We start from the raw sequence: 72,089 nt of genomic DNA on the forward strand, positions 1-72,089 counted from the left end.
AGTAAGTAACCAGGGTATAGTAATCTCTCTTAGATATAGATAGAAATATAGTAAAGATTAGTTTAGATGTTTTCTGTATTTATTTTAGACTGTCCTGCAATGTTGTTTTAAAATATTTCCTGTGATTCTGAACTCTGTAGTTACTGTGCTTGTTTGAGTATTGCCTTTTTTATTATTAATTATTAAATATATTTAAAGCTTTTAATTGTGGCTGGTTTGTTTAAGGATGTTTAAGCTCTTAGAGTACTTGCATATGTATTTGGTGACACTGTACATGCCACTTCAATAGCCTTGCAAGTCTTGGTCACACTTACCATTTGGATAATAGTAACATTACAAAGTAGAATTGGTCACCCTTTGGGAAGGGCCTTAAAGTAGCTGATAAGGGTTTCTGGTGGTGGTTATAATTACCTTATGGTCTGGGCAGAAGAGGGCATAGCTAGTGAACCTGTACCAGTCTTTTCCAGTTGTGTGTTTGTATGTAAATCAAATCTCAAGGTGTGTGTGTGTGTGTGTGTGTGTGTGTGTGTGTGTGTGTGTGTGTGTGTGTGTGTGTGTGTGTGTGTGTGTGTGTGTGTGTGTGTGTGTGTGTGTGTGTGTGTGTGTGTGTGTGTGTTTGTGTGTGTGTGTGTGTGTGTGTGTGTGTGTGTGTGTGTGTCAGCAACTTGGGCAGGGACATAAATCACTGGTTAGACAGAGAGAGTGTTGGGAGTACTTGGCTTCAAACCCTGGGTAAGAACTCAACTCTATAGCTGTGCCACTGGGGAGTCTTACTGGGGATCTGGAGAGAGAGAGGGAGAAACCAGCCCCAGACTGACTGTGATCTCTGTGTGCTCTTAAAGGAAATTGTACTTTACTGTGTGTGTACTTGTCATCCTCACAATGTGTACGTCCCTCACTGGTGCTAGTGGTGAGGATTGAGGCTCCCTGATTACTGGGCCAGTGCAGGGGTATCACGTATTAATTGTTTGGCAGTGGTGGGATAGCCACATCACATATTAATTGGTTGATTGTGGTGAGATAGCTGCATCATATATTAATTGGCTTGTAGTGGTATGGATATTGATTTCCTGTAGCCTGTGTACAGTGGTCACTGAAGGTGTTTGTACTCTCAGTCAGCCGCACAGTGAATATTCAGAGTTCATATCACAATTGATTTATATTTTTTGTTAGCTTAGTTAGTCAGGGAGAGCAGGCAAGCATGTCAGCAGTGGAGACTGGCAAGCTGACAAGGAGCCTGTTAGCTGAGATGTGCCAGGCTAAAGGACTGGTGCATGCCAATCTGGCTAAAGCAGACACCGCTGCATCACAGAATAGCAACCAGGAGGACAATCAGACTGGCAATGGAGGTGTACAACTCTCAGAAAATGGACAGCTCAACTTTCCACAGAGGACTTAATAATCCATCTGGAGTTAATGAGACTTGAGTTGGAGGCCAAGCATTTGGAAATAGAAGCAGCAGAGAGACTGAGTCATCTGGATGCTGAGGAAGATGAGAAACTGTGATGTCTGCAGGCTGAGGAGAATGAGAGGCAGATGCAACATGAAAAGGAGATGCTGACTCTTTGCCAGAGTCATGGAGGTAATGGGGAAGGGAGTAACTGAACTCCAGAAGCAACAAACGTCAGTAAATTTCTTCCACAGTTTACAGAGGGGGATAATTTTCATAGTTTCATTCATATGTTTGAGAGGGTATGTAAACAGTATAATGTTGATCAAGGGCTTTCGGTATGGTTCCTGACCCCCCTTACTCTATGGTAAAGCTGTAACTGCTATCTCCAAATTGTCTGATACTGATTGTTTAAATTATAGGTTTACTATCATATTTTCGAAGCAAACTCAGTTGACTGCTCTTTTGTCAAACACGGAAATTCAAAAACGGTAATGTCGAACACCAAAAGCCAACCTAGGAACGGTTTTAACATGGGGTTGAGATAGGTGTTCACTGTTATTGCCGAACTACAAACCTCTCCCATATCTCGACCCATGTTAAAACCTGTTCCTAGGTTGGCTTTTGGTGTTTGACATTACCGTTTTCGAATTTCTGTGTTCGACAAAAGGGCAATCGGCTGTGTTTGCTTCGAAAATATGATAGTAAACCAAATTATAATGTTGTAAAGAACTGTTTGCTAGAATGTTTTAAGTTAACATCTGAAGCTTGTAGAAAAAAGGTTCATGAGCATAAACGCAAGGCAGATAAAAGTGTGTGTGAATATGTTGCTGAACTAAGCACTTATTTTCATAGGTGGGTGAGTGGATGTCAGGTCACCACTTTTGAAGGGCTGGAAGACCTGTTGGTGAGGGAACACACCCTTAGCACTTTGCCTGAGGATATGAGAATCTGGTTAGCGTATAGACAATGCAATGCTGTGGATGAGTTGGGGAAGAAGCGAGACCTCTACTTAGCAAGTAGGGCATCACTGCACAGGAAAGGGACACCCAGTGCTGCTCATGGGTCTAAGAAACCCGATGATGGGCACTCCAGACTGCCCCAGTAGAGTCCTCCAGTAGCAGTGGAAGCCACCAGTCCAAGGTACAAGTCCAGGACTAAGAGTTAAATGTTTTAAATGCAACCAGTGGGGTCATGTAGCATATAGATGTCCACAGATGCAAGGTGGGGAACAAAAGGTGGGAGAGTCAGTAAGTGGGAATGAAAAAATGCAAGAAGTAAGTTGTCTCGAGACAACAAGGGTACCAAACTACCACAAGAGGTTATATCCTATCTTAGTGAATGGGAAAGAGGCCATGGCTAAGAGAGACCCAACCTCTGACCTAACATTGTGAAGCCTGAAATGGTTACAGAGGAGCACTACTTGCTTGGGCAGTCTACTCCAGTCAGAGCTTTAGGAGGGACCCCATTACAAATACCTTTGGCTAGGGTTCACCTTACTGGGAGGGTGGAAAAGGAAGCAAGCAAATAGGTGTGTTTGAGGAGATCCCTGCAGATGTCCTGACAGGGAATGATTTTGATAGTGCAGTACCCTGTGTTCATGCAGTTACACGCAGTCAGGCTTGGAGACAAGCGTGTGATTCTGGTAGCGTGTGGGAGACCCAGACAGACTGCACACTTGCAGCCAGGACTGATGAGGTGGTTACTTTAGGAAGGGAGCTACTCTGTAGCAGTGAGACTGACATTGAGCCACAGCTGCTTGCGGGTACTGATGTTCCCTTGGACAGAGTAACTGCAAGAGCAGAGCTGAGTAGTAGTACTCAGGCTGACAGTGAGGCACCGCTGTCAGAGGATGTCAGACTTCCTGGAGAAGGGGAGCTGGGAAGGGTTACAAGGAGAGAGTTGAGACAGGCTCAGCTCTCAGACCCTAAATTACAAGACCTGAGGGAGATAGCTAGTGAGGCACCTGATTCTCAAGGGAAGGCGAATCTGTATACTGGGACAAAGGATTACTGTATAGAGAGTGGACTCCTGAGGGAGGGCTAGAGGATGAGAGAATACAGCAGTTGGTAGTGCCCAGAGCCTACCATCTGGCACTTCTAGTCATAGCCCATGATATTCCCTTTGCAGGTCATATGGGCATAAAATGTACAGACACATATGTAGAACTTCTATTGGCCTGGAATTTTCAGAGATGTACCAGGGTACTACAGGACCTGTGTGCAGTGCCAAAAGGTAGGCAAGCCAGGAGACATGGTGAAAGCTCCTTTGATGCCTTTGCCTGTGATTGAGGAGCCATTTCAGAGGGTAGCTATGGATATTGTGGGGCATCTGAGTTCCCCAAGTTCCACAGGGACAAAGTATATCCTAGTGGTAGTAGATAATGCTACCAGATACCCTGAGGCAGTGGCTTTGTCCTCCATTGAGGCAGAAAATGTGGCAAATGCTTTGTTAGAGATTTTCAGCAGAGTAGGTTTCCCAAAAGAAATACTGACTGACAGAGGTGCCAATTTCATGTCAGACCTGCTGGCTTGTCTGTGGAAGTACTGTGGGGTGAATCACCTAAATACCACCCTCTACCATCCCCAGGCTAATGGTCTTGTTGAGAGATTAAACTCTACACTCAAAATAATGCTACAGGCATTTGCAGACCAGTTTAGGAGGGAGTGGAACAAATATTTACCCCATCTATTGTTTACTTACAGAGAGGTGCCCCAGGAATCCACAGGTTTTTCACCCTTTGAGTTGTATGGGCATAGGGTGAGGGGACCTCTAGATTTGATTTGAGATGAGTGGGAGGGTGAGTGTGAATCCCACAAGGAGTCTGTTGTGGCATATGTCCTGAACCTCAGGAAAAGGCTCAGGGAACTCATGGTCTTGGCCCAGGAGAACCTAGCAGAAGCACAACAGCAGAAGAAGGTCTGATATGACTGAAAGGAGGGCTTTGATGGACAAGTAACCCAGACCATTTTTCATGAGCTAACACAAACAGGAGAAGATAAGAGGAACCTCTGATTTTATAGGGTTCTAATTCTTTGCTTGACACCATACTGAAAATCTCTTACATATTTTCTGTGTAGGATTTTCTGATGGTTGATATCTTTGCCTTCTGGAGACCCAAAAGCATGTCCTGAGAAATTGGTGTCTGAAAATGATTAGAATCCTATAATCCATAGGCTTAGATTAAAAGGTGATAGGTTAGGGTGAAACAAAGAGCCCTTCTCTCATGTGATCACTTTGAGAGGTAGCTTGTGGTAATCGCTCCTGGCTATGTGATAGACAAGGGGGAACTAATGTTGCCTTGGCCAAAAGAAAGTCACCAGCATTTTATTTTCTTTCTGGATCTTTAGTGGAGCTTTTGGTAGCAGTGAAAGTGGAGGGAAGGCATAAAGAAACTTCCATGTCCACTGGAAGGATAATGCATCTCTCCTTCAAGATAAGGAGGAAGGAGTCCTGGTGTAAAAATCTGGAGCTGTTTCTTGCTCAGTAAGAGAAATTAGTCTATCTGTGGTATTCCCCACCTATGCACTATGTATAGGAAGACCTGTTTGTTGAGCATCTATTGGTGTGGGGTCTTTAATGGACCTGCTGAGACAGCCGATCAGGACATTGTCCCGGGATGAGATGTAAACTGCTTGAAGGGACAGGCCTGCCTTGTTTGCTAGGTCCATTGCAATCTGAGACAACCTGCAAAACTGGTATGACCTGTTTCCTACTTGTTTGTTTCTGTACCACATGACTGTTGTGTTGTCTGTGAATACTCCTAGAGGTCCTGTTTTACAGAGGTGGGTGAAGATTTGTAGTGTCTGAATGATGGCCACCTTTTTCAGGCTGATTTGGTCTTTCTTGAGGTTGGACGGCCAACAGCTCTGTACCCTGTGGATTTCTGTCTATGTCCCCAAAGCCTTATCTGTGGTGTCTGTGTACAGAGCTTGACTTGGATCCTGTAGCATGAAAAGCAGGTCTGGATTGAGTTTCACCTTTGTCATATACCATAGGATCTCCTTTGTGAGAGAAGGCATGAGAGGAGTTGTGTGCCCAGGGTTTGAGAGTGTTGGGACCATACATTTTAAAGATACCACTAAATTTTCCTCATGTGTAGCCTGGCTAAAGGAAACAATGGCATGGTTGCTATCCTGAATCCTGGTGCTCTTAGTAACTCCTAGGCTGGACATGCTTTGAGGGAGGTTAGGTACTGGAAGTAAGTTGTGAAGATCTGTACCTTTTCCTGGGGCAGGAAGGTCTGCATGTTTTTTGTGTCTAGTCTGCAACCAAAGAAGACTAGGTCTTGGTTGGTGCAAAGGGAAGATTTTCTGAAAATGACAGTGAATCCTAGTTGTCATAGAAGGGTGTGAGTGAACTTGAGAAGCTGCAGTAAGACTAGAGGCTAAGAGACCCAGATTAGATGATCATCTAGGTAGGGGAAGAGTTCTATTCCTTGAGTCCTGCAAAACGTTATAACTGGGGCTGGGCACTTTGTGAAGACTTTGGGAGATGTAGAAGACTGGAAAGGCAAAGCAGTATTTCCTGCAAGAAGAGTATATGAGGATATGCAGGTATGCATACTTCAAATTCAAAGATTTTAGAAAGGTCTGCAGAAAGATAAAGGGGAAAGGGTCTGAAGAGACAACATTTTGAAAAACTGGTACCTTGAGGAAGGTGGTTAACTGGGAGATATCCAGTATGATTCTCCATTGTCCTAACTTTCTTGGTACCAGAAATGATCTGAACTAAAATCCTAGTCCCATAAGCTGAGTAGGAACTGGTTCTATGTTTCTGTGTTTTTCAAAGGATGACAGGGAAAACTTTAAATGGTTGTGGAGTGGAGGTGGAATGTCTTTTAAGGAAGGTAGTTCTTTCCAGGATATAGTGTAAACATTTTTGATGATGGTGAGTATCTGTGTGTCTGTGGTAGTAACCTTTTCCCAATTTGGAATGGAAAGGATGATTCTTTTTGAAATGGGAAGGGTAAGTCCAAGGGGGAGGGTGTTGAGGATATAGTTACAGAGATTTATCTGTGAAGGGAGGCCTTCCAAATCTGGGGTAACTTTCATTTTTTTTCTGGAAATCTTTATCTGGGTGCCTTCTTGAATTTCTGAAAAGGCCTGTCTTCCTTTCTAACAAAGAAAAAGTGCTTAGCCAGATAATTCCTTTGATATTTGAGCACAGAAGTAAGAAGGGTCTGTCTGCAGTTATTAATAATATTACTTTGCTCCTGCAACGCTTTGAATAAGCTAGCTGCCTATGGTCCAAACAAAAGGTCCCTGTCTAAGGGGGAGTCTAGCAGTTTAGCCTTGAAATCTTCTCACAGGGGCTATTAACACAACCAGGTGTATCTCTGAATGATTGAACAATTAGCAGCTGCTCTGGAAGAGGCTTCAGCAGCATCATAACTGCATTTTATCCTATGCCTAGCCACATGAGTAGCCTGATTTACCAAGAACAAAATGTGTTGCTTGGAGTATATTCCAGACATATCAGCCACAGCCTTGTTCACATTGCAAAGTATAGGTAACAGGTATCATCAGGGCCTAATTATTAATGGCCCTGAAGGCCAGAGTAGAAGAATTATAAACCTTTTTTTCTCCCCTAGCCTTGCTTTCCTTGTCTGATGGTAGGGCATTAGCATTTGGCAGTAGCATAGATGGTTTGTCTGAGGCTAAGGAAACAGTTGAAGAGTTAGCAACAGGATTGTTAAAAAGGAGCATAAGAGAATTTTGAAACTTGTAGAATCATTCTGGCATTTTGGGAGCTGGAGGCAGTGGGTTAGAAGCTGTGGACTTGGATGTGAAGGCATCCTCCAGGACTGGATGGATAGGAGAAGAGGCTGGAGTGTCCAACTATAATATGGGTTCATAGGTGTGTACTTGGCTAATGGCCCTGGAGCCTAGCAAGCCTAGCCCATAGAAGTGCCCTGGCATTGTGCCACCCGACATTAGTTCCCAGTGCCTCTAGCAAGTAGAGCCACTGGAGTGATCTCCATGGTTAATTTTCTATTAACCATCTACTCATCAAGATTTCTCTTGAAGAGGGACAGCGAGGTGCCCTGGTTGACATGTATGGGAAGTCTATTCCAGATCATGGGCAGTCTCTGGGTAAGGAACCTGTCCCTCCAGCATGTTCTGTTGATTGTGGTAATGAAGTGTGGTCTGGAGGGATTGGGATTTCTTTAGATGTAGCATTTCTAAAAGTGCTGGGTCAGACATGGCTTTGTAACTCAAGAAGAGATCGCCTCTAAGTAGCCGATATGAGACAGAGAATAGCTGGAGTGTTTTGAGTCTGTCCATGTAGGATATGTGCTTAATGCCTAAGATCCTCTTTGTGAGGTACTTCTGTGGCCTCTCCAGCTGTTGCAAGTGTCTAGTGAGGTACATGTCAAATGGAGAATTATACTCAATGATTGGTCTAATGAGTAGAGAGAGAGAGAGAGACGATGACGTCTTTCTTCCTGGATGCAAAACCCTTGCTAATGAGATGTGCCACATAGAAGGACTTTCTGACCATAGTGGCAATGTGGTGGTCAAAGGAGAGGTTGCTATCAACCTGCATCCTCAGATTTCTTATAACTCCTTCAGTGTTCAGTGGGCTCTCATCAATGTGGTAATTAGTGGCAACTGAGTTTTTAGCAAAGGGGATGATGACGCATTTTTTGGCATTAAGGTTAAGGCCATGATTTCAACACCAGTCATTGGTCTCAGTGAGGCCTTTCTGTAGGATGTCTGCATCACATGAGGAGTTAATAATGGCTCCGAGCTTGCAGTTGTCTGAGAACTTGGTCAGCCAGAGTTCCTTTGTGTTGACCTGGATTTCTGAGAAGTAGATGTTGAACAGGAGAGGACCCAGGACCAATCCCTGAGGGACTCCACTCATGACTGGTGGGCAGTCTGACTTGGAATTCACTACTTTCACACTGTGTGTTCTATCCGTGAGCCAATTTGCAACCCACCTAGTGATATAGGGGTTGATGCCTAGTGTGGTGAGTTTATCAATAATTCCTGAGTGAGGAATGGTATCAAAGGCCTTGGCCAGATCGAGGTAGGCTGTATGCACTGCCTTACCTAAATCTACAGCCCTGGTGACTGACTCAAAGAAGTCAACCAGGTTGAGCAGGCGTGATCTCCCTTTCACAAAGCCAAATTACGTGGGGTCTAGAATTTGGAGACTTCCTATATCTTTGTTAGTCATGTCCATGATGATGCACTCCATAGCTTTACATATCAGACTTGTCAGGCTAACGAGGTGATAATTCCCAGGGTCTGTAGTTGCTCCCCCTTTATGGAGAGGGATGACTGTAGCAGTCCGCCATTCAGTGGGGACAAAGCATGAGGTGAGGCTGTGACTGAACAGGGCACACAGATGTGGTGCCACTTCACTTTGTAGTTCATGTAGAACACAGCCAGGGATATTATCGGGTCCGATGGAAGCTGTATTCTTGGCCTTGGACAATGCAGCTTTAACCTGTGCTGCAGTAATGCTGGGTGCCTGGCATTCTTCTGATATTGTGATTGGTCCTTTTGGGGGGGGGGGGTAAAGTTGGTACTGAATCTGTCGGCCAGTATGTTAGCAATATATGTTGGCTCAGTATAGGAGGTACCATTGTGCAGCAACTCAGAGCAAGTCTGGGTATTGCCGTGAAGGTTCTTGATATAACTATAGAAGGCTTTCTGATTGTTTTTAGTGTCTGCTGCAATTCTGCCTTCATAGCTGGCTTTGGAGGATTTGTTGAGGGATTTCAACTTGAGGCTAATAAAGGAGTTTTTCCAGTCTTCAGACTTCACCTTTTTCTATAACAGTCCTTCTGTTGTAGAGTTTATTAATGGCAGGGTACCACCAGATTGGCTTCCTTTTTTAGGAGGAGAGGATTTTGGTTCTGTTGGGTATCGTTAGTTCCATGCATTTATGTACATGTTCGTACAGTGCATTGGTGTATGATTCAGCAGTCATGCAGCTATTTTCCATTGGCATGGATCCCATGAAGATAGCCATCTCTGTTTTAAGAGCCCAAAGTCAGCTTTGGAAAAGTTTTTCAAGGTGGTTACCTTTGCGGGGGGGGGGGGGTGAGATACAGATTTCCATGGTGATTAGTTTATGGTCAGATCTAACCAGGGAGGGATTGACTATTGCTGTAGAGCAATGGTCACCCATGTTAGTAATAACCCGGTCAAAGATGTTGCTTCTTCTAGTGGGGGTCAGAATGAGCTGGTCTAGGGCATTGGAATTGATGAATTCCAGGAAGCGTTGGGCCAGTGTATTGGTGCTTGAGTAGTTTTCCCAGTTGATGGAGGGGTAGTTGAAGTTAACTTGTATGAGAGTGTTGGGTTGGACCTTGATAGATTCTAGAGTGCTTGGGAACATGGGGTAAGAGTCTAGTGACACAGTTGGGCACCTGTAGCAGGCTATGACCTGGATCAGAGATTAGTACCAGGCTAACTGCCCTTGGAGACCATTTTAAGCCCAGCCAATTACCTCATGTAAGAATCAAACCTTCTACCTTGTGTCTGTAAGATAAACACCTTAACCATTATACCAGCCTCTTATCCAATGTTAGTTATACCTGAAGTATCTCAGATGCGTTATGCTTGCTACTAGTCTGGAGGTGCACATATCCTTTATGAACATGGAGACACCACTGCCTTTGGAGCTTCAGTCCATGTTTCAGGGCCTAAAGGTGTGGAATGAGTTATAGCCTGGTATGGCAGGTGTGCTTTCTGCCTCTTTAAACCAGGTCTCCGTTACAGCACAAATGTCGATGTTCTCTATTTTGAGGAGTGCTTCGAGTGAGTGCATCTTGACATTTAGACTTCTAGCATTGAGCAGCATGACCCTCAGATTGCATTTATTTATAGCTGTTATGGTGGTAATTTGGTCTTTGGAACAGCACCTAAAAAAGGCACTATAGGGATGGTAAGAGGCTTAGCCAGTACCCTAAACCCAGGGATGACAGATGCAGGCTGTCTCTGGCAAAGCATTGAGGTCTGTCAAGCATGTCATCCAAAGCAGATACTGGATCCCCTTAGAATGACACCAGAAACTTAGCCAATTGTTGAAATCAATCATTTTCTGTTTGCACTGCGGTATTATTCTGGGTGACAGTAGGATACTGCTCATGGCTAGGGTCATACCTGACTGGGCCACATAATCCGAGAGCTCCACCATGTCTCTTTTCATGTAGTACAGGGAGGTGTGTCTCAGGTCATTCACACCCATACGGACAATGACAGAGTCATACTTGTACTTGTTGTGGATGACCTGAGTGTGTGTGCTATGTATTGGATTCTGGCACCTGATAGACAGTTGATTGTTACCTTCTCCTTATTCAGCTTAGTGAGTGGGACATCTGTGTGCCTCACTATGGTCACCTATGATTAGTGTATTGGGCAAAGTGTTTAGCCTTAGGGGCTTAGGTTAAGGAGCACACTATGGAGGTGAGCTGTGTCCTATGGTTTGTGCTGTATTGTGGTGGTCAAGTGCATTTCTGTCTTGGAGATCTCTGCTGCTTGGGTAAATTTCTATGAGAGCCTCCATGAAGGTGGGTGTGTAGTTTGTGTTTTTATGTGAGAGCTATGATGGTGGGTGTTCTGGAGGGCTATGTGTTCCATTTGGTGTTGTGTAGGTGTTGGCCTTCTCCTCTTGACCAACTAGTCCGGTCTTGGTTGGAGAGTGCATAGCTTCCAATTTGGTGATAAAAGTGCATCTCTCATAAGTGTTTGGAGGTAAGAGAAGAGGGCTGACTGTGTACATGAGGCATTTGCTGCATTGCCTCAGAATGCCCAAGTGCACCAGGTTAATAGGAGAAAGCACAGGGAACTAACCTTTAATCATGCCAGGAGGGGTGGTTGTAACTACTAAGTACTGGAGCTATTTCTGTGAAGAACAACTAGTGCTGATGGCACTTAGGTGTGCTACAATAATTGCTAGAAAAACCTGTTGAAGTGCAAAGCAATTAAGCTATTTGAAGTGCAAGAGAGAGAGAGAAGGAGCTAGCAAGATCTACGGGAAAAACTGAAGAGCAGGCTTTCTAGCACCAGTAATAGTTTACCTTAGCTCAGCGCTGCTGCACGGAGCTTAAACAAGTGCAAACCCATGCAAACGTGGGCTTTTAAACCAGACTGTAGTATCACTTTTGGATATCAGAGATTTGCTTAGACTCCAATTCAAAATGATTTATTATATTTATTATGGTCTCTCTGAAGGAGGCCTCTTCCACAGGGGGTCCCAGAGAGAGGGAATCCTTATCATTAGAGGGCACCTGGCCAGGAGAGTGATTTTGAGATAAGTAAACTAAGGAATGGTTACTAGAATTTGAAGCCTCTGCCTCCTCCTCCTCCTCCTCCTCAAAAGAAGAAGATTTCACACTGATCTTCTGTGAAGAGGGTGGAGGAGCTGAGAAGAAAGGAGGTTTAAGTGCCATAATGGCCTTGAAGAGGCCCTGAGAAAAGTCTCTCCACTCCTCCCAAGAAAGGGGAGAAGAAACATTCATAGTCTTCTGTAACTTTTTCTTTGAGGTGACATCCACTTGAATCAAGAGCAGAGGTTCTGACTTCTGACATACTTCAATAAGTTTTCCAGGAACCTCTTCCTATACTAAAATGTGCGGAACACCTTCTTGACTCTCTGAGATAATGATCCTCAGTTCCTTCTTCTCAGCTGCAGTAGCAGTTTCTTTGGATGTGTGGTTCTCTGATGTCATATCAGCTCCAGCAGGTTTACATTAGAGGCCGTCTGAGGTACAGTCAGACAAGCCATGACTTCTGTAACTTCTGCAGATATATTGGAATCAGACTGGTGGTCTGTGTCTCAGGCCTAGCTTTTTTAATTTTTTTCTTAGGAGTAGAAGGTACATCAGGTGTAGAGGGATCTGCTGTCTTAAACTGGGCAAAATGTCTCAGTGGTTGGGTCTCTAAGAATGTATTTGATGAAGACAAATGGGAACACAATGTCACTGGTACAAAAGATAGCCAAATGGAGGAAGATTTGTGGTTATGTTCTGTGCTTAAGCAGAAAAGACACTGGATATGGAGTTCTTTTTCAGGTATCTGGCTACCGCACTCACAATTATGCCTTCAAGCTGATATTTAATAAAATCACAGCAAAACAGTTTACACAAGAAGGAAGGTTCCCTAATGAGTAACCTTTTTAAATCTGTGAAGGCTTACTGTTCATCCGACCACACAAAGATCATACCATCAGTTGCTAGAACTGTGTTTGGGCTGTCAGTGAGATAGTCTGGGGATTTACACTCATACGTCTGCTTATATACCTCTACACTTGTGAGCTGACATCATACATTGGATGCATTTTACTGGGAATTTTTAGGCTTTGGTAGTCTGACTGGATGTCAGCAGTGAAAACCCATCTGTTTGGAGTACTGCAGCAGTGATTTCAATCAGGACATCAAATGGCTGCGAAAGTTAGCTCAATTAAACATTTAAATCTAATCAGTTTTTGCAGGCAGAGAAACTCTGCTGCATCCTTGGGTGGGAGTAAGACTTGTATTGTGTGCTATGATTTTTAGTAATTTTTGTCTGTAGTTACAGTGGTCAAATTATATTACTGTCAAACAGCCACAGTTTGTAATATAATTTCAGGAGTTTTCTCTTACCCTGCAGTTGTGTGGCAATGGAGTTAGTATATTTAATTTCCAGGGGTGTGGGCCTTATGTAAAAGGATTTTTTTTTTTTTAATATATGATTGCAAATGTGATCTCAAATGTATGCCACTGGTTTGCATTTGCAAATGTAAGCTGTTGCATTTGCAAATGTAAGCTGTTACATTTGTGATCACTTTAGTTCAGAGTTTGTTTTTTTTTAGATGTTTGACATCGTTGATGAACTTTTTAGACACAATTTCAGTCAATGAAAGTTAATCAGTTATGTAAAGAAATCATATCAAAAGTCTAACAAGGGTTGGGTGAAGTCACCCTGGGTGCAAGGTAGTAGGGGGCATGATTGGAAAGTGTAGTTCCTCCATCATTTTCTGTGCCAGACTTTCTGAATGCCAGTACAGAAATGAAATTTAGCACTTCATCTATTCTTGAGTGGTTAGCTGTTGTTGCAAGCCATTTGTTGAATCGGTTTTCAACAGTTTAAAAGTAGTAGTAGTCCTTTTTTGTATGTATCTTTGTCCTCTTCAAGTCAGGGGCTGCGGGAGAGTTGACTTGTTCTGAAGGGCTAGACAAAGGGAGGCCAGACATTTTTTTTGCTCTTCATTTGAAGAGCAGAGGGGGTGGGGTGAGGGGGCATAAGTGGAAACTGGATCTTGGTATGAAGATGCCATACTAGGGTAGCAGACTTTTTGTTTATATTCATACATATGTCTATCTAGCTATACATATATATATATATATATATATATAAATGGATAAACATGAAAATGGGGGAAGTCTCCTAAAAGCAATGAATCATTGCCAGTGAGTTTAGAAACCCCACCAGCAATGATTTCCTATATAAAACAATGACTGTGGAGTACATCTTCACCAAGTGGTACTTGGTTCCATATTGGGTTTGCACTTGATAAGCAGTAGATAACCCTTTTGCCTGATTATACCCTTTTTCTTGTAATGCTTAAGTCTTCAAATACAAATACTCCCATATAGTGAGTACAGCTTTCCTGCTTAAGACTGCTGGCTGGTCTATTTCAATTGGTTAGAGTATAATCATAAGCAAAACAGTTCTGATGATAGCATGCATTATATTTATGAATACAATATAGTCATAAAACATGTTTATAACAATAATGCAAGTTTACTGTCTGTATGTACAGTGCAAACACAATTTATTTCATATGTAAGGAATGATGCCTATAGATTTGAGTTAAATAAACAATATTTTTACAATTAAGGATTTACATTTCAAAGCTAATGGTAGGAAATCCTTGTGACGTTCCCCTAGCACAGCTGTAACTAGAGTGGGGTGACGGTGGTGGCTGCACGTTGTTAGGGACCATGACTGACATGTTGGGGTGATGGTGGTGGCTGCACGTTGTTAGGGACCATGACTGACGTGTGGAAGTTCAGTAATGACAATGCTTTATGAAGCCATTAAATCAGTGGCTTCATAAACGAATGCCAATACTGCATTTGCAGTCACGACTGAAGTGCTGAAGTCATTTAATTGTAGCGAGGTGCTTGCTACAGTTTCATAATAGAAGAACTTTCTTTGGTTTCTCCACTTTGAGTTGAGGAGGGTGCCAGTTCAGAGAACTTCACAAGACGTTAGATGACCTAATTGCAGTTCTGCACCCAGAGTGGGGGTTGGGAAAAATAAATGACTGCAGCTGGCACTGTTGTGGAGGTAAGTAGATTACACCAAAGATTTTCTAGTTCCAGAATTACTTTTATATTGCTCATGGACTAAAGGACGACTCGTGTGGTGTCAGAAAATGATAACTGACTAACCCCACTGGGGAGCGTTGGTTTCTCCAGAAATGGGGTTTATAGTTAGAAAGTGGTTGTTCAACATAGTCTGTTCTCTTACTTTCACCTTCTCTTGACAATAAAGGTAGTAGCTTATTCTCCTGGATTGTTAATATACCAAGCTACTTACATGTTTATGGTGTGGATGGTAATCATGTTTTAGGCCAATAAATTCTGGAAGGCTTGGAGTATAAGAAGGACTTATCTGTAGTACACTGATGTGTGCTCTGACATCTTATTGTGTATATATAATTTGAACAGTTTGGTTTTGACAATGCCCTTCTATAATAGGACAGAGATGACCTCAGTGGCAGCAACTAGAGGAGATAGGACAAAAAAGGGCTGTCTAGAGCCATATTTGAAATGTGCAGCTACACTATGTTCATAGGTTCATAGGTTCATAGGTTCATAGGTTCATACTAGGCTATCTGCCCGAGGGCATTTACAAGCCTAGCCCATAGTTTTGTGGCTTACGCCACCCCTTTAGTTTGGAGAAACTACGCCCATTATTTTGCTGTGCCTCTGTCGAGCAGTGACACTGAGGTAATCCCTGGGGTATATCTGCGATCTCCCATCCATTGGTCAAGATTCCTCTTGAACAAGGCCAGCGAGGTGCTCTGCCTCACATATACCGGGATTTTGTTCCACAGCACAGGGAGTCTTTGGGTGATGAATCTATCCCTCTAGCATGTCCTATTAATAACCGTGTCGAGGTTTAAGTCTCCCGCCCTTGTGGCTCTAAGGGATCTAGATTTTTTGAGGTGAAGCATGTTCATCAAATCTGGGTTTGACATGGCCTTGTATGTCAGGCACAGGTCACCTCTGAGCAGTCGGGCAACATAAGTCATATTTTTGAGACCCTTTATCCTTTTGGTGAGGAACTTTTGGGGCCTCTCCAGCTGCTGCAAGTGTCGGGTCAGATACATTCCGAATGGGGCATTGTACTCAATCATTGGTCTGATGAGTGATGAGTACAGGGAGACTATGACCTCCCTTGATCTAGATGTGAATCCCTTCATGATCAGGTGGGCAATGTAGAAGGTCTTCCTAACTACTTTAGCAACATGAGTGTCGAATGAAAGGTTACTGTCAACCTGGGTCCCCAGGTCCCTGATAACTTCTTCTGTGCTCAGTGGATTGCCACCTATATGGTAGCTAGGGGTAACCTTGTTTTTCCCGAAGGGTATGACTATGCATTTCTTGGCATTTAACTTTAGGCCATGGCTCTGGCACCAGTTATCTGTTTCTGTGAGACCCTTCTGAAGGATATCTGTGTCAGATGTGTTTTCGACTATGGCACCCAGTTTGCAGTCATCTGCAAACTTGGTCAGCCATAACCCTCCTGTGTTTGCTTGTACTTCAGAAAAGTAGATGCCGAACAAGAGTGGGCCCAGGACTGAGCCCTGTGGGACACCACTTGTGACAGGCTTTGAGTCTGACATGGCGCCAGCAACTCTGACCCTGTGGGTTCTGTCACTCAGCCAGTTTGCAACCCATCTTGTGATGTATGGGTTTACATTTAAGCTGATGAGTTTTTCAATGATACCCGAGTGGGGTATTGTATCGAAGGCCTTTGCCAGGTCGAGGTAGGCTGTATGGACTGCCTTTCCCTCATCAATGGCCTTGGTGACTGTTTCAAAAAAGTCAACCAAGTTTAGAAGGCATGATCTGCCTTTGACAAAGCCAAACTGGGTTGGATCCAAAGTCTGCAAATTCCCTATGTCTTTATTTATGAGATCCATTATGATCCTCTCCATGGCTTTGCAGATAAGGCTTGTCAAGCTAATGGGACGGTAATTTCCAGGGTCGGTGGAGGCACCGCCTTTGTGAAGTGGGACCACAGTCGCTGTGCGCCACTCCCTGGGTACGTATCCGGAGGTGAGACTAAGATTAAACAGCTGTCCTAACTGCGGGTGTAATTCCTCGTTGAGTTCGTGGAGCACACAGCCGGGGACACCATCAGGTCCCATGGATGCTGTGTTTTTGCCTTGGAGAGAGCAGTTCTCACCTGGGCGTTAGAGATGTTTGGGGGGCTACAATCATTTGGTATAGATATCTCTCCTTTTGGGGGGGAGGGGGGGAGAAGTTTGCACTGAACCTGTCAGCCAGTATGTTGGCAATGTCTGTAGGATCAGTAATCTTCACATCGTTTTGAACTAATTCTGAGCATATCTGGGAGTTTCCTCCCAGGTTTCTAACATAGCTAAAGAAGGCCTTATGATTGTCTTTTGAGTCCTTAGCTATTTTTCTCTCAAAATTTGCTTTGGATGATTTTATGAGAGCTCTTAGCTTTTTACTTATAATGATCAAAGGTGTCTTACCTTTTAAGGATTTTGCTCTATCTTGTAGTAGCTTCCTCCTTTTGTTGTAGAGTTTCTTTATGGCTGGGGTCCACCAGACTGGATGCTTGCCTTTGGTACAAAGAGTCTTTGTTTTGCTTGGGATTGCCTGATCCATGCAGTCCTGCAGGTGCTGGTAGAAGGCATTTGTAAGTGATTCAGCGGCTTGAGTAATGTTTACCGCCGGCTCGGGGGCCTTAAAGGAGACCACACTAGTCTTTAGAAGTGTGAAGTCAGCTTTTGAGAAGTTCTTTACTGTGGTCTTTTTTATTTCAGGTGGGGGCGGGATGAGGACCTCCAGCGAGATTAGTTTGTGATCTGATCTCACCAGTGAGGGGTGTACTTCCGGTGTTGAACATTGTGCTCCCATTAAATAAAAAATAGCCCAAAAACAAATAAACAGAGATAATGACAGAAGGCAGTGGCTCCAAAAGACAAAAAAGCAGAATGCTCCACAAAAATAGCGTATAAAACCTTTAATCACCGCTTTCATCGACTGACTTCCTCAGAATACGAGTATTCTGAGGAAGTCAGTCGATGAAAGCGGTGATTAAAGGTTTTATACGCTATTTTTGTGGAGCATTGTGCTCCCATGTTCGTGATGATGAGATCAAGTATGTTTTCTCCTCTTATGGGGATGGTGACTAGTTGTTCCATGGCATTTGAGTTTATGAATTCCAGGAACTTTTGGGCTAGAGTGTTTGGGCTTGAGTAGTGTTCCCAGTCTATATTTGGGTAATTGAAGTCACCTAGTATGATGGTGTTCGGAGATACATTTATCCCCTCCAGTGTTTTCAGGAAAGCCATGTGAGGTTCCTGAGTTTGCGAGGGTGGCCTGTAACATGCTACAAATTGCAGAGCAGTCTTGCCTATGGTTAATTGCACCTGGATGGTCTCGGATGCATCGTGCGTTGCCACCAATCTTGAGGTGTGGGTGTCCTTGATGAATATGGATACCCCCCCTCCTTTCTTGGTATTGTCCGGATTTTGGGGCCGGAACGCATGATATGAGGTAAAACCTGATAGTGCTGGGGTGCTCTCAGGAGCCTTGAACCAGGTTTCTGTCACAGCACAGACATCGATGTTCTCCATACTGAGAAGGGCCTCGAGTGCGTGCATTTTGAGATTGAGACTTCTGGCATTGAGCAGCATTACCCTTAGTTTTTTTCCATTATTGTGTTCTAGGGTGGTAGGTTTAGAACTTGAGCCTTGCCTAAAAAAGGCACTATGGGGGTGGCAAGAGCCTTTGCCAATAACCGGAATCCCAGGGGTGACAGGTGCAAGCCGTCCCTTGCGAAGCAGCGTGGCTTGTCCAGCATGTCATCCCAGGCAGACAGACATTGGATCCCCTTTGAATGACACCAGAGTTTAAGCCAATTGTTAAAGCTGATCATCTTATCTCTGTATTGTGGCATCATTCTTGGTGAAGGTAGGATACTGCTCAAGGTCAGGGTCATACCTGCCTGGGCTACATAATCAGAGAGCTCCTCAATGTCTCTTTTCATGTAGTCCAAGGAGGTACGTCTCAGGTCGTTTACACCAGCGTGGACAATGACTGAGTCGTACTTGTACCTGCTGTTGAGAGACCTGAGTGCTTGCGTTATGTGGCGGATTCTAGCACCCGACAGGCAGCTTACTGTGACCTTCTCCTTACTCAGTCTGGTGAGCGGGACGTCAGTGTGTCTGACTATTGAGTCACCAATGACGAGTATGTTTGGCATTGTGTTTGTCCTTAAGGGCTGTGACTGTTTGACACTCTGACTGTGTGGTCTATGTGTTGCAGGTGTTGTGTTCTGAGGTGGTAGTTGTTTGGGTGTCTGCTTTGGTGGCCTCTGCTGTTTTGGTAGATTTTGATCAGAGCCTCCGAGTATGTCTTTGTGTGTTTATGTGTATGATTTGAGGTTGTGATGGTACTATGTGAGACTGGGTCTATAGTGTGTGCGGTTACCTTCTCCTCCTGTCTGGTCTTGCCAGTCCTATGTTGAGAGAGCTCAGCCTCCAGTTTGGCCGTATAATTGCATCTCTCGCATGTATTTGTGTTTTGTGGGAGGAGGAGAGGGTTGTCTGTGTACATGAGGCAATTGTAACATTGCCTCAATATTCCCAGGTTCACCAGCTGAGCAGGAGAGGACACTAGCAACTGTTCCCTCATCATGCTAGAAGGAATAGACAAAAAAACTTAAAAAAAGATTTTGGGGGGATGTGGGTGACCGAGAAATGGGGTTAGGCTTTTTGGGGGTACTGTCTATAACAAGAGTGCTTTATCAAGGTGATAAGTACTGTAGGAGCAAGTGCTAGGCTTTACAGATAGAGAATAGTCTACTTTGGAGTCAAGTAGAGATGAACTTTTTAGTTATAGGATACGCCGATTAGATCAGTAGTATAGTTCGAGGAAGGTAGTTTTAAGGAAAATTTGAAGAGTGGACTTTAGATAGCCTGAATAGTTTAAACCTTGTTAACCGCCGCTGCCCAATTGTGCAACGGTGGCAACTCCGCGCTAAAGCGCGCTTTATAGCAGGGGGCTGGAAAAAACAGGAAATGACCCAAAATGGCCAATGAATTACTAGTTTCTGTCTCTAACCACTCCTTTGAGGACAAACAGGCAGTTCAGTACTCCCTACTTTAAAGCTTTGAACGTTCTTTTGGAGTAGAGTCATGGGATGTGAAAATTGACAATATTGTACTTATTAAGTAGTGTCAAGTAAAACATTCTGAAGCAAAGCACTGTGAGAATAGTTAATGTCATCATTCCCAAGGCCCTCAGATAAAGAACTACAGTGAAAAATTGCAACTGAACAATCTTGTACATTAGTCTCAGAAAAGAAAAGATCCTGTCCACTGGTAAGTGGGCCTGGCATATAACAGAGTCTAGACTACAACTTTTGAAAATAAGCAATTGAGGTGGGTCCAAATGTGACTTTGTAGTATTCTTAAGGACTAAAATATTATGATGAGGATTCAGTCAGAGATCAGCCTGTTCAAAGTGGGTACCAGTCATTTAGGAAGGGAAACATTTTTCCCAATCTCTAGTTTACTGCAATGATAGATATGTATTTGGTCAAAAGTCTTGGGGCTGAGTTGACACCAAATAAAAAATATCTTGAATTGATAATGACTAGATTTTATCTTGAGGTGTACATGCTTCTTTGACTCCTTTGTTATCTTTCTGTAGAGGTAGGCATCCTGTGTGTCGAGTATATGAATCCAGCCACATTATAACAAGCAAGGAAAAAATAGACTGCATTTAGACTACATGAGAGGCTAATTCGGAATGAATTGGTTTATGCCATTCAACTCTAGGTTTGACATGAGGTGTTCTGTTTTTTTCATAGCAACCAAAAAGAACTTGAGAAGTAACTTAAAGTTTTCTGAATTGTTAGCACCTCTTCAATTGCTCCTTTTTCTGTAAGATTCAAGACTTCTCTTCCAACTGCACTGGAAAGGGTAGAGAACTGGTCTGGGTAAGCTGTGGCACAAGTGTGTTTGTCTCCTGGAAATTCCTCTTCTTACTGACTTGTCCATCATGATGACAGTGATACAGGCAGGTGAAGGGAAAGACAGCACCCTTCTAGCACCAACTTAGGAGAATTGGGCAAGGCCTTATTGGTTACAATCCTATTTCCCAGATGGACAACCATGGCTCCTCTATTGTTGCAGATAACCCGTACCATTCAGTATGTGACCTTTCTAAAAGTTGCCATGAATTAATAATAATAATAATAATAATAATAATAATAATAATAACAACAATAATACCTGCAATAATAATAATAATATCAACAACAGCAACAGCAGCAATAATAAATAAAATAAACTAGTTTTTCAGCACCATCCCAGGAACATCTGGTTAAATAAGTTTCTCAGAATTGCACAGTTGTCAAATGGAAGCTAATGGACTCAAACCTAAGACTGTTCTGTGGTTTAAGTCTAACAGCACATAGTCTTAAGCAACTGCACCAAACTTCCTGCCTGATTTTTGCTTTGGTGTTGCTTGCCATGGCTGAATCAAAGTTGACATGAGCTCCTTGCCTTTGAAATAAGTGTTTTGGTGTTTGAAACTTGATATCAACAGCTGTTAGATTTTCACCTTTTAAGGTTTAAAACATGACTTCAACAATTTTTAGGGTTTTTAACCTTATTTCTCCATGTTATTTAAATATGTCTGTACATTCTGACCGGAAAGTATGGAACCATCAAAGAATGAGATGAAAAAGGTTGCCTTGATTTCTTCAGAAAGTGTACAAAATGGATCAAGGTAGGATGGCAGATAGCTATGCTGGTACCTGAAACCTGGGCTGACCCTCAGCAAAGTAATACACAAGTGGCATTGTAAAGTTTGGACTAGAAATTAAGGGTTGGTAACCATGACCGCAATTTTTTAACAATGCATCTGGAAAACTGGTCACGCAATTGTTGCATATTATCCAGCAGTTCTCACTGCAAGCTAGTTGTATGAGAGTTATACATTATAGTCCTAACAGAAATGGTGGAAGATGTATAAACTTAATTCATGGACCTTTCTGTAGCCATGGTCTCTTTACCAGCAGGATAAGATTCTTTTCAAGGCTGGATCCTGCCACAGTTATGCCAGATTTTGGGGTCTTTGGTCAACAACTCAAATTATTAGGATGATGGGGATTCCTGTCTGGTCTCCTTCAGATTGAAGCAAATATTGCAGGATTGTCTCATGATATAGCTGTTGACTTAACGATTTTATTTTTGGGGGAATTGTTTGGGAGAATGCCCAAAATGCCTCCTGATTTTTCTTTTTTTTTTTTGCAGAGACAACACAGTGATGGTGGGCCATCGCTCTCTCTGCCCCATCATCTCTAAGAAATCTCCTAACCTTGAGTGTGTCCTCTTCATCAGTGACACCTGGGATGGGAGACTACACTAATAAGTCAATGCGCCTTCTCTTGTACACATATTCCCTTCCTGCTATTGATGCTAAAGGTCATGAGTACATTAGTGACTAGTAAAACAGGAATATCCAAAATCCATTGAGACACACTGCATGCAGCTTTTGGACCATCTTTCCTACTACACAAAAAGCAGCAAAAATGGTGACTTGAACAAAAGCTTGTCTGCAGATTGGACAGATGCCAACATTGGGGGTGGGAAGATGAAGCAAGAGGGACATGCAGAATAGTGTACACCAATGACATTAATGTCAGCATAAGTGCTGTGCTTGAGAGATGTCATCAGCGGGGGCTGCAGTCTGGGAATCCCACCAGTGAATTAGGGCTGGGATGAAAAAAACAGAATGACCTTGCAGTATTGACAAAAATAGCACACCTGAAACACCTTTGACTTTGGAAACAGTGGGAAATGAGGCAGCAAAGTTTGTTAAGCCCTGATATATGCTTCCAACAATTGTTGTAGTCATAGTCTAGTTCAGAAGGAAGAATGGAAAGACACTAGGTAGAAACTGATCTAGAGGTCATTATTTAGAATACTTTCTTATCAGTCATCTCAAAAAAGTTATTCTCTGTGATTTAATAACTTTAGTAGGGGAACTTGTCAGGCACTGTTCGTAATGTAAAATAACTTCCAATTAATATTTTTTTTTCATGAATACCTGGAGAAAAAGAACAAACTGTGTTTCTCAGTCATATATTTCATTTTGCTTTTCTGTGCTTCTGAAGAACCAGAAGTTATAGTAAAGACAGCTGTCTGTATTTACAAGATTAACAGAATCAGCCTGGAATTTAGAAAGGCATAGTACAATGTGGAAGCATTAACATGGAAAGTTTACACTTCCTGCTAAGCTTTTTGAATTCAAAGGCTGCTCTAATGTTGAAATATTCCCCTTGTGTGGGCTTCAATGTAAAGAGTAGTCCCACATGCTCGCCCCAGTAATATGACCACCATAAGAACGTGGCAGCCTCACATTTGCATGAGGGTACTCATGGTACAGATAAGTTCAATGAAGACATAGGGTGGGTTAGAGTGTGTACGTATGTGGATGTGCTAGATGTTTGCGTGGGCATGAATTAGGCTATATAAATTTGTGTTTGTGCATATATATGTGTGTGTGTGTGTGTGTGTGTGTGTGTGTGTGTGTGTGTGTGTGTGTGTGTGTGTGTGTGTGTGTGTGTGTGTGTGTGTGTGTGTGTGTGTGTGCGTGTGTGCATGTGTGTGTGTTTGTGTATGTGTGTATGTATATGTGTACCTTCCTGGGTGGTCATCCTAAGGGGATTACGTAGAAAATCGAGTGCCTGAATGTGTGTGTCAGTGTATGTCAATTTGTGCATGTGAGTTTATATGTGTTCCATGAATGTGGTCAGGTATGTGGAGGACTAGTTTGTGGATAAATAGATGTGGTGTGCATGTGTGGGGGAATGTCTCGCTGTGTGTGCATGTGTGTGTGCATATGTGTATGTGTGTGTGTGTGTGTGTGTGTGTGTGTGTGTGTGTGTGTGTGTGAGTGTGTGCATATGTGTGTGTGTGTTTGCATGTGTGCGTGTGTGTGTGTGTGTGTGTGTGTGTGTGTGTGTTTGTATGGTAGGTGCCTTTTCTAACATGATGCATGGACTATTTGGGAGAGGATGTGTGGTCAGGTTTAGCAGCACAGTGACACGATAATTTCCAGAGATGGTAATGAGCCAGTAATGAGGTCTTTTTCATTTCAGCCATACCTGTCTCTGAATCACAATTTTTTTAACTGTACCTCTAACTGACCAACCTGAATTTGGCAATTAGTGCAAGAATTCATAATATTTTTGACTCCCAAGGTAAATGCCAATGCTTTCTTCTGTGTCAGTCATCTGTTGACCACATCAGAGAGCAGAGGTGCTAGAAGCTGTTGAAGACTGGGGAATAGAGGGTGAGAGGGGGACTTAGTGATCTAAAAAGGGCAATTTTTTAAAACTATTTACTTACACAACATAGGTTCACTTGGAGGACATTTTAAGCTTAGCCAATTTCACTTTTAGTGCTTGAATTAACATTTCCTGATTGGTCTTACCTATCCAATGGCTGTTAATTGTATATTAGTCCTAGTGAGAATAAATGTGCTCATACTATAGATAATTTGAGGGGACCCATTTAAGGGATGAAGCATTTAGGAACTTCCCATACCCATTAGTGGCATGAGGGGCAATCCTGAAGTACATTTTCTATTATCCATCCAAGTTGCATTTGAATATGGACAGGGATGAGCTTTGTTTTACTTGAAAGGATAGTCTGTTCTGTAACAGTGGTCGCCTCTGTGATATATATCCATCTCTCCACAACATCCAGTTTAGATACCTGGACTGAGTATTTCTGATGCCATTTGGCTTGCTGATGTTCAGTAGGTCCATTTGTATTAAGTCGGAGAATGCCTTGTATGCCAGACATGTCACCTCTAAGCACTCTGTAGGATACTGAGTACAGTGATAAATATTTGAGGTGGTCCATGCAAGACCTACTGTTTAGGACTCGTATCCTTTTAGTAAGGTATCTCTGCGGGTATTCCAATTGTTGCATGGGTCTGTGCAGATACATGCCAAAGTGGGCATTATACAAATTATTGACCTAATGAGGTCTTTGTAAAGGGGAATCAATAACATCTCTAGATCTAGTCACAATCAATTTGTTTATAAGCTGTACAATATAGAAAGACTTTCTTATGACTCTGGGCACATATTGATCAAAAGTTAAGTCACTGTGCACACAAGTTCCCAAATGCCAAACAAATGGGTCAGTTCTCAGGGGGCATTGTCAATTTGGCAGTTCCCTGGAGCAGATGACTTCACAAAGGATATGATAATGTATTTCTCGGAGTTTAGTTTCAATTCATGATTCTGGCACCAGTTATTGTTTGGGACAAACCTTCCTGCATGATGGTTAAGTCATTTGGGGATTCAATAACTGCTCCTAGCTTGCAGTCATCTCAAACTTTGTCGGCCAAAGCCCTTTGGTATTTCCTTTTACTTTTCAGATGTATATGCCAAACAGAAAAAGTCTCAGCACTGAACCCTGGAGTACTCCATTGGTGACTGGTCTCTTCCCCTATTTTGATCTCTGCATCTTGTGAGCAAGCATACATGTATGCATTATTTGATTCACTTTCCTGATTGCATTAACTTGATTGTATTAAATTATATCCAACACAGTACAGTATCAGTGATCCATCTGCATACGGTGGGAGTAGAACCCACAGCCTTCTGCATCAAAAGTAAGTATACTACCTGTTGTGCTACTAACAATACAATTAACTGAGCATAAGTAGCACTAAACTTCTCTTCCCCTGAAGCTCTCAGCTCCTTGTAAAATCCACCTGACACTCAACTAAATCTCACTACTTCACATCACAAGAAATGTAGAAAAAGCCAAAATTTATTTGGGGGGCAAAGGCCCAAAACCAGGGAGACATTTTAAATATTGCTTGTATAATCTTGGAAAGTTGCTAAAATAAAGTGTTATGTGTTACCATGTGTCTCCTGAAAGATAGGAAGACTGAAACTTAAAGGGCTATCATTGTTTAGTGAATTCAGTTCTCACTGATTTGCCAGAAAACCACTCATTTTAAGAGTTACAGACCAAAAGTATGAGCCAAATATTCTGTGAAAATCTGGATAGTTGAGAGCTATGGACTCAAATCCCTTAATCACAAGTGGTGGTATAGGTGGAGAATTCAGGCTCGTGTTTGAGCCTGAGTAATACTAACCGCTAGGTATACCAAACTGGGGCATTTTACACACACACACACACACACACACACACACACACACACACACACACACACACACACACACACACACACACACCATAACTCCTGCAAATAAAAGAACACAGCTCTCCTTACTGGCATGACTCAGGCTTTGGCAGCACCAACAGAACAGCGGCAGCATAACTCCTGTAACACAGAGCAATAAGAGAACAAGAACAGCTAGTTTAGTTAGTTTAACTTCCGTGTGCAAATCCATGTTAGCATTGAAAACTCCACTTCATTAATTTTTCCTGACTGGTCTTGCAGCTGTAAAAGTGGGGGGGGGCTCTCCCTCCCCCTGGCTCTATAGTTCCGGCACCCATGTCAGAGAATTTCATTTCCATCAAAGACAATTTTCACTTATTTTCCAGTCTGAGGGTAGCAAGAGTAAAAGACTGTCATATCTAGAGGCTTTATCACTTCACCTAAAGAATGCAAACATTCTAAATGCTTATGTCGGGGAGGAAGATTATTGCTGCATTTGTATTTTTTGAGTGCACACTTCATGCTTCTAATTAAACTCAAGCTCACTAATGAACAATATTTAGTAAATGAATAAAATAGTTTGATCATAACAGTAAAGATTCATATTGCTGCTTTTTGGAAGGTTGAGAACAAGACAAAATAATAGTGATAGGGAAAGAAAAAACCTTAAGTCAAAAATCTAGTAATGATTCCAACATTAGTAACAGTATCAGGGGCCATACTTCTGATTCAGCTTCAGGAATGCTGAACAAAATTATTTGATGTGCTTTGCTGAAGTGACAGAAAAATGCTAGCATTGCTAAGAAGGGGAGAGAAAATGAAAAGCCAAGGCTTCAGGAAAGAAAGTACAGAAATAAAGAGCAAAACTATTGTCAAAAGCCATTTCTCTGATCTGAACCTATTAAGTAGTACTGAGGATAGATAAGCAATTAGAAAGATATGCTTACAATGGTTTTGAAGAAAAAGTTATCACAAGGAAGACAACTGTAGCTGGCACAATTTGTCTGATGTGATGGTCTCCATCCTCGAAAACGGATCTGGAGAAGGAGGCCTTATTGCAGAACATTATGAGTAAAGTGTAGAGGTTTAGTAGCCAGGAGATTTTAGATTGCAAGTTGCCTAACATCTCATGGCATTAGTCTTCTGATTATAAGAGAACAGACGCCCCCATGACAGATCACCTAAAATATAAACATATACAGAGTCTTCATTCTTTATCCTCCTCCTTTCAGCTTTCCATGTTTCACATACTGGATAAGGTTCTTCTGAGAAAAGTTGTACTGTAAATGTAAGATCTGTGGAACAAATTGTCTTTGAAGGAAACCTCTTTAAAATGAGTGTTAGTCCAAGCATGATGCCTTGCAACAGATGAATCCGGCTATAACTTTACTACAGAGTAAGGCCTCTCTAACATTCAGTGTAGAAATAAATAAGTACAGACTGAGTGAGGGAAAGAGAGACACAGAGAGAGTACCTGTTACATGTTCACAATGAATAAGGTATGTGTTGCATATGTAGCACTGCATGCAGAAAAACACGCAAAACACATGCACACACAAGCACCCATACATACTCACATATGTATATATATATATATATATATATATATATATATATATATATATATATATATAAACATACATACATACACACACAAACACACACACACACACACACACACACACACACACACACACACACACACACACACACACACCTGCTTATTAGGGCCCTGAATTTAATATTTAAAGCCACAACACTCTTTCACCATAACCTGTAATGCTTCTCATGTTTATTACTTGTAGTGTAGTTCTGTCGGCTTACTTAACAGAGTATTCTGTACACAGAATCTGTTTTATTTTCCAAATATAATTATATAAACATACACAGACACACATATATAGATACATACATACATACATACATACATGATGCACATTCACTAGAAAATTATAATGAAATCAGGTAGAGGCCAAAAATCCACTTAAAATCATGGGTATAAGTCTCAGATTTGATCTCATGATAACAGAATTAACATCTTTTTGAGATCTGTAAGTCAGTTTCCATGGTGTTAATGTATGCATATGCATGTCTTCATTTGTAATACATGAATTTGTAGAAAACTGAAAGCATGTGAATCACATTAAGAGTATTAGCACTGGGTGATGAGAAACTCATCAGTTTTACCCACAAATCACAGCATCTATTTACCTTGTATTGTCTGGTGTTCCACAAAGCTCTATTCATACATCATTGCAATGTAATATTTATGCTAACTTCCTTGTCATTTCTCTGGGGACAAGTAACATCATCCTATATACTGATGACATTTTTATCTAGGAAACTGGCAGCTCACCTGACACCTTATGCAAAACACTCAGTCTATAATGGCTGTGATCACAAAATGCTAAGAGCTAACCTTAACCAAACCAGTGCAAAATGTTTTGGATTGCCCGAGTGTCTTGGCTTATGTAGTGACATCTGAAGTCTCAGTGGCTCAGATGATGCTCTTTGAATAAACTCCATAAAATATATTGGAATCTGACTTGATTGTTTTGTTATTTTTATTGTTTATATACTTTATTAATATGCTTTTACAGCTCTGATACTTATTCAATGAAATTGCATCTCTGATCTTATGTAATCTGCAGTTTAGTTGGCTGTGCAGCCTGGGTTGGGCTTGAAATTGTTTATTATTGATCAGTGTCCTACCCCAATAAAGAAACAAAAAAATGAAACCTACTTACATAGTTACGTATGTCCATACATACCTACAGACATACATGAACACATTTGTATCTTGGCTTCTCCATTCACATTTACAGTGTGGAAAATAAAGTTACTCCCATGCTTTATGCATTACAATAGCACTGACAATCACTCGCCTAAGCAGGGGGTAGACCAGCAACTGGCAAAGGTACTCTTCTTTCCATTTTGAGTACTGCATAACCATTATTGACTTAATCTCTGTTAGAAATATACTGAAACTCTAAACATAATCACACCTGTTGCTTTATTTTTGAAGCAGACAGCACATTTCTTCACTGTCTTGCAACTAAGCAAACATGTCACTTTTCAGGTACGTATATTAGGTACATTGTTGGCAAATTCCTTTATGTGACATTACCAGGCCTTATACCAATTGATTTCTGGTAAACATTTCTCCAAAAACTTAATTCTTCATTTTCCAAAGTTTTTACACTTGCTATCCCTCTCTTTTCATGTGTCTTCATTAAATGAGGTTTGTTTCACATGTACCCTTTTATTTAACACTCTTTTTCTAACAACCTCTTTCAGCTTCCTTCATTTATCTCCTTCACAATACAACTGGAAATGCTTCTCCATCAGTAAAGCAAATACTGCTACACTGCATCTGCTACGTAATAACCTAAACTTCTCAGCTGCTTCGTATAACCATACAGGAGTTGATTTCCATAAAGTATATGCTGTGCTAAACAGGACTATGTACCCTGTTGTACATAAGTCTTCCCAGTTTTATTCTTAATGTTTTTTCTACATTAATGCACTATGTTGTAATTAATGTTTTTTTTATAATTTTCGTTTTTATTTGTGTAACTAGGTCATGAATGAAAATGGACAGTGATCGCGCTCAACTATCTGTTAAGTAAATGACAAACAAATATAATTTAATGATGAACTAAGTGCTGTAGAGGTAAAGGTTAATGTATTCAGTTACACATTCTTCTAGGCACAATAATAAACACAACTGGTAAGAAAAATAGAAATGCTGAAGACACATCTAAATCATTCTCCCTGCAGATTGGAACTAATGAAGGAAAATAATTACCTTTCGTCTTTACAGCTGTACTGAAGGACCAGCCAAGCTTTAAAGAACAATGAATGCATTATTAGAAATATCTGCAAATTTAAACAGAGACAATTTAACTAGGCATACATATTGAAAGCAGACAGATAAAGAAAGGAATGTGAACTTTGAAAAAAAATGTGGGACTTATTCCTAGAGTGGTGAACAAAAATGTGTTATTTAAATATTGTTTTGTTGCATATTAAATAGTATTTTCATAAAATAAATAGCAAACATTATTAACTGTGTTAGATATTCAGATTTTACTAATTGAGAAATGCATTATACAGCATTCATTGAATCGAAGGAATCACAGTGGCAGATGACTCATCTGAATCAATATATGAACTACTGAAAGCCTAAAGATTAAAGTTAAAAAAAGTCATCCATATAGAACTGCACAAATAACATTTTCTTTTATCATACTTGAGTTGAAATAGTGAAGGAAGAAGAATTTTTATATGATTGAGAAAATGATAGGAGGTAAAATAATCAATCAACATTTTATTTTTCCTACCAAGCAAGGAACACTTTTAGACATGTTATGTTACCATAAGGAAAAAAAAAACTTTGATTAAATGTTTAGCATAACGTGAAAAGCTCATTATAGGTGACATTTAAAATTCTTTAGATATTGGTCAGTCCATGGCTTTAAGGTTAGATTATTATGGTGAACATATTATTTATTATTTTATTTATTTAACATTTGTTTGCCAGGATAGTCTGACTGGACAAGTGTCCGTTTTCAGCAAAGTCATGGGGAGAAATGTCCATAAGTTTACAGAGAGAAGAAAAATTTACAAAAGAGACATTACAGAGTAGTAGCATACAGATTGTAGACTTTACAGCAGTTAGTATACAATAAGAGGTTATTCCCCCTTTTGGTTGAAAATACAAGTGTATGGAATATACGAGAGTAGATAAGAACCTGGTAGAGCAATGCAAGATATTTAATTTTATATATATATATATATATATATATATATATATATATATATATATATATATATGCCAATCATTAGTGGACCGGAGTTCCGCTGTGGCGACCCCTAACCGGGAAAAGCCGAAAGACACAAACAAACATATATATATATATATATATATATATATATATATATATATATACATATACACATGCACACACACACATATATATGCACTCACACACACACACACACACACACACACACACACACACACACACACACGCACACACGCACGCACGCACACACACACACACACACACACACACACACACACACACACACACACACACACACACACACGTACAAACACTCATATATAGGTTATTGCTCACACATGGATAGGTATAGTTAGTTGGTGTTGTTTGTGTTGTCCAGAACAGATGAACAGATGAGGTGTAGAAATAGTAAGTGGCTTCAGGGGATCAATTACAGTTGCATAGATGGTTGGTGAAGAGGTATGTTTTAAGTAGGCTTTTGAAGGAGGATGTGGAGTTTTGTAGTCTGAGGTCGGGGTCAAGGTTGTTCCATATTTTTGCTATTTCATGGGAAAATAGTGATTCCGTGGGGTTGTTTTTGGATGTGATGGTTTTGATTAAGGCTTTGTTGGAGGACCGAAGTTGTCTGTTTGAATTGTAGAAGTTCAGCATGCCAGTCAGGTTGGGGATTTTCTCCGGATAGTAGAGAACTAGATGATCTAGGCTGAGTTGATGGCACCTTAATAGGTTTAGAAATTCAAGCCAGTGCAAGGCTTGTAGGGAAAGGCAGTGGTGGGATCATGATTTGGCATTGGTAGCGAATTTTGCAATTTTGTTGTAACAGATGGAAAGTTTATTAAGGTCAGTTTTGTAAAGATTAGTTAGAATTGGGGATGCATAAAGTAGAGTAGTTAGGAGGTGGGTCTTGGCTGTTGTAATTTGAGATTCGGTGCTTAGATAACTTTTACAGTGATAGAGGGAACCTAGCTTTTTGTGGACTTTAGTGATGGTTGTTGATATGTGGTGTATGAATCTGAGTTGCTGGTCAATGGTTACTCCTAAGAGTTTGGCCTCAGTGACTGGGGGGATTTGGGTTTTGCTGGAGGAGAGTATAGAGAAGGTAAGGTTACTTGTTTTAGTAGAGTGCAATAACACTAGTTGTGTTTTCTTTGGATTTAGTATGAGTTGTGTGTTGTTAAGCTAGTTCTCTACTTCAGAGAAGGCTTCTTGGGCTTTTTTTTAGAGAAGTTGGATGTTGGGTGCAGAGCATATGAGAGTTGTGTCATCAGTGTATTGGACTATGTCGGCTTTAGAGGTAGCTGAGTGGAGTTGGTTTGTGAAGATATTAATAAGAAGGGGTCTTAGGAATGATCCTTGTGGCACACCTAAGGAAGTTGGGAGTGGGGGGATACAGAGTTATGCCATTTGATGAATTGTTGGCAGTTATCTAAATAGCTTTCAAACCAGAGGAGAGTGGGGTTGTTAAGGTTGAGGTCAGAGACAGAAGACAGTAGTTTATTATGTGAGACTGTGTCGAATGCCTTGGATAAATCTAGGAAGGTAGCTGAGACACATTTACTTAGATTCCTGTGGGAGTTTATAGTATTGGTGAATTTGAGTGGGGAAGTGGTGGTGCTGTGGGATTGGGTGAAACCCATGTTGGGTTTAGGAGAGAAGGTTGTAGGTGAGGAGATAGGAGAGGAACTGGTGATGAATACATCTTTCTAGGATCTTAGAGAGGGGTGAGAAAATTGCAATTGGTCAATAGTTTGTCTTGGTGGTTTTCCATCTGGTGTCCTGTCCATATCTTAATCTGTTAAAAAATATATAATTTGTTTGTTTGTTTGTTTATTTATTTATTTATTTGGCTTGTGTTTGCGAATCAGCATAGCATAGCATAATCAGAGACCATGATCATTTGTAGACACAGCCTGTCTGAAAAACGTTCACAAAAAAAAGAAATAAAAAGATATTTCCACTTGTTGAATTTATTGCCAACAGTATGTCTTATACAGATAAAGCTCTGAAGTAAAGAGGAAGTCATGGAATTACTGAAAACAAATTTATAGTAGCTGCCACACTACATATGTAGTGGAGAAAGACATGGCACTACACAAGAAACTGGATGCAGGACTGATGTATGGCCAGAGTAATGGAGAGGACCCTGCATTGTACTAGACATGATCACTGTATGCTAAGCCACTAAGAGTGTGTCTTGAATAGAATCACTATGATGTTCGTCAGCACAGTGGAAAAGCAATGTGATATCTTCTGCAACATTACAGAAGAAGTAGGATGATACTGAATGTGGGTTTGGGTTGCGTAAGGGACAAAAGGCGTTACTTACCTAAGGAAGCTAGGGAAAAGCAAAGCAGTCTGATTACTGCTATCAGGTATTGCAGCATAACAGCTTCACTGATTGCTACATGGAGGCTTACTGCTGTGTGAAATCCAAGCAATACTGACAGACATCACAGGGGAAAGTTGCAGGTTCTGTTCGTTAACAAGTGCAAGGGTAAGGTTAGAAAGACAGGTTCCTGCTGAAACTCCAAGGACTCTTAATTGTAATTCTCAGAATAACAAGAGCACACGTTTGAGGAAGAGGAAGATATATACTGCTTCCCTATTATATCTTCGAAGATGCAAACTGTCTAATGCATCTTTATCGAACTTAAAAGAACTAAAATTTAAAACAGCGAATGGGCATATAAGCGCTTTCTTTCCCTGGGCAAGAAATCACTTGGCGCCTCTGTTACTTTGCCATTTTCTCCACTGTAGTGTAATCTCGGAGATGGTATATATAGTTAGGGGGGAATGTGAGGGGGGCACAGCCCCCCACTTTGTTTTGCTTGTAGTGATCTTTTTTTAATTTGGCCGAGCAATTTCTTTCACAGGGAAAGAAATGTCTTATATGCTGTTTCGCTGTTTTAAATTTTCATTCTTTTAAGTTCGATAAAGATGCATTTGAAGGTTTGCATCTTCAAAGATATAATAGGGAACCTATATACTAGCTCCATGGTTATGATATTTCAGAATATCTTCCTTACTTTAAGGTATAGTGATCTTGAAAATATATAAGTATCAGAGGAGTAAGGGGTGCAAATCTCAATGTCAGGGGAGCAGAGGGTGAAGTCTCTATAACAATTTTATATTTAACATGTATTTTGGAAAGAAATTATCAGTTTTATACGTTGTGTGTTTACCATTAAAATAATGCTTTGGTCAGGCATACTAAAAATGTTTTTGTAAAATAACAAATTTAAGTTAATGTTAACAAGCTAAGATCCACATTAGCCATGGAATGAAAATCATTCCTAATCTGATGGATAAACCTAAATCTATCAGATTATCGCTCTTACCTTGACAATACAGAACATCTTAGCTTCATAAATTGAATTCTCATATGGAGAATATTTGTAATAGGAATAAACAATATTTATATTATTTTGAACAGATATAGTACTATTGTAGATTAGACTGAATTATAATACAATATAAATGTCTACTTATTGTATAAGCAGTTAATATTTACATGAAAGATAGATGACAAGCAATTCAATCATAGTATAGTAGGATGTATCATATATAAAACCTCAGTAAAATATTATAGCACACAGTTATTGAACATATTCACCCTTATTGATGAAGTCTTTAAAAACGTATTACTTAATATAAATAGATGGATGACTACTACAACACAGCACCAACACCAGAACACATAGCTCACCACCACAGTGTGCCCCTCAACCTAAGCCCTTAAGGCAAAACACTCTGCCCAATGTACTAATCATAGGAGACTCAATTATGAGGCACACTGATGTCCCACTCACTAGGCTGAACAAGGATAAGGTGACAGTCAGTTGTCTATCAGGTGCCAGGATCCTCCACATAACACATGCGCTCAGATCACTTCACAACAAGTACAAATATGACTCAGCCATTGACCATGTGGGTATGAATGACCTGAGATGTACCTCCTTGGACTACATGAAAAGAGATATGATGGAACTCTTGGATGTATTTTGATTAAATACATGAAGGGAATGAAAGCACTTACCAGTTGGATTTTTGAGAAATAACATCAATTTGTGCTTTTAGCTGTTCGTTTTTTTATTATTTTGCCTTTTTATGGCTGTTTTATTTGTTTGTTTGGAAGTTTTGTGAGGTATTATATATATGATGGTTAAGCCTAGCAGAGACAGTGGTAAGTGGAAAAAGTTGCTCCCACCTTGCTGGTATGGTACAATCTGCTTGGTAAATACAGTGGCTTGAATATTGTGATTGATAAATGTATCCTATGATGGAGGAAGGTCTTTCAGAAAATATTCTCTTACACTGAAAGCCACTACTATACAACCCAGCATTTATCGAAGCTTGTGGATCCCTGCTGTCATTCTGAATCATCTGCTCTTGTAAATACTTGCTCTCATCTTGAACCATCTGTTCTTGTAGATCCCTGATCTCATCCTGATCCATCTGTTCTTGTAGATCCCTGCTCTCATCCTGATCCATCTGTTGTTGTAGATCCCTGCTATAATCCTGATCCCTCTGTTCCTAACTGAAGACTACTTGCAGCCCTGCTGACTTAGGAATTATCCACACCAATATGGCACTCTAAGCCTAACTCATGTCCTCAAGTTATTTGACATTCGATTTTGGGTTATCCTCAGTTCTAGATGTACCCATCATGTACATCAACATTTAATAACAAAAAAATATAGTGCCTACTTTATATTGTAGTGATATAGTTTCATTACAAAGCATCCAAACTGTTTTTTTTTCTAACATTAATTGTAGCACATTTGAAATATTAATGGGATACTACAGAGATCGAGCTTGCTGAAAATGTGTCCCAGGCAGGGATGTTCCTAGCCTAAGCAGCATTCTGCCATCACCTAAAATGATGCCTCAATACAAACAGAAAATGATTGACTTTAACAATTGTCTTAGTTTCTGGTGTCATTCCAAGGGGATCCAGCACCTGACAGCCTGGGAAGACATGATTAACAAGCCATGATGCTTTGCCAGAGATGGCCTGCTTCTGTCTCCCTTGGGCTTCAGTCTCCTGGCAAAGAGTCTTGTCTTCCCCATAGTATAGTCTTGCCAGTAAAAATGCTTTAGTGGTGTAACAAAGATTTTAAGAATTTTATATATTTTTTGAAATGGAAGTTTGCTTTACAAAATGCAGGAATGCAACTGTAAAGGCTTAGAGGGATTCTTGCTAAGCATACCGTTATCTGCTGGAGGAGGAGAGAAGATATAATCAGTATGTACAAGATGGGTACATCAACAATTCTATATTTAAAATACAAAAGTGTGCTTATTATTTTATTTTATTTTTTTATCAAGAATCAACTTAATGAGCTAAACAAAGTGTTGGGAGACCATCAATATGTGTACATGTAATTTAAAACAGCCCTTTTATTATATATATATATATATATATATATATATATATATATATATATATATATATTTTTTTTTTTAAACCAAAAATATTGCAAAGAATCACCTCAGAGGCTCCTCAGAGCCATTAAGCATTATCATCACTCTGTCTCCATTACCATAGCAACTTGGGAGCATCTGTTTCTGTTAGTGTGCCTGTGTACTGCATACCAGAAGCTTGTGATGCACTTCAAGCCTAAATTCCCTCCCTTTCAGTGAGGCAGCAGCCAGGAAAAGAATGGAGAGCAAACAGATCAAAAAAAAAAAAAAACTCCCAACAAGCTGCCACAACAAGAGATAACACATTCTTCCAGCCTTTCCACCTCTCACTCAGCAGATGTATAAACAAACTATTCTCTGCCAAAATATCCTAAATCACAGTTTTATCCACCCCCTTCCCCTGGATCCAGGCTAAAACACCAAATGTCTCCTCCTAATACACAAGCATCAGTAAACTTTGATCACAAGTTGCAACCTACAGCTTCCTGGAGAAGAAAATGGCAACATATAACAGCTGCCAGACACAGCTGCAACTACACACACCGTGTCAGGTTTAATCAAACAGCACGCAAAGATATGATACCTGCCATAACTGATATTAACTATGTTTAGACAGAATAAAAATTATATTTGTATTAGCTGCCAGACACAGCTGCATCCACGCACACCTTATCAGGATTGATCAAACAGCACTCGTAACTGTGATACCTGCCATAATTGATATTAACTATATTTAGACAGAATAATGATGACATTTGCACTTAGAACTTGCTACTATTATTCAACCAGGATATACATGACATTTCTAAATCATATTTTAACTGAAGAAGGCATTAGTCTCCATAACAGCATTTTTTTTCAAAGCACTCTACTGTTACTGCTATTGTATATGATGTTAATTTGTTACATTTGAGTCTGAACACTGATGAATGGTACCTTGTTGAATTAGTTAATTAATTACTTAAAAATTATTATAAGTAAAAACAATGAAAAATAAACACAAAAAGTATTCACTGAGTTCAAGTAAGGGAATAGAAACTTTTATGTTTATATCATATGTTGCTTTGTTTGGCTTATATATAATGTAAATAGTAACCCATCTTGACCTGCATTTGTTTGTGAAGAACTGGTGGACTCTTTGAACATTCTGAATAAATCATTACTGTTTCTCAGTTGTTTAAGAAACCCTCCTTTTTTTTAAATAAAAACAGATGACAAGTGATGTACTATATCAGCTGATACTTTGAGAGATGTTGTAAGAGTTATTTTTTTTGAGACAGCTGTCTTGGAATCAATTTTTTTGTTTCTTCTTCCTAACATCTGTCCAAGGATTTGTTTCTTTTATTCTTTTAAGAGTAGGGGCCATCCATTCCATTTCTTCTGGGATAGACACTATGTTGTTATTTTTGATGAATATAGTAGCTTCTAAGTCATTAAAGGTTCTCATCTCATTGGCAAAAAAGTATTTTTATCTTAGCTGGAAAGGCCAGCTGTGCTTTAATGTTGCTTTGTTTAAACAATTTTATTATTGGCCAGACTTTTTTTCTTTGTTCTAGAATTCTGGAAGAATAATCATTGTCAAACCTTTTCAGGCTTTGATTGAATTTTAACTGTGATTTTCTCCAAGCAGATTTTAATATTTGTTCCTTGTACAGAAATGAAAAAAGTTTTATAAGTATGGATCTAGGTGGAGTATTTGTTGAGTTAGAAGCAGGTTTCCTCAGTGCTCTATGCACCCTTTCAATTCCAAATGAAAGTCCCTCTTTCAAGTCTACAAATTCAGGAATCCAGGTTGCTAAGAATGAAATAATGTCTTCTCCTTCAGTGTTTTTAGGCAGACCTAAGATCCTTATGTTGTTTCTCCTTTCCCTGTTTTCTAAGTCATCTATTTTGTTAAGCAGCCATGTATTCTGTTTAAGCAGACATTCTTGTTGAAATTCTTCCTCTGAGTCTCCCTTCAGTGTCATTTACAGATGTCTTTATATTTGTTATTTTTGCATGGTGCTGCTGTAATAGTTCCTTAAGAATATCAGTCTGTTTTTGAGAATTTAATTTGAGGTTTTCTCAGTCATTTTTAAAGTCATACATCTTCAAAGATAGTTCCTGTAAGGTAGATGTCATCAATTGCAGTTTTTTTTTTCAAAGCAGCATCTGGATGAGAATTCCTTGAGTTGTTCATATTTGACTCAATATATCTCCAAGTTACTCGACAGGAACTTTTTGTATATCTCCACCAAAAGTTATATTTATGTAGTTTAGTGGTTTATCTATAGATTGTTGACGTCTTAAACTTGAAAATAATAAAAATTTCCTATATTATTATACTAGTTTATAGAGCTCTCAAAATTCACTGCTCTCAGTTGGCAATCTAGGCTCCACCCCTCTGTAGTACTGATTTTTATTGCAGTGTGATATTGAAGTTCTTTTCCAACCAATATTAAAAATTCTGGTTAGGAGAGAAAATAAAATGTGTATCTCTTGGTGATTCATAGGAACTAGAACAGTTAATTATTTATGAACAGTGGGGGGAGATTGAAACTGATATTTTTATTTAAAAGCATTCTGTGGTTTTCTTGTGCAAGGTGATGTAAACTGTTTCTTCCAAACACTAGACTGGTGAAAGGAGACATTTTCCTACCGTTCTACTTCTTGTGTTCTTAAGCCCAGTGGCTCTGGAGTTGTCTGCTCCTTGAGTTAATGGGATCACAAAATTCTCTCCCATACCTGTTTCAGTGACTGATTTTAGAAAACACACAAATACTTTTTTTTGTGTGAAAAATGTCTCCTTAAACTAAATTACTTTACACCCCAATAATGTTGAATTGACCCAGAATACTGACAATCTATAAACAACTACTGCTTCTTCTTCTTTCGGCTTTTCCAATCAGTTATTCTCAGACAAAATGGTGCTCCAAATCAGTTTCTTTTAGCTTTGTGACTAGATATGCCCTAAACCATAACTGCTTTACAGTGATTTTGGGTCTGTACTGTGTTTAAAGTTTACTACCTGTTACCTGTGTTATTGGCTCACCTCAGGGAGTGCTATCTCTCACCATGAACATTTGTACTGCTTTAGCCTCATCTTTACTCAGACTATTTGCACTCTGTATTCTGAGTCCGTGTAAAAATGAAATATGTTGACTATCAATCCAATTTTTCTAACATGTAGTGATTCTACCTGTGAGAGATGCACATATTTATCTAACTTATTTATTTATTTGTTTTATTGCATTTGTTTACCAGGAAAGTCCACTGGGCCTAAAAGAGCCCATTTTTCAGTGGAGGCCCGAGGTGAAAAGCTCCAATGAGATACAGAAAAAATATAAACATTAATTAGTACAGAAGTAGAAAGAGTTTTACAGATAGTAAATATAGTAACATATACAGAATATATACATAAAAGTAGGAATCTAGTTTGTTTGATTACAGTAATATATACAGAAAATATACATTAAAACAGAATTCAATGAATTCAATCAGAGTGGTATAAACAGAGATATATTAATCAGTATTATTGCACCAGTATCAACAAGTGAAGATAAAAATAAATATGGAGAAAGTATCATCAGTCACTAGTAGCAAAAGACAGAGGAGTTTAGTAATCATATAAGGAGAGTGAAGAGGTTAGGTTATAGAGCAGAAACATAGCCAGGAAGAGTTGAGATGATTTTTCAGTATTTGTTTGAAGGTGGTGGTACTGCCTGTGCTTCTTATAGAAGTTGGAAGTGAGTTCCATAGTTTGGCGATAGTGAAGGAATAGAGGAGTTGACCAGCAGGTAAGGTGGGCTTATCTACTTTTAGAAGTAGATGATTTTCAGATCTTAGATGCCTGCTGGGATGGTATTTGGCAAGTAGAGGTGAGAGAGCAGGACAGTCTGTGGGTCTGTAGATTATTTTGTGCACAGTAGTTAGTTGGGTGAATGAGAGCTGGTGGGGGAGTTCCAGCCACCCTAATTGTTTCAGTGACTTACAGTGGTGGGATGAGAATTTGGCCTTGGAGGCAAATTTTGCTATTTTGTTGTAACACATAGCAAGTTTGGATTTTGTAGAATTTTGGATATTAGTGAGGAGAGGGGCACCATAAAGGAGAGAGGGTAATAACAAGGTAGTTGCAAGGGTTTGTCTAGTAGAGATGCTAAGAAAGTGTTGGTGCCTGTAGAGCATATCAAGCTTTTGGTGTGTTTTTTTGATGTTATTGTTTATGTGTAGGTCAAAGTTAAGGTATTCATCTATAATAATGCCTAGTAATTTAGTGTGTGGGACAACTTCTGTAGTGGTATTGTCTTGGGATTGTATAGTGAAGAGTTTTTTTTATCAAATGAAGTGGTTTTCCTAGGAGTAAAAATTACTAGTTTAGTTTTGTTTTTTTTTTATTTAGGGCATGATGATTGTTAAGCATCCAAGATTCAGTAGCTGTGAGGGCATTCTGGGTAATTTACTGGAGTTCAGAGCTGGAATTTGCAGTGCATATTATTGTAGAGTCATCAGCATACTGGATTACTGAGCATTGTGGGAGAGTGGTGTGAAAGTTGTTAATAAAGATGCTAAATAAGAGAGGACCAAGTATGGAGCCTTGGGGTACCCCTGTGGATGTACTGAGGAAGGGAGAGTAAGACTGTTGCCATTTGGTGGATTGCTGCCTATTGGAGAGATAGCTGTTGAACTATTGTCGGGTAGGGGGAGAAATGTGGAGGGTGGATAGTTTAGAGAGGAGGATAGTGTGGGAAATGGTATCAAAAGCTTTGGAGAGGTCAAGGAAAAGTGAAGCAATTATTTTACCAGAATCCCGTGCCCAGTTAACTGTATCAAGGAAGGATAGGAGGGCATTAGTGGTGCTGTGACCTGGTCTAAAACCATGCTGAGTGGGTGATAAAATTTGATTTTCATGCAGGTGGTTGAGGAGTTGGGCATGGATGCATTTTTTCCAGTATTTTAGAGAGGGGTGAAAGAATTGCTATGGGTCGAAAGTTTGTGGTGTCTGTGTTGGTGCCACCTTTGTGTTAGGGGAGAATGAATGCTTTTTTCCAGATGTCTGGGACAAGGGATTCTTTAATTGAGCTGTTAATGAGTATGCTGATGGGATAAGCTATAGAGTTTGCTGCTAGCTGCAAGAAGTGTGGGGGTAGATTGTCAGGGGCCCAAGTACAGGGTTTTAGCTTAAGTAAAAGTTTTTTTTTTATTGTGCTGGTGGATATGGGGGAGAATTTAGAGTTTAGGGTTAAGGGTAGACTTGTTTTCTGAGATGATTTGGTTATCAGCTGTCTTGGTGGTGGTGCTAACTGAAGGAAAGGTGGTGGTTAGGTTAGCTATGGTATCAATGAAGTAGGAATTGAAGAGGGTGGCAAGTTCAATTGGGATTTTTATGGGTCAGGGGGTGGATTGCTTTGAGAGCCTGAGTGTAATAGTTGGCTGATGGAGGACCAAAATTTTTGGGGATTATTTTTATGTTGGCTTTGTAGGTGGAAGTAGTGGTCTTTTTTATCAGTGGTTATTAGACATTTTGCCTGGTTACAGAGTTGCTTGTAATGTAGTAGAGTTGAGGGGTCTTTATTTTTCTGCCATGACTTCCAGGTTTTATCCATTGTGAACATTACTTCTTTGGTGGATTTTGAGAGCTAGCATGCATGGTTATGTTTTATTCATTTTTGGCGGGTGGGTGCTTGCCTATTTAAGATGTCTAGGAATGTTGAGTTAAAGAATTCAACAGCCTCATTAAGTGGTAGGGATTTGAGGGGTTTCCAGTTTACTTTAGCTAAGGTTTCATTAAATATGGATGATTGGAACTTAGTTTCTGGTAGATTTGTATTGATGTTGGCCTGTGGTTGGCGTAGTTTTGCGTATGATATATGGTGGGTGGTGGTCACTAATGGTATTAGGTAGTATGCCTATACTGATGACATTGAAAGGGTGGGACACTAATATCCAGTCTATTGTGGAGCCCCAGTTGTCATTTTTGTGAGGTCTGGTGATATCTTCAAGTAGTTGGGAGAAGTTGTAAAGATTTATGTTTTTTGAGGGGTTGTTGTGGCATATATCTAGCCCATCAATATTTACATCACCTAGAATGATGGTTTCATTATCTATATTTTGGGAAGTCCAGGCAAGTATGTGTTCTAATATTGGTATATTGTTTCCTGGAGGACTATAAAGAGCAATTATTCAAATGTTTTTATGGTTGTTAAGTTTTAATATAGAGATTAGTACTTCGGCTGGGGAGAAGTTGGGTGTTGGTTTTGAGTAGGGGATTAATGTGTAATTGCTACGGAAGAGTATTGCTACTCCTCCTTTCTTGTTGGGTCGATCGACTCTTAGGCATAAGTACCTTGGGGGGAGAAATTCAGTGTCTTTTATATACGATTTCAACCAGGTTTTGGTAGCTGTTATAATATCTGGGTTGTACTTAGAAATTCACTCATGAAGTTCAGGTATCTTGTTTCTAAGGCTTTGGAGATTTATGGTTGATAGAATAAGAGATTTGCTAGGTTTGCTAGAGTTGAGGGGGGCTGGGCTATACATCACCATGCTGGGAAATAGTGCTTTGGCAAATTGTGTAGGTTATACTTCTCAGTTTTTTTCCTATAAATGGTGTAGTTGCTGCTGGTGGTATGATAAAGGGAGTGTTTTTGGAGAGGTAGAATTTTCACTTTGCATAGTACAGAGGTATTAGCTGTGAATAAGCTAGGGTGGATGTCTGAGTAACTTGATAAACGTAGGTTATGTGTACTGGTTGTACAGGTAGGTGGAGGAGGTATGATGGGTGTCTGGAAAGTTGTGATTATTGTTAGGAGAGAGAGTGTAAGTGAGAGAAGCAAGATCAAAGTAATAGTTGTGATGGACATGATGGTGGTTGAGTGCAATGTGATAAAGAATATGAGCAAGATAGAAGTAGTTTAGAGGGTGGAGTACTATATGGGCTTATTTAGACATGGGTGGGGAGGTAGAGTACAATAATGAGGAGTTATGGTATGATAGCGGAATAATTAGGGGAGTTATGGGATAGGTGGAAGAGAAGTATGGAAGGGGTCAAGCTAGGTATATGATTGATGCTATGGGGGGAGGGTGGGGATGGAGGCAGTGAGGGGAGGGGAGTGAGCATAGCAAACGGAGTGAGTTCAGCCCCACAGGGAGAAGACCTGAAAAAATTATCAGTTTAAAGGTGAGTACTGTACTTAAACTATTGTTTCCATCCATCCCATTGTCAGTAAGCAGGACCACAGGAAAACATTACTATTACAGCACCACTACATCATGTATGCAATAGTTAAAAAAAATGTTGCCCATGTTTTGTAAGGATCCTGGGTATCCTCTGTTCTTGATTATGCCACATAACCCAGCTATTAACACTACATCCATGCCAGCACCCCATACCTACTAGCATTGTGAGTTAACTGTACTGCAAGCCTGTACCATTAAGATCCCATATATCTATGACATATGCCAGACACAATGCCACAGCTCAGAACAAGCTGGCAAGTGATAGGGAGGTAGTTAACTGTCCATAGGGCCTTAGGTCCCTCAGTTATGATTACTGCAGTGTAGCTGCCCATGTGGGGGAGGAGGATCATAGGCATTCCCTTGTGTGGAACCTTGCCAGGTTCTTTGACACTATACTCCATGTTAGGATTATTAAAAAAATTCTATCAACCTAAAAATAATTTGTATTTCATTTGTTGGATAGCTAATTGACTGCCAGATGGAACACATACTGTTAAGTTCAAAGTTTTTTGCTTTAGACAGAAAAAAAAATGTTACCAGTTGTGTCATGTATTGCTTTGTCCTGGCCACCCTTCTCTTTAGCATATACTGCTGTGATGTGAAACTTGATATCACGGGGGTGTAACTAGCCAAGTTTGGTTATGACTACAAACTAGGGGTGAATATCAAACCCTACCTTGATACTTACATTCTCCACCAATGACTGGACAAAACAAATGCCTGGCATCTTAGTCATATGATTAACAGCAAATGAAAGAAATGTAGTTTAGTTTATTTTCCAAAATCTACCATCACCACCATATAGGTAATATTTCCCTCAAATTTGATCCTGTCCTTAGAGAATTGGGAACCTATGTTCATAACAAACTCTCCTTTGACCAACACATCTCTGGCATGGTTAGAAAATCCATGTACCTTGCAGAATGTATTATTTGTTGTATCTTTTCAAGATACAGAAAGTTATATTCCCACATTACTATTCCCTTACCAAGTCTGTTATTGAATTTAGCATCTCGTGTGACATGTACCTCATAAATCAACTAAACCAGCTAGAGATGCTTCACCAGACATTTCAGGTGTCAGTATCCTTAGATACTCTGATAGAGTAAAAGTCATAATCTTCTACTCGGTTTTGTATTGGGTCCTAAGGAGAGAGCTCTGTCTAACCTTCCATTCTTTGAATGACCCCATACCCTAAACTAATTCACCTAAACAGAATTGGTGACGAAAATGCATTATCTAGACCTAATTCTACAACACCTTTTTAACAATTTTTAGCCAGCATGATAGGTACCTAAACAAATGATTACACATCCCCAATTCCAAGAACAGGCTCCTTATCTCCTTGCCAAAATACATAAAATAAATAAATAAAACCAAATTCAACATTGTTGTTTCTTATGTTCAGACAGTTCTATTATTTTTGTCCCTGTGCATAGACATATCTATTTTTTATTATATATCCTCTATACTTTCTGTTTTAAAACCTCATCCCTAGTTCTTTGACATTTTCATCACATTAGTGCAATTACTACAGATACTAGGATACATCTGTCACTCTGTATTCTCAGACATACATACATACATGCATACATACATGCATACTGTGGTTTAGGTAAGTTCGTGATAATATGTTTTGGATGACATTTTGATACGGGCTGAATAGCATTTTTGATTAAAAAAAAAATATATATATATATATATATATATATATATATATATATATATATATATATATATATACACACAGACAGAGAGAGAAAGTACAGAACCATCTAATTGGTGGTTGTTACTCCTAAAAAGTCTATGGTAAATAGATGAAATTTACCTGAAAATGTTATGCCTCATTCATTATATTTTAGATATTTAATAAAGTCTATTATTATCAAACCTTTACCATTTCACTGCAACCAACAATGTGAGACATATTCTTTCCATTTTCAGGCGCTTAATAGCCCTGTTTTCATTAATGTCATAAATTGTTTTGCACTCAGAATAACCCAGAATAAATATGCAGAAATGGGTGTCAAATATGTACCCATCACCTGTAGGAAAAATCGTAGGTAAGACTTACCTTTATATTAAAATATATTTATTTCAAGAACCATTTTCAATAAGTGAAGTAGAAAATTGTTGAACTCATCTGTATAAAGACCTCTGCTATGACTTGTATTAATTTATAATGGTTACATATCTAGGGTACATATATTTGTTTTATTTATACATATATCATCTATCTAATATGCAGTATGTTATGTAATACTTTAAATAGCTAGTTAATTTAACTCAGGGAAGGGTATTATTTTTATTTATGAATGTTGGTAAATGTCTCTACTCTTTTTTGCATGTATTGGGAGTAGTATTGTATTTGTTAGTTATGTTTATTCCTCTACTTACATGTGTTGTTTCATCGTCCTTTGTAATCTCAAGAATTGAGCTGATGCACAAAATTTCATTTAGGCTACATGTGTGTAGTTCTGAATGACAATAAAGTTCACTTTGACTGATTTATCAGCTTTAAGAAAAGAGTACCATCCTTTACCATAGAATTCTTTGGATGTAAAAGTAGTTTTAATTTATTTTTTAGATAATATGTAATAGGTTCTGTAAGACAGGCATGACCTGATACCACTGGATAACCTGGATAGTTTGTTATCGATTGATGCAGCGTTGGTATGATATAAATCTTTTGTATGTTTTGTATTTCTACCATCGATTCCAATAGCGTATGCTGTGAAATAAATCCTTCAGATATTCTTTGTCTTTCCAAAATAGGTCTATCTTATTTTTAAAATCCTTAACTGGATCCAGAGATAGTTTCAGATTGCAGGTATTATCATTTAACTGTTGTTTTATTTCCATGTCATAATCTTTACAGTCTCATATCATTATTATACCTTTTTTACTTCCTTTCTCATTATTTGCTAATAATAATGATAAGGATTTCTGTTTGTTTCTTTATAAATTATTACCAACATTCTGGCAATCATAATACCATTACTATGTGGAGCCTGAAAAATTGTTTTCCTAAACTTAAAAGAACTAGCATCACGATGTTATTGTGTCAGTACCACATATATTTGCATTTCAGTAATTCAAGTTTCACAAATGAAGGAAATCTTTTATGTAAGAAGCATACCTCTCAGCCTACAAACACTGAAAATAGAAACAAAGGCCATTGAAAAAAACAAAATCTGGACATCTAATTAGTATAACATCTGAATACAATACAGCATATAACTTTCTGTTTCCAGTAGTAATGTGGGATACTATTCAGTAACTTGTTTAAAAAAGAGAGATTGAAAAAAAGATGGGAAATATAAGCACACTATCAAAGAGACCATGTAAAATCTGTAGACTTTAATGAACCATATTGCAAAATTCTACCATACATGGTAATTTAGTTTTGCTTCTGAAAGTGGTAGCTGTGTGATGTGTGTCCTCTATATTTTTAAACTATTCGTGATAGTAGTATTTTTAGTCATGTACTAAGGTTTTCTCTATAATGGAATGCTTCAGAGGTCAAAATCAGATGTAGTGAGGGGGATTCAGAAAGTTCAGTAAAGGGGTAAATCCAGCCTGAAAATGGGTTACGTATCTCCATCATGAGCAGGGGTAAATCAGGCCTGAAAAATAAGAGTATTCCAACAAAAAAAAGGTATGGCTGAGAGGTCTGGAAAGCATTAATGATTTTGTAAATATAAAACAAAGGAAAAAATTAAGCCCTTTAATCAGCATACTAGATTCACAAAATTCAAATAACATTTTGACAAAATTACTACTAAATTTTCATTTACTGCAAAATTATATGTGCCATTCATTAAAACAATTGCTTGCAGAACTTCATTCAGAACATTTCAGTCATGGTTTATGTTTCCTGACTCCTCTACTAAAGGGCATGTTATTTGTACATTCAATTGTGGATGAACTATGAACACGTACCCCTCAGGGTCAGGCACTGAAGGAAAATCAGAATATTCGCAATAATTAAAATCAGCATAAAATCAGCATAAATATCAGAAAGATGTGAAGGTGTTTTGAAAATATAACTGCAACATTTCCAACTTTTATTTCTCATTGTTGTCTGTTGTTGATCCAAAGAGTTTGCTATGAACAGAATACTTTTTCATTTACTAAGAAAAAAAACGTATTGTTAAATTTCTCAGTTCTTTGAATCTCTAATTCTGTTTTGAAAACTTTCACTGCATGAAGGTAGATCCATACAGTTGTTAAGCCTGTCATTGTATATACACATCAGTATTTCATGATGAGAAACTAACAGTGCTAAGAATAATTTATAGGAAGTCTTTTGGTTTGATCACCATGCATTCATAATCACTTGTCACTAGTAACAACACTCAGTTCTAAATACACTTTCAGATCTCTGGGTTTTCAAATCAGTTTTAAGTAAATAATACATTATTTAAGATCACATGCCACTGGACAGAGTTTTCTCATTGCCTCAGTTAAATATTGAAATGTTTGAAATATTTTAAAAATGCTAGCTGAAGTATTTCCTTCACCTTCTCATGCCATTGTTTCCCCTTGAAACACTACTTCCTCATTTTTCATGGAAAGGAAACCTATAGCATTGTTCTTGTTATGTGATATACCAGAGGCAATACTTTGCATGTCAACAGGAATAGCCATGTCAGTGCCATATTTATAAACCAAAAAACAACAGTGATGTATTTTAGAAGTTCCAAGCCAACACTCATACTATTTACAAACAAGAAAATTGAGTCTTATAATGAGTCCATAGAGTAAAAATTTATAACACCAAAAAGTCCACCTCTGTCCGAACAGTCCAGTGACTTATTTATTGAAATGACATTTCACAAACCCAGACTGGTTTTGCTCACAGCATTATCAGTGCATTCCCATTGTAGAGGAATGCACCTCCACACCACTGTTATTTATGTACGGTAACTTAAAGATCACTGTATTTCCTTGAAGAAATACTCTGAGATACAACAATTTCAGTGTTACTACATATTCCACCTGTAATTTCTCTCAAATTCTCAAAGTTCAGAGGATCTAAGGCTCATAGTCACAGTACTTAGACTTACAAAGGAAGCTCTTATATATATATATATATATATATATATATATATATATATATATATATATATACATATACACACACACACACACACACATATATATATATATATATATATATATATATATATATATGTATATGTAAGTATGCATGTGTGTGAGTATCTTAATATTGACATATACTTATGCATTTTAACCATTCATGCAGAATTGTAGTCTAACCAGAGAGAATGCAAAGGTGCGATAAATTCATCACATTAAGGCAAACATGTTTTTCTCATAATTTTATTTCACTAAATATTCTTCAAACCAGTGAGCCACAACTATCAACTGCTTTTTGGATATGAAATACATCTACTTCAAAATAAGAAGAAAAATGACCACCAACACAAACCAAATGTCCAAGCCAGAATGTACATACAAAATAAAAGAAAAAAACAGCAGGACAACCACAGCAGCTGTCCCCACTTTAATAAAATGTGTAAAAATGTATAAAAACAAAACACAGGACAAGCGCTTTCACGTATTTCTATGCTTCTTCAGACCTAATATAATATTTTAAAACATACATCATTATATATTATACAATGACCCCCCCCCATTATATATTCAAAAACGTGCATGCGGATTGGTCAGCGTGCATGCTGTAAATCAGAGTTATAGTAATGGAAAAAGGTCCGGTCGCCCGGACTTTTTCCATTACTATAACTCTTTTTTTTTACAGCAACAGAGAATGCAAGCTCTCCATTGCTTCACACTGTCTCACCATGTTAAACAAGTTTAACATAGCGAGACAGATTTAAAAAAGCAACAGAGATTCTCTGTTGCTTTTTTTAAAGCTGTCTCACTATGTTAAACTCATTTAACATAGTGAAACAGTTTTTAAAAAGCAATGGAGATCTTGCTTTCTCCGTTGCTTTTTTCAAAACTGTCTCGCTATGTTAAATGGGTTTAACATAGCCAGACAGCTTTAAAAAAGCAACGGATATTCTCCGTTGCTTTGTTTAAAGCTGTCTCGCTATGTTAAACTCATTTAACATAGCAAAACAGTTTTTAAAAAGCAACAGAGATCTTGCTTTCTCTGTTGATTTTGCCCTCAGCTCTGATGTACTGCACAGGCATGTGCATGCGCAGTACATCAGAACTGCCTCAGAATACCAGACAGCTGCGGAAGGGCAGCAAGGAGGCATTATACAATGCCATTATTTAAGAAAAGTAATTATTTTTTTCCTTAAATAATGTCATTGTATAATAGCAATAACCCATTTCTGGGTGTGGGTAATGCTGGATTTACCCACGGTTGGCTTTGTTTGGTCACTCGGGCTTCGCCCTCGTGACCAAACCACACCATCTGTGGGTAAATCCAGCATTACCCACACCCAGGCTTGGGTTATTGCTATAATATTCAACAGCCTTTCAGCATAAAAACAATCATTCAATTATCTAAGTACTTTAATGCATTTTACTGCTATTAAGTCTACGAGCATTGATGCTAACACTGCTATTTAAGCCCGGATGGAAATGTGCCTGTAGTCTTAGAATCCATCTTAACTCTATCTGTTCTAAGAAGTTGTTAGTATCCCCACCTCTTATATTTTTATAAACTTTTTGTAACACTCTAAAAGGTGGCTCCAAAATGTGTTCTGCTAGAGCATTCTTCATATTCTTATTTTTCATCTCATACAAATGCTTACTAGTTCTATCCTTTAGTCACTGTATGGTCTTTCTTACATAGAAAGAAGAAAGTGCTGGTCCTGTGTTTTGTTTTTATACATTTTTACACATTTTACTAAAGTGGAGTCAGCTGCTGTGGTTGTCCTGCTGTTTTTTTTCTTTTACTACTTCAAAATAACAGAAAGTAACCAAACAACAGTTCAAACACTTTCCCGATATACTCAGCCCATCAGTGCTCCAGTAATAATGTTCTTACATTTATTAATTAAAAGATTACTTGCAAGGAACTGTTGCCTGCAAATATACCTGTCATTTACATAGTAATGTAATGTATTAGAAGAATTTTTCCCTGGGCCTCAAATGAAAATGGGTCTTGAAACTGACTATCACAATTAACAAAACAAATAAAAAGAATTAAAATATGTGTTTTACTACAGATATTTTATAAAGAACAGTATCAGCATATGTATTTTCAAATAAATTCACAAGATATAAATATATGATATGTCATTTACACTGGCATGGTGGTTTTGAACACAGCTGGGCCCGCAACAGACTGCATGCATAATTAAACACTAAAGACTCAAAACATCTCTTATTTATGCTTATGTAGATGCATGCAAACTATAAGCATAAACATATATAAACTATCTGAAGTCTTTCTTGAGTTCATTGTACATGTACAGAAATGAAATAGTAAATGTTATTGAATGATTTAACTCACCAGCTTCTAGCATAAGTTCACAGGTCATAAACATTTGATGATAGTCTGTGCTTTAAATAATCATCACTACATAAACCCACACTGTCATTCATAACTTCTTGAAAACCTATACTGTATCTTACAATAATATTAATAGAGATGTTACAAATTCATATAAATATTAGAACATCCAGTTTTTACTATGGCTATATACAAATGGGTTGACTTAACTGCAGTTTAAATGTTAACTTTTTTATATTGTTTTCAGTGGTTTATAAATGCATTCTGTTTCCATAAATGACAGCCAGAGGTAACGTATTCTACAATTCATCAATCACTTTGTAAACATCCAAACATAATGCAGCACCTAAACTACCAACGGGAATTATCACCTAATAAATAAACATTAAGTGGCACTGAAAGTCAGAAAAGTCATCATGCCTTGAACTCCAAACAATTGTTCATTATAAAAAAAAATAAAAAAAGCATATTATGATATAATAAAAACATTATTTCTTTCAGGTGAGATTCATAGTAGAGATATCACAACATCAAATAGATATTACAACTTCTAATTTGAATTGTATAATTGAGCAATATTTTGAATTTTGGATCATTCTTAAATTGATCAATATACTTAATAAATATTCAATAGCAATGTTACCTTCCCACTACTTAAGAAAATGTCATGGTCACAAATAAGCATTATGTATCACACAAATCCAGACAAAGAAAAAATGTAGAATACAGACTAAATTTCATTGATTAAATGTCATTAAGTATCAGTTTAATAGTCAATTTCAATTCTGTGACAAAAAATAGGATAACTATAACAATCCTTGAATAATATTGTTAACAAATGGGCTATATAGCTTATAGCTGAACAAGTTGTTGGGGATTACAAACAAGCCAGCAGTAAACCTTCTAACAATGCATGACAGCAAAACAACTGTATCCTTACATAATCCCTCCTTGCCAACCTAATTCTTTACAAAACACCAATGTATTCATCAAAAAAATCTAGAAAAACTCCTGTCTTTTGACTATAATTTGAGGTAAAAATGTTCTTTTAAATGATAATTAAAATTAGATGAGATGCTCAACCACACGGCAAGGTATTCCATTTCATTCAGTCTAATGTCAGATTTCTTCAGCAATACAGTGCTTACACTAGGTGTGCATGATCTGTATTCAGGAACATCCCAACCACATTTTTTGTGCTGTATATTCACTTAGACAGATTATACTAAGTGGAAGCATAGTCTATATTTTGTGGTAACCCTTATGAATCCCCCTCAATATTCAAGACTACAAGAAAATCAGTAGGAAAACTAAAAGAGAAAGATGATGGGAGTTACATATGCTTGTGCTGTCTATTCACATAGAACTGAATACTTAGTGTAGGCACTCATGAATCTGGCTTTTACATGAAAAGCCACCTCGTACTCTGAAATCAGGTTCTGATGGAGTGATACAACAAGTCTTTATGTTTGGGTGCTCTCTTGCAACAAAATCAGTGGGAGTCATCAAGTAGCCATTTCATTTAGTTTCACACACAGTTATTAGCAAACATAATTGTAAAAAAGATTTAATTAAAAAAAATCAGCTGACTACTTAATAGCAAAGCAATTCTGTTTTCTTTCTCTCCATAAGTCACTGAATTGCCCAATGGAATAATATACATATTTATCTGTGCCAAATTCTCTGTCACAATTTCATTTGTACTATTTTTTTTTTGAGTGGAATTGTCCTTCAGAAACATAAACTGCTGGGTATTCTGTGGTAACTTATACCGAATTAATTAATGATTTAACATAACTAATACATGACTTTTATGAATACAACTTAATGCAATGTACAGAATAACCTCTGCTTTATTTACTGAATGGCATGATTTATAGCACTAACCTCACTATACAATCTTCAAATCTTTAACAATTCTGAATATGGAGTATTGTTTACTAAAATATGCTGGTGGCAGTAATGGTATATAATTAAAAAAAATGCATTTCAGCAAATCCAGGAAAATAAAATGTGTAAGAACTTCTGTATTATTTTTAACTGAAAGTATAATCAGCAGTTACTATAAATTGTAAAGGTTTTGCTAAGAAACATTTTGTAATGTATAGTGCATTTAAATTATTTTAAACTATGCTTTATCTGCATTCTGTACTCATAGCAATATGTTTTGCATGGTAATAGCAACATTTGTATATTTAGGTCTTGTTATGTAAATAAATATGAAATAAAAGTGTACCCCCACACACATATGCACAGACACGCATGTGCACATACACACACACGCACACACACACAGACACACACACACACACACACACACACACACACACACACACACACACTTGTTTGAACTGGGAAGATAATATTTCTTCTTCAATTCTTATGTATCAAGCACAAGTTAAAATCCTGATAACTTGTTGAAAAAGAGACAGCAGATCATAAAAAGACAATTCCTAGAGTTTTGTTCTTTGGGTTTGATTTTGTGAAGGTGAGAACAAAGCAGAAAGAAATTAGAAGAATGAGATGGATTAATCTAATACTGCCCTTGTTACAACATAAAATACAGCAGGAATTTCAGCAATTAAATTTTGCATTTTGGTGTATACCTTTGCATATAAAGTTAGTGCAGTGCATTTCTGGACTGGATTATCTATTTTATTTACATAAAATGATTACTCTTACATAGAATTTGCCTTGCCATACATAGCCCCAAGGACACCATGGATAAAGTGTGAGGGCTGCAGTTAGAAAAGGAATGCTCAAAGAATCCTTTAACAGGAACTTTAAAAATTTGTGTACAGTGCATGATGGACAGTTGTTAGGCATGAAGCATTGTTTGCTAAAAAACTAAAACTGCTTCAGTAGGTCATATCTCAGTAATATAAGCACAGGTAAATTTAATGCAAATATATGGCCAACAATAAATTATACCCTTAAATGTGGGTGAGTAGGAAAATGAGGAAATAGATAAATGGGGGACAGTCTATGGTGATGAAAGGTGATAGCTGCCTGTAGACCATGCCAAACAACTTAGCAAGTGATAGCAGACAGAGCTTATAAGAGTCAGTGTCATAGTAGGATACGAGTCAGCATAGTGGTGATGAAACCAACTTACGCACCAGGATGTAGGTCCAAGTTGACACAGTTAGGCTGTATGGGCACTTGGCTAAGTAGCCAATAGTAAGTTGCTTTGATGTAGGTTTAAGAGGTCAGCAAAGTCTAATGATGACAGACTGATAGCCATGCATAGATCTCATTGGAAAGAATGAGGTCTGACCGCTTGATTATGGAAGACTGTCTGCAGGGAGTCCCTGTGAGTCAGAAGGCAGTTAAGGTACAAATGGAATATCTCAGATTTGAATAAATTATGAAATGTAAGCTTTAATAAATCAGAAAGGTTAATGGGTAAATTAATGACATGGAGAACATTTAGTAAAAAATAAAGTTTGTAATTTGGATTTGAAGTATGTGGACTTCATTAGATGTACAAAATCTACAATTCTTTTGTTTAATAATTTAGAATTATTTACCATTGCCATTTGCACTTCCTCATTTACAAATTGATTGCCTCTTTATGGATCTTTATGGAATGGAATTGTCTATGCTTGCTATCAGGAGGTTTTACACAGAACAAGAAACAATTTGTGTTGGAAATCTTTATCTATTGCAGTACGTACTGAACATGGGTTATTGTTGCAATTTATTTCTTTTTTTTCTGGGATTGTTATTTGGATGCAATTTATTTATTTTTTTTTTCTGGGATTGTTATTTGGATACAGGAATTTCTAACTTGAAAGAGAACTTAAATCAACGGATCATAGACTAGTTGGACTTTATATTCTGCCTGAGACTTTAAACATCTACAATCTGTAATTGTCAATTTCAACAGCAAATGAAGCTAGTTTATTCTGCCATCAAGCAAATCATAAAAAGTATTTTCTTTTCTATTTTTTTTTTCTTTTCTTCTTCCTGTATAACTTATTCACTGCCCTGTACATTCTTTTCTTTTTTATGTATATCTTAAATACTGCCCTGCATGTATAAGCATTTTTTTTAAAACAGTATTTACTTGTTCATAGCCACCACATCAACAGGAAGAACATATCATTGTCAAAGAAATGAGAGCTCTTCTGCTGACTATTCAGGTTTTTCAGCCTCTCTTCTCCCCAGGACCTCTCAAGGTGTTTACAGACAATACCACAGTGATGTGGTATGTAAACAAATAGGGGGGGGGGCAAGAGCTTATCTTTTTTGCCAGTTGGCAGTCCTAGTGTGGGAACTTGCTATCCAGTATCAACTGACTTTTTAGGCAATTTACATTCCCTCAGGTCAGTACATTGTGGCAGATTCCCGAGCAGATCCATAACTCAATCCCACAAATGGATGCTTCACAGGAATGTGTTTCTCGACATTGTCCACCAATGGAGTACTCCTCAAATAGATCTTTTTGCCTACCCTCTAACAGACAACTTCCTCTATTTTGTGCCAGAGTCCCAGGTCCTCTGGTCAGGAAGGTGGACATCCTCTCTTTTACTTGGAAGGGGATGTTTCTTTATGTCCTCCTCCCCTTCCTCTCATTCCAAAAGTCTAGTTCAAAATTTAACAGGATGCTCCCATAATCTTGTTGGTGACTCCTTTTTGGTGAGACAGCATTGGTTCCCTCTTCTGCATTTAGCCAAGGGCAGTCAGCATAAGTTACCTCACAGGGTGGCCCTACTCGCACAAGACAAGGGATCTGCCATCCATCCCCACCTGTCCACTCTTTAAATGGCACTGTGGGTGATAGGATTTTGACTCCACATAGATACTTTTTTTCTGAGGATGTGCTTATAGTCCTGCAGGAGGCCAGGAAACCCAATACTAGGAAATATACTTATCCACATGGAAGAGGTTTTCTGTTTGGTGTCTTTCTCATAACCTGGATCCACTTGCTGTGGATGTTCCTTTGGTTCTTTCTTACCTGTGTGAACTGCTCAAGGCTAGTTTGCCTTATTCATCTGTTAAGGCCCACCTATCAGCTATCTCTGCTTGTCTGTCTTTATCATCTCCTTTAGCTTCTAGATTTGAAACCAAACAATTTCTTAAAGGTGTCCTGCATGCTAGGCCTCCCAGGAAGCCTGTTCCTCCTACCTGGGATCTTAATTTTGTCTTAGAAAATTTTACCCAGCCTCCTTTTGAGCCTGCAGCTTCAGCTTCCTTGCAGCATTACTACTGGAAGACTGTACTTTTGTTAGCCTTTACTTCTGCCAGATGGGGATTTGAGCTTCAAGCCCTTATGGCTTGTCCTCATTTTTTTGTTTTTTCATAAGGACAGGGTGTCCCTTTGTACTAATCCTTCTTTTATGCCCAAGGTGGTAAATGAGTTTTCAATTAATCAGTCTATTCACTTGCCCACTTTTTTCCCTTCTCCAAAATCTGCTAGTGAGAATGTCCTTCATACATTGGATGTGCATAGACAACTCAGATTTTATTTGGATAAGACTAAGACTTTTCGTAAATCTGATCTAATGTTTATTTCTTTTCATCCTGTGTATTTAGGATTGGCTGTGTCCAAGCAAACTATTTCTTCTTGGATTTCCAAAGCCATTTATTTTTGTTATTCCTTTCATGGTAAGCGCATTTCTTCTGTTAAGGCTGATTCTACTAGAATTGTGGCTTCTTCTGGTGCTTTTTTCAAGGGTTTGGAGACTAACTCTATTCTTGAGGCAGCTACCTGGACTTTTGTGCATACATTTATCAAGCACTACAAGTTGGATGGAGTTTACAGCTAGAACTTCTTTTGCTAGGCCCATCCTTCATGGCTTGCTGGAGAGTTCTATTGGTCCTTTCTCATCCCTCTCTTCCTGAGCTTTGGCAGTCTCCCTATTGTAATGAATACTGCAGCAGTGAAATGGAATGACATTGTACAGTTGTGTAAAGTCCTTACCATAATGGCAGATGTCCTTCTCTTCACTGTTGCAGAATTCACTCCGTCTTGCCCCCCCCCCAGTCCATTTCTCTTCTGGATTGACTGGTTATCTCTCAGCTCTTGGAATGGCAGTCCTACTGGGGCTCTCAGTTATGAGGTTGGTACATCTGAATGTCACCTTTATGCCCTATGCCACATGAGGAATCTACGTGTAGTGTACCATGTACCTTAAAGCAACCTAAAGGCTTTGGTATACTGGCTGGATGTCGGGCCGCCCTTGGCAGGGGATCCTTATTGTAATGAGTACTGCAACAGTGAAGAGAAGGACATCTACTGTTATGGTAAGATTTCACACAACTGTACTGTATCCTCTGTCAGTACACGACTATTAAATTTTACTTCATTTGGGGTCTTACACATGTGTACATATACATGCATTTTTATTGACCTTTATCCTTTAGCAAAATATCTAGCTTCCTTTGACTCTGCCCTGTTGCAGGCATTCATTACAATTTATGAGAGTCACACTGTATAGAAGTAAGGCAAAATCCACAGAATTTTCACACAAGAAGTTCAAATAATGTAACTAAACATTACAACAATCTTGTCTTTAATGTTCAGGGGCATTTCTTGAAAGTAGAACTGATAGGTCCACAAATTAATCTTGAAATCTGAAAGAACTGTAATGCTCAAAAACTAATATGACTTTTCCTGAGTTTTGCAGTGTGGTTTTGAGTATTTTTTGATGTTTTCTAATGTTACAAATCCATGATGAAATATCTCTGCCAGCACTTTTCTTGAAATAGGCAGCAGATCTCAATGCATTCTTTTCACTTATACCTCCTACTTTTAAGTACTAGCTGCTACATTGTTGATGGGCAATACATTTATTTAATTAATTTACAGCAATATATCTGGCATGAAATATGTACATTGGTATGGTAGTTCAGGTTTCTTAAGCAAATTTTAATTAACACTATAATTATCACACAGTACTCTAAATTTCTAGGTAGTAGATTATTAGGTATTATACCATGACCCCCCCAAAACGTGCACGCTGATTGGCCAGCGTGCACATTGTAATTCGAGTTATACTAATGGAAAAAGGTCCGGTCGCCCGGACTTTTTTCCATTAGTATAACTCTACTTTTAAAACACTGTCTCTCTATGTTAAATGGGTTTAACATAGCGAGACAGCTTTAAAATAAGCAACGGAGATCTCCGTTGCTTATTTTAAAGCTGTCTCACTATGCTAAACCCATTTAACATTGCGAGACAGGTTTTAAAAAAAAGCAACGGAGAAAGCAAGATCTCCGTTGCTTTTTTTACTGTTTTAGCTATGTTAAATGGGTTTAACATAGCGAGACAGTTTTAAAATAAGCAACGGACATCTCATTTGCAAATACATTTGCAAGTAATGCATTCAGAGAGGAGTTACAAAGGCCCCGCAAACATCAATTTATAAAAGATTTCAATTAAATTAATTAGAGCATTTCATTTACTTTATTAGTCAGTTCTAAGAAAAGTAGAAGCAAATTGCAAAGTACCCAGTCCAGTTCATAATTTAAATGTAGGAGACACAGAAAAAGGAGTTCCCAAACCGTTATCCCCTTTAATAGGTTTTTGCCCCAAAATAACATACAAAGAAGGAAGACATACACATATCATAAAGTTTGATTTGTAAATTGTTTGGGAGCAAAGGAATGTAGTATAAACTGGCATCAACATTTAGTCTGTTTTTTTTTTTACATACTAAACAACTAATATGGTTTGAATTGAAGGCAGAGAGGCTGCGTGTTATGCTGAAGGAATATTGGCATGAAAAAGATTACACTGGCCAATTGGCATTTCCATCTAGAATAGGGCAAAGTGAACTAAAGAAGAATCATACCTAGAATTAATTTCTTTAGAGCAAGGAATATTTGTGCGGGATGGGACTGGGTTACTATACTAAACAGATCATTTATCATCCCCCTGGGCTGTGCAGGGATATGGAGATTTTTCAAGCATCTGTTAGATTGTATGGCCAACTGATATGGTTGAATTAATGAATTCTCCAGATTTCACTTTTTTATTCTAGTAGACATCAACCATGGCCGAGAATTGATGGAATGCGCACTATACAAAAGCAAGCATAGTTGGAGAGAGATTTATAAACTCACTGTCAATTTCAAACCACACAGCTCATTGAAAGTTGCCTTCAATTAAGAATATCATCCTGCAGGTAAACACTATAGATTTCTGTCCCATTATATTATTTGTAAGTTTGGTGCAAAGAAGCATTATTAAGTCTAGAACAGAGTTTACTGAATAACTTGTGCAGTATTCCTGATGAATGGAATACAGTTAAGGTGAAATTCAGACAGGCTACTTTAAAACAATGAGATATGGAAATCAGAGAATAAAAAGTACCTTGAATTGCTACAAAAAAAATAAAGAAGTGCAGATGGCAAGTAGAGATACATATAGCAGGGAAACTGAGATGCTTAATCAGACCAAGAGAAAACCAGGTGATTCCTTAGAATTCATTTGAAAAGGTAGCTATAAGAGTAGGATAACTATTCTAAGACTCAAATAAATATCCAATTCAAACATTCTGGCAACAAAGCATAGGAGAAATTCAGAAAATGAAGGGCTCATGTGTGGGAGACTTAACCAGAAGCCCTAAAAATATTTGATAGTTTCTGAAATATTTATAAGGAGTTGTATAAATGAGAGAGCATACCTTACCTTAGCTGATTATACCAGAAAACTGCATGTTATGGCAATAAAATTTATTTTCCAATGTTGCAAAATACATAGTCAGAACAGTTGTTAAAGTATAAATCTCCAAATAGCACTGTGACATATCATCAGGAGGTTCTGAGGAAGTCTGGCTAGGACAGATGAAAGCGCTTAACCTTCGTTTGCTGAAAAAACAGTATTAGTGTTCTGTGTGTATTTCCGTATGTGCATAGTGGATTAAACTTTGGTTACTACAGAGTTAGCCTTTGTGGATTATTCCAGCTAACCTATACTGCAGTTCTGTTCGAGACTAAAGGTACGGTCTTCGGCTATTCCACTTCGTTGGTTCATACCCATTTTTACTTTCTGATATCATCAGGAGATGACAGAATCAAAACGGAACTATGGAAGTTATGAAGTCAAAAATTTGTGGACACCTTGACAATAGTATGAAATTAAGTTTGAAGAGTAAGAGGGTTCCTGCATCTTAGAAATGAGTACTAGTTTCAGTGATCCTTAAAGAAAGAAGGATCCTTTGTCCCCAGCTTCATACAGATCAGTTCTATATTGAGTCTTGGTTATAAGACATTTTTGGCAAGTTCCTTACTAGACCTGATAGATTTTGACCAGTTTGATTTTTATGTGAGGGAGACAGGCTGCTGCAAGAAGATGCAAAATAAGTCCATTGTTGGTAATGAAAAGGCATTTGACAAAGTTGTTAGGACTTTATGAGCTGGCTATTAAAAACATGGCTCTTCAGAAAGATTACCTGAACTAAGTATGGATATGTAAGTTACTATTGTGTTACAGAGGAATCCATCAAGGCTTTCCCATGTCACCTCTCCTCTTTTTCCTTTATTTTGAACCTTTGGCTACAATAATCAGAACATTTCAGTTTAAGACTACCAAGTAGCAGGTAACCAGATTAAAACAGCCATATTTGCTGGTGACAAGTTACTTTATCTCACTAACCAGGAGCAGGATGTCCCACTACTTATGTTTTCCAAATGTAAAAAAAAAAAAAAAAATATATATATATATATATATATATATATATATATATATATATATATAAAATGTATCAAGTTACAAGATTAAACGAGGCAAAGACCTAGAGCACTAGTGCTTAATTATCACACTAGCCATACAGTAGTGCAGGCATATCTGTATTTCTGAGGACACTCTATGCGGTGGTCTTGTTGATGAACTTGGTGTCTCTGTCAGGGAGCCATAGGAAGAAGTTAAAGAAAAGAATGTTAAAGATTAAAGAAATGAAACATCATTATGTTGGATATAGCCAGTAAGGTGCAGGCCATTAAGTAGTTTCTGGTTATATTGATTCTGTACATAAGTTAAGCCATTTTAGCCTTCTCAAAAAAAAAAAAAAAAAAGAGGAGCCATCCAACAGGTCCTAACAGACCATACCAAAAAGGGTCATGATCACATTAAATACTTTCTAGTGCCAAAAAAGACCAAAGATCTCCAGCCTATTTTTGGCCTCAGAAGTAAATATTGTGGGAAGAAATATCCAGGGAATTGTTATGGCTAGGCTTGTATAGGCCCTAGGGCTGAAAGCCTAGTACCAACCTATGAACCTATGAACCTATAAGAGGCCTAAATACATTTTTTCCCAAAAGGACAGTTTGGCCCAGTTTATACTGACCAAGTTAGCTAAGTAGTTGAACTGATTTAGGGATAATTTTCAGCCATGTCCCAGGCTTCAATGACAATGATAGTAAGAAATGCACTTAGAAATAAAAAAAAAAAGTGGGGACACAATGCTCCAATAAGGCACTTTGAATAGATTTAACATACGATACATAGCCAACATGTGACACTGAGCAAGTAAAACAAAAAACAATATTTGCAAGAATGCATACATTAATAATGCTTAAATGTGCAATATAAACTTCATTATAAATAGAGAATTGTACATAAGCATATCATACAGCTGACCACACCCTCCGACTATTCCTGTAATCTCCTTTCCTGCTCACATTCTTCTCTGTGCTCCATCTGAAATAGCCTACCATTTCTACACACACTCTTTTGCTTTATCCTTTACTATTAGCAACTTTCTCTCCTGACCTCTATCTCTAGTTCTTTATTACTCTAACCCTTGTAGCTTTACTGTAATCACTATCAAATTCTTACAAGTAATTCTCATATCTTCTACACTTTTACTCTTATATACTACAACTCCTGTATCATGGCTGCTATAGCCTCTTAATGTGTTTTCTAGTTTCAAACCTCAGTTATTATATGAGAGCTAAGCATTTTTTTTTATATTTACCCATAGTACTATTTCAGCTGTACTTGTACTATATTGTAATTAAGTTTATCGTCTGTTTATATATTCTAAATGTACTACTGCATAAAAATTATTTTCCTTCTGCACTTTGTATACCCTAAATGTGTTTTAGTGGTGCTCTGTATATTCTAATTGTGTTTCTGTGGGGGGTTTCTCCCTGGGCCTCCACTGAAAATGGGCTCTGCTTGGCCCAGTGGACTTTCCCGGTAAACAAATGCCAATAGGTAAATAAATAAATAAATACATTTTTAAAGCTTGCAGATGACATCTTATCTCATGAGTGACTATAATTCTCATGGTATTGGAGTGACTGTTGGTATCCACCCTTTGGGAAAGACAGACTATTTTGCTATTGCTATTGTAAATTAACATAATGACTAGCTCATTGGAAGAGAGTTCAGAAAACTGAGATCTTAGTATCAGAATTACAGTCGTGTAGCAGCATGTGTTGTGAATACCGGAAAGGGATCTGTCACTGGAGAGGTAATATTAGCATCTTCTAGAAAATATTTGTGTGTGTGCGTGTGTGTGTGTGTGTGTGTGTGTGTGTGTGTGTGTGTGTGTGTGTGTGTGTGTGTGTGTGTGTGTGTGTGTGTGTGTGTCTGTCTGTCTGTGTCTGTTTATTGTTGTGCTAGAAGACATTGGTCTCACCAGTCCTTCCTTTTTACCTATAGAGGTAGGTGATATCCTGAGAAGTATGTGATTATAATCTTGTTCTGTAGCTGGCAGTATAAGGCTTATTTTGGTATGAAAGATTGTTGTTCCTAACACAAGGTATTAGAATTAATTTGCTGTAAGATCTTAATGCCATTTGCTTCTTGTGTACATTTTGTTGGCAGTAATGTGAACTTCAAGATTTATATCATCTGCACCTGATAAAAAATGCCAGTGTTGCTAACTTGGGTTCTGCAGCCACTACACCCAATTTACTTTGGTAATAGCAGTGTGGAGTCTGAACCCCATACTACTGTAACTCACATTTTGGTGAAAACTGTAGGATACAAACGCCATCTGTTTATCACAAATTTGATGACAGTAGTTGAATTCAAGCATTATCATTTCATCACTTATTCAGTGGCAGTAGTGGGTTATACTGTAAAGTGTAATTTTGCAACAGTAAAACAGACTTGTCAGCATAAAGTGTGTGTATCCTTGCAGCCACAGGGTAAAATATGCATCAGTGTACATTAGACAACAATTATTTGATTTTTACTTAGAGTAGTAAGGTAGCTTAGAGGAATATTCCAATATGCTTGTGTTATAGCTAGGTAATGAATGCAAATAAAAAGAACTGCTGCATAATGGTCTGAATAAATATGATTTAATATATGCCTTGTGTGGATTTAAAGGGAAAGACAGATACTATTTGTTTTGGAAGTCTCATTATCCTTTCTGGAGTGCACTGAGTCACAGTTGATACTGTCCTTTTCTTTCTTTTTGTCTGGGAATATTATTTGGAGTTGGGAAATATTAACTTGCAGAAGAAGCTAAATTGAATTTCTTGAATAACAGACTTGTTAGACTTTATTTTTGTCTTGAGGCTTCAGCCACTTATATAAGGCAATTGGAAATAAGAGCAGATGCAGTTAAATATGTTTTGCCATCTTTCTATCCATATAAAACCTCTGATTTTCTTTTCCCTGTGAAACTGCAATACTGTCTTGTTGGTATAATCAGTTTGCTTCAAAAGTAAAGATGTTTTATATGCTCATTTGTAAAAGCTTGTAGCTGATATATGCGTCTATAGCATATTATCGTACGATGTAAATAGCAAATGCTATTTCATCGTACTGATAATATCAAAACAACAAAATATCGAGCAAACGGAACAGCGAATTATTTCCGTAAAAAAAAAAAGTAAACACAAATTTAAGTGGGGGGCTTCACTCCCCACACCACCCCCCACACCCCTCTACTTAAATATACCAACTCCGACATCGCATCATAGTGGAGGAAATGGCAAAGTCCCGAAGACGGCCCACCAAATTTTTTCCCTGGGAAAAAATTTGATGTTCCGTGACTTTGCTATTTTGCCATTTCGACAGTATCAGATCGACTAAATAGCAACCTCTATTTAGTCCATTCGATAGCATCATATAGACCCCTGATATATTGCTTTATTAGTGAATATCATCCTTGCTGATTTGATGTAACTGTTGGTAACTTACATTTAGGAGCAAAGCTTCTTGACTAACACTTATGATAAATGAATGTATCAGATGGCTCATTAGAAGCATGTTCAGTAACACAGATCTTGGTATCAGGGTAGTAATCTTCTTGCAGAGTGCATTATGAATACAGGAAAGGGGCATTGACACTGTAAAGGTATCAGTGGTCCCAAATGGGAAGCATTGTGTGAGTGTGTTCATGAGAAAAATCATTTGATTAGGTCTCAATTACTGTTGGTAAGATTATTCTAACATACACTGGACTGAAACTGATGCGAGAGAAACTATGCAGAGTTACTGGTTATAGCTGATAGTTTATTTAAGTATGACAGGTATTTTTTTATTTTATTTTATTTTATTTATTTATTTATTTAACATTTGTTGACTGGGAAAGTCCAACTAGGACATAGCTTATTTTCAGCGGACCCCCAGGGAGAAACACTCCAAACACACATCTTTGGAATGTGGGAGGAAACCGGAGCACTGGGAAGAAACTCACACAAATGCAGGGAAGATATGCAGAATCTCCACAGAAGGCACCCCAGCTGAACATCGAACTGGAGAACCTTTTGCTGTGAGGTGACAATGTTAACTGCTGCACCACTGAACCGCTCATAATTTGTCATAATGCAAGGCAATAATGGCCATTTTCCAGAAGCTCTTAAGGCCAGTGGCTCCTTTAATGCATATTTGGTTGAAGTCATATTGGATTATAATTCCTGGCTGTCATAAATAATTGCCACTGGTGTTTAAGGCTCTGTATCTCCTACTACTGACATAGTTTGGCTTTTAGCAGTATGGGATTTGAGGTATGTAACCTTATTGCTCACAATGTTATTGGAAGTGATAGGATTCAGATCCCACCTTTTCATTATATATATTTGGCGACAGCAGTGGAATTCAGTTTCCAAGTATGCATCACAATGCAGATAAATAATAATCTGAAAGTCAATAGTACGTTAAAGTTTGTGTAAGTAAAGCAGCATCATGTCTTTATTCTTTGAAGGTGTCTGTAATAGCGAATAAGGTCTGTAAGCAAAGGTAGTACCTATGCAACAAGTTGCCATGGTTGACACCCCTTTTTCCTTACTTTCAGTGGTCAGGACCAGGCAAGACAGTATTGGAGAAAGAATTAAATAGGAAACAGGCTGGTGAAAAGAATGCAATGACTGACAGGGAATACATAGGTAAAATCCCGACCAATTACACCAGAGGAGAGGAATTAGGACTCTACTTAGTTTTCCTTTAATAAGGAGAAAGTAACAGGAGTGGCAGTTTACAGAGGGGAAATTAGTTTTCTCAAAAAGAAGATGATGGAGTAGTAATGGCCAAATTGTGTTTGTTACTGTTTCCCTGGATTTGCTCAGTCTCAGAGTGATATGTCCAGGGTGTTGGCTGTAGATGCCCCAGTGTGGGTGCTGAGAGGGACTGCTTCCTGGGGAAAATAGTTTCAAACTGTTCTTTCATAATATTTATCATTAATAGCAAACAATGCAGGTGCCTCATTTCTCTTTAATGTTATGTTACATGCAATTGATAAGTTCAGTATAGTGAAAAATTTTATGTTGATGAAATCAGCTTCAGTAAAGCTCAATGGAAAAATGCAATTCCATTAATGATGAACTCTTCTGAAAATGAACAATGGCCACTTGCGAATCAAAGTAAACCTTGGTTAAAATGGATCTACCTTTTGTCAAATAAAGAATGCCAAGTCAGCTGCTCCAGTGAATGACCTTATTGAACATCTGAAAAATGTTCATATCGAGAAGATCATTAGACTAGAAAAGAAACAGACACTTTGCAGGTCAAAATTCCCCATTCAGATAACTGCAGCACGTGAGACCACTGAATGAACCAACCTCATTAGAAGCAAGTGAGCTAGATAACCAGCACCCCTTAGCGTATATGAAAGGAATGAAATTGGTGAACTTATTATGATGTAATACCAGTCACTTCAATAATACTTTAGTAACACAGTGTTGAGATAACCTGAACTGACAAGTAAATCAAGAAACCATGCAAACACTCCTGTGAAGCAGAGCATCCATAATCTCACAGCAAGCAAAATCTGGTAAAAATGCAGTAAAACCCATAAACTGCAAAATGCAAAGATTAAGGAGTATGACAGTCCATATGCCTAGGAAAACATTTTAGAATTAAATTGGTATTATGATAAAATGGAAATATATTAAAAACTATCAAAAGACATATAGGCCAGTATTCATAAATGAGATACAGGTGTTCCTGATGCTTACTAGTGAGCATAGGAAAGGTGAGATTCAAAGAGGCCATTTACATTAATGTAAATGGCCTTTAGAATAATGAGATGCAAATGAGAAATGCTATAAATTATTGTATGCTAATGAGGTGATTTTTGTAATCCATAGTGTGTAAATGCACACAGTATGCACATCCATTGTTAAATCCATGAACTTTCCCTCAACCATCCTTTAAGTAGTTTGTCCAAGTATGCACAACCACTTCCTTGGCACAAAATTGAATTATTTCCCCCAGCAACCCCTTCATTAGTTTGTCTTCTGTATGCATAAGCAGTAAAATATGACAAAATAAATTAAGATGAACAGAAATCTCTTCAGTAGTCTGACCATGTATGCACAAGCACTTCCCTGACATATAAATGAATTATTTCACCCAACAACCCCTTCATTAGTTTGTCGTAAGTTGCATATGCACTAAAATGAGATCTCTTCAGTAGTCTGACCATGTACTCACAAGCACTTCCCTGTGACCTCTTCAATAATATGTCCAAGTATGCACAAGCACCAACATTAAACATTTACCCCAGCAATCTCTCCTCACATCTCCCTATTGCTGCTTACTGGTATAAGTTCAGGGCCATGTACACACTTGGTATGCAAATTACCTCATTATAGATTCATGCCTATGAATCGTACTCATATGGAAAAATCCAACACCTCATATTAACTATCCCCTATCACTTGTGCATTTAATATGTCATTTTTTTGTGATGGGGAGCATGTTTATAAAAAGTGCTCTACATTTCCGCATTCATACTGAAAGTCTCAAATTTGCATCTCCACATAGCACCACTCTTCATGGATTAGCACTATGAAAATACAAAACCTGGACTATGAATATAGGTCATAGTTTACATAATAGTCACTTTTCAGACAGCAGACAGCTGTAAACAACTTGTACCACAGAATCAATATAATACAGAACAAACAGATGGATTTTTACATAAATCCCATTAATAAAGGCTGTATCATATTTAAAAAAATGGATTGCCTTTATTAACAAATAATGAATAATTTATGGAATTACAAATATTCAGACTTGTATCAAGTGCCAGATTTATTGGCACAAACAGTTAAAAAAATTATTTTTTTTACGTTGGAGAGAAGTAAAGATGACAGATGTGTTTTAGTCTTTCAATTTATTTATTTATGCACATGTGTATGCATCTATGTATGTATGTGTGTTTTGATCAATAAACTGTGCAGATATAAGTGAATGTCTCATGTTATACATTTTGGTTAAGGGTTACTAGCTACATAATATGTTTTTAAGTAGTCTGAGTTTGCTTATAAAGGATTTGTGGATTAAGTCAATGATTAATTGTGGAAACTTATTCCAGATGTTGTCTACATAATTTTTAAAAAGGGTGTTATATTTGTTAGATTTTGTTAGCACTGTTTTTGATGAAAAAAAAAACTTGGATAGGATGGTAGGTTTCAAGAGGTGTAATGTGAAGTCATCCTGAATTTCTGATGTATAAAATTATAGACATTATTTTGGGGGATGAGATCTTGTTTGTTTTTTAAGGCTAGCCAGGATAAATTTTCAGGAAAATACACTAGTGGGTTCTAACTGGTAAACAAAGCATAAACATAACAGTTTGTAATAGATTTGTTCCAATTTTGACATAAGGTTTTCTGAGAAATCTGTGTTAAGTTATGCAGTGTTGAATAGCTTCAAATATAGTAGAGTGAACACTAGTTTTTCTTTGATTATAGAAGTTATTTGGTGCTGTATCAGCTGCCAAGAGTTGTATTGTAATTTTTTTTACAGTTGCATGGATCTGGTCCTTCAATGAAAGAGTGCCTTGAGTATGCTGGGGAATTTCAATATGTGTGTATGTTATATTTTCCTGCCAGATGATACAAGAATTTGCAGTTCAGGAGACTGCTGTTTTGCAGTGAACAGAAAAGAACACAATGGTGGTGTTTTTATTAGCATTTGATATTAATTGGTTGTCTTGTCAAAGATTTCTGTAGTGTGAAGAAACATGTTTAAAAAAATATACTGTGCTGCTACTCAGTGATGCTTACCTGTGCATAGTATGCCTGTATTATCTGCATATTAAATGATCACTAGGTATGTGGTTTCTGCTATCATTTGGTTTGCATATAAAGCTTAACAAAAGGGGTCCAAATACTGATCCCTGTGGAGCAGCATCATTCCTAACATATTGAGATGATGGCTTTCAGCCTCATCTATATCTTAATTTTTCATTTTCTTAAGTAACCTTTAAACCAATTTTTAGTAAGGGGGTTACATGTGATAATCTACTTATTAGTACCTGATAAAAGACGGTGTCAAAGGTCATACAGATGCCTAGGAACACTAACTGAATTTAAATTGATAAAATCACTTAAGGTTAGGATGGCTGCATTAACTGAAAATGTTCATGAAACCCAAACTGAGAACTAGACAGTAGATTTTGCTCTTTACCTGTGTTATAAACACAAGTAGTCACTAGTGAGTGGTTATCTCAAGGATTTGTTAAGATGTTGAATTGAATTGCAAGTAACCAAAGTAGTTGAGCTCAGTGGAAAACTATCTTTGTGCAGTGGCATTATGTGACTTTTATTTATTTATTTTTCTAAATAGGTACAATATCTTCTATTTATTATGCTAGTTACAGTTCTTAATGAATTTTTCTGGGATGGCATCTGAGCCACTTAAGAGTTATTTTAGAAGACCGCAGATTCAAATTTGCTTACACTTTCAATGTGAATTGTTCTTAGGACTATGGCATAGTATTTGGTGTTAGGAGAAGGAATGGAGATGATTTATAGGGAAATTGGGGGGTGGGGTGGTATGCAGGATTGTCCTGGCTCGACAAGTTTGCTAAGTTCTAGAAATGTTTTGGTTAAGAAATTGACCTGCTGTCAGTACCAAGGTATTTTTATTACCTTTCTTGACAAGTCATTTATTTATAAGAGGTTTTATAGTGTTGTACCTTGATGTAAGATTTTTTTGTATAATTTACCAAAAAGACATTTGTCTTCATCTCTACAGTTTTTAGGTAAGCAGTCATCCATGGTCGAAGGTAGTTCTGCACTCTTAATGAATTCAAAGTACCTAATATTGTTTGGATAGATGTGTAGAAGTAGTTAGATGCAGAGTCAGTGGTAGGAAAGTAGTGAATTGGTCTCCAGTATAAGTGTTAATTTAGATATTCTATGCTGTTGTTTTTTAAAGATGTGAAATATCCATGGCTTTTGTTAGAGTCATCATAACTCTGAATTAAGAAAGATGGCTTATGGTCACTTACTGAATTAGCAAGTATGCTAGCTGTGATCAGATTTTTATAGGTTCATAGGTTCATAGGTGAGTACTAGGCTAATGGCCCTGGAGCCTTTACAATCCTAGCCCATAGGATTACCCTGGCATCATGCCACCCGACCTTAGTTCCTAGTGCATCTGTTGAGTAGAGCCACTGAAGTGATACCCGGGGTGAATTTTCTATTTCCCATCCACTCATTAAGATTTCTCTTGAAGAGGTCCAGTGAGGTGCACTGCTTGACATGTATGGGAAGTCTATTCCATAGCATGGGCAGTCTCTGTGTTATGAACCTATCCCTCCAGCATGTTCTGTTGATTGTGGTAATGAGGTTGAGGTCTCTGGAGCATGTGGTGTAGAGGGATTGGGATTTCTTTAGGATATTCTTTAGGATGTGTTTCTTTAGGATGTTCCATTGGTGACTAGTGTCCAGCCTAGAGTGCAAGCTCTTTCATTTACTTTATCAGTTCCAATGTGGAGGTTTATCATTTGAGATAGGTTATTTGGACTGCTTTGCCACATACATAGGGTGATATGATATTCATGCCATCTGTACAAAATATTTTTGAGTTTGTATTAAAGTGGAACTATTTTAGGACATCTTAAAATATGTGGTATGCTTTTTCTCGGGGTGAGGCATGGAAACTCTGAGCAGATTAAAGGATTTCTGTGGACCATCATGGGCAGTAATAATGATGTACTCTTTGTTTGGCATCTGAGGCACTTCTTTTTGAAGAAGATGCAGCTGTGGTGAGGTTTTGAAATTGAAAATAATTTAGGTAAACAATGCAGTAACATATCTAATAAAACTGTACTACTAGCAATTTATTACTTGAGCATATAGACTGCTAGATGTGTATTCAATTATTAGGAATTAGTGTTAATTTAGATACAAGATAATTAATAATGTAACGTGCACAATTGAAAACTATCAGCATATTCTGTTCCTCAAAACAGTAAGACATTTTCAGCATTTCTTATTTTCTTTGATTGTATTTTTAAACAAAGTTTGTTTGTCTAGCAATAAGTATTATGCATCTATATCTATATTGTTATATAACAATATATATATATATATATATATATATATATATATATATATATATATATATGGAGAGAGAGAGAGAGAGACTGAAATACATATATGCCCATTCATAGATATCCCATGTGTAGACATAAGTAGAAGAGAGAGGGCCCCAGCAAGGAGAAAAAAAAACAATAAAAACATACTCCAGTGACAAACTACTGAAAAAGACAGCAGCAGATGGCCTCAACAGCCGTAGCTGCTACATTCATCATTAATTGGTTGACCCAATTTACAATGCTTGCAAGTCAGTACATCCAGCAGGTATGCCAGCTGCTGCTCTGTTTACCTGTGAAAACCACAGCACTGTAGAAATCATTATTTTTCACACTGAGGTTGACATTTGATAGGCTGTATAATGATGTCATATCTGAAACGAATGTGGTTGCATCAACGTGTGGCAAACACCTTTTATAAATACCTCTTGGGATATTGAAGTGGTTATCTGATGTATTGACAGGCTACTTAAGCAATGTTCTGTTTTTATTTTAAGTTTCATTGTAATCTTTAAATTAAAAGATAGACTGAGTTGTATGAAGGGAAAAACCACTTCACTAAAACTTGAGTTTTCTTGCACTATTAAGCACAGTAAGCACAGATTACATAAAGAGTTGTGAGATGTTGACATTGGTGAAGTAGAACACAATTGAAGAATGCTAGGGAAATTAAAGAATACAGGGTGATGTGGAACAAGCTGACAGAAGCAAGAAGTATAAGGAGAGATAAGCAGGAAAGTCAGGAGGGCAGATAAGAGGTAGCATGTGAGAGAGTCGGCTAGAGTGGGAAAAAGTAATAGCTTATGGAGAGATTCTCAGGCATAGGGGGATGAGAACTGTAGGAATACTAGATGTTGTTTATCCTAGTCAATTATAGGATGGATAATTGTAGTCAATGATAGGATAGGTGCTTTCCAGCAGCTATGTCAGCTTGCTACTGTTGGTGGAAATAATGGTGTCTGGTTTATGAGCACTTAAATGTCTAGAGGTCTATGTCTATGGAGGTGACAGGTGGGCTGAAAGACTAGAAGAGAGAAGGAAGAAATTAGGGGTGGAGGGAAGAGGATGAAAGGGATGAGAAAAGACCATTAATGTTGCAGTGATCATATGGAAAATAGGGAGAATTAGTTATCCAGTAAAGACGGAATAATTAGGGAGAGGGTAGATATAATTATACTGTTGAAAGTAAAGCTAAATGAAATAAGCACAGAGTTTTTTGATGAAGGGTTATAGATTGTGGGAAGACAAAAGGAAAAGAGAATGATGGTTGCAATGAATAGGTAGATACGGGGGACAACATTAGAGACCATGGTGGGTGACAGTAGGTGGGTGTTGGCAGAACATATGAGTGAGGACTGACATGTTGGAAGATAGTCCACAATAAGATAATAAGATAATGGGGATGAAATTTCAGAGCTTCTTTAAGGGTGTAAGAAAACTGAGGATGGTTGGAGTGAGGGATATTATTCCATGATATTTTAATGTAGCCATAGATACAAAGAAAAGAAGTTTACATAAGGCCTCAAAGTTTCACGAATAGTGTCAAACAGAGAAAGTATGTTAGATATAGTTGTAGTGGACTGAGAAATGAAGGGGAAGTAAAGGGACTGTTGACAGT

Source organism: Protopterus annectens, chromosome 11.part0, assembly GCF_019279795.1.
Source record: "Protopterus annectens isolate FY-2018-M chromosome 11.part0, PAN1.0, whole genome shotgun sequence".
NCBI lineage: Eukaryota > Metazoa > Chordata > Ceratodontiformes > Protopteridae > Protopterus > Protopterus annectens.